This window comes from Aplidium turbinatum, chromosome 2 (genome assembly GCF_918807975.1).
Source record: "Aplidium turbinatum chromosome 2, kaAplTurb1.1, whole genome shotgun sequence".
Lineage (NCBI taxonomy): Eukaryota > Metazoa > Chordata > Ascidiacea > Aplousobranchia > Polyclinidae > Aplidium > Aplidium turbinatum.
The window spans coordinates 44,810,372-44,871,319 of NC_137473.1; the positions used below are offsets into that span (position 1 = coordinate 44,810,372).

At 37.8% G+C, this 60,948-nt stretch overlaps 3 protein-coding genes across 3 annotated transcripts; 2 read left to right on the forward strand and 1 right to left on the reverse strand.

Annotated features, from left to right (window-relative positions):
• The first annotated feature begins 20,479 nt into the window (after nt 1-20,479).
• On the forward strand, nt 20,480-27,106 carry LOC145765339 (small ribosomal subunit protein bS16m-like). The gene is made up of 2 exons (XM_082577142.1): nt 20,480-20,737; nt 26,622-27,106. The coding sequence occupies exons 1-2, from the start codon at nt 20,480-20,482 to the stop codon at nt 26,856-26,858; spliced, it is 495 nt and encodes a 164-aa protein (XP_082433268.1). The 3' UTR covers nt 26,859-27,106.
• A 6,001-nt stretch (nt 27,107-33,107) lies between these two features.
• LOC145765070 (uncharacterized) lies at nt 33,108-35,444 on the reverse strand. Its single transcript, XM_082576809.1, has one exon. The coding sequence runs from the start codon at nt 35,378-35,380 to the stop codon at nt 33,836-33,838; it is 1,545 nt and encodes a 514-aa protein (XP_082432935.1). The 5' UTR covers nt 35,381-35,444; the 3' UTR covers nt 33,108-33,835.
• Nucleotides 35,445-54,409: 18,965 nt separating this feature from the next.
• On the forward strand, nt 54,410-59,769 carry LOC145765162 (GDP-Man:Man(3)GlcNAc(2)-PP-Dol alpha-1,2-mannosyltransferase-like). The gene is made up of 8 exons (XM_082576938.1): nt 54,410-54,625; nt 55,520-55,774; nt 56,116-56,298; nt 56,605-56,848; nt 57,400-57,499; nt 58,009-58,161; nt 58,687-58,763; nt 59,275-59,769. Exons 1-8 carry the CDS (start codon nt 54,411-54,413, stop codon nt 59,488-59,490), a joined length of 1,443 nt encoding a protein of 480 aa, XP_082433064.1. The 5' UTR covers nt 54,410; the 3' UTR covers nt 59,491-59,769.
• Nucleotides 59,770-60,948: the final 1,179 nt, after the last annotated feature.

Consider the following 60,948-nt stretch of genomic DNA (forward strand, 5'->3'; position numbering starts at 1 on the left):
GTTGTTCTGCTACATACCAAACAGCGAAACCCACTTGACATATCCATAAGAGATGATCTTCGAATGTTTCTCACTGGCTTTACACTGGATGTGAAGAAACTGGCACTTTCTCACCAAGCCCAAGGTTCACACTGACTACCAGTAGGCCTATACTGTTTTTATGCTTGCAAATATATATTTGCTTTTCATCAAATATAGTTAATAGTTTCTAAAACCCTTAGGCTACAGCCTGTTCCACCCTAACAGGGTGATCATCAGAAGGTCTTTATTCTAGGCCTACCATATTTTCATCGCCTAAAATGAGGACACGTTTCGCCTGCAAGTAAATTTTACGCTTGAAGAATCTTTTACATGTTTCTAGATCGATCATTTGTATAAATCAATATTGCCCTACGCAGCAAAATTTATCAAAAAAAAACGAGAAAACAGATGGACTGAACGTTTAACTTATTTGTTCTCATTTCTAGTGCTTCTTTAAGACAACAAATGATTTTATATTTTTAAGAGTAGCCTAAGCAAAAAGTTAAAAAAGACCTAATTTTTAGACAGTTTCAGGCAGACAGCGATGATCGCAAAAATGTGACAAATCAGGCACGACCTCCAGGTCAAGCCTTAACTTTTTTAACGAAATTGCTAAATTATTTGCAAGAAATATGACTGAAACAGTAGACTGCACATTACCGTTAAAATGCTAAAAACGGCGTGAACTAAAAAGCTGTTCCTTTCCGGAATGGCCCGTTTCGGCGAGTCCGATTCGACGAGTCCGATTCGACTAGTCCGATTCGGCGAGTTCCCTATTCGGCGAGAGCCTTTTTCGGCGAGTGCCCTATTCGGCGAGTTTTTGAAATTTTTAAAAGGAAATTATCGGGTACCGTAGCCTAATTACAATTGCCGTTTTTACATAGTTTTAACATCGCTAAACGTTAAATCATGCAGAAAGGAATAAAAATAAAATGTTTGAACTATTAAATTAAAATTCGTCGTGTCAGTTCAGTTGTTTTTATTTTTGACCATCATATCAAAAACAATACACGTCGACATAGCAAAGGTGTAGAAAAAGGTAGAAGCGACAAAACGCGAACGTTAAAACGTGCTTGTGACCGAAGTAAGTTATTGAGTTGAAAGAAATTTGGCACGGTCGCAACACCTTCAGAAAAATTTAAGATATGAAGGGAAAATAAAACAAAGAAAATATTACAAAAAAAATCATGCTTATGTGTATAAGTTAGTACTTTTGAATAGTTAAAATGATTAGTTTGGTTCAACAAATGAGAACCCATTGTAGTAACAGAATGAAAAGGCTAACTAAATGTGTGGCCTATCGTTTTAACGTCGCTAAACGTTGAAATCCTGTAGAAAAGAGAACTTTGCTGACTAGGATACGCTGAAACTGAAAAACATTCACAGAAGCCCTACGATACGTTGCATTTTTAAGATAATGTATTCAGACGTTGAATCAATGTACAAATGAAATGTTATGCTAAATGGGTTCTTGGAACAATTCGAAGGGCTTCTGTGAATGTTTCTCAGCTTCAACGTATCCTAGTCAGCAAAGTTCTCTTTTCTACACGATTTCAACATTTAGCGACGTTAAAACGATGTAAAAACGGAAATTTTTGCTGGTTGGGATAACTGGGCTACGGTACCCGATAATTTCTTTTAAATCCAAGCTGTAGGCCACACATTTGTTGATCCAAACTAATCATTTTAACTATTCAAAAGTGCTAACTTACAGACATAAACATGATTTATTTTTATTTTTTTTGTAACATTTTCTTTGTTTTATTTTCCCTTCATATCTTAAATTTTTCTGAAGGTGTTGCGACCGTGCCAAATTTCTTTCCATAGGCGCCGACTTTTCAAAAAACCTTGGGGGGCGAGAAAGGTGATAACGTCATAACCATAGCGCTATTTACTCAATTAAAATAGTCTTTGATTAAGCTTAGTGTCGTGTTTATATTAACACCTAGGTCGCAAACCGAATTTATTAGAAGCGCTGCTTGAAAGGATTAGGTTTACGCTTGCAGTACGCCTACGTCTAGTAAAAATTTTGATATTGTTAGCTCATAATTGGAACTGTTGGAAAACAAGCCGATTCATTTCCTTTTCGTGCGAGTGAACAACAACGATCAAAACAGTGAAGTTATCGAAATAAAACGCAAAAAATCATGATCTCAAGCAGAGTGAAAACCCGGTATCAGTTTTATTAACCTCGTTTCGCTAATTACTTACTTTCAAAGCGTTGACAACGGCGAAGTGTTTTCTTTTCTGTTTTTTATCGAAAGTCTTTATAGTCTTTTATTGAATACAGTAGGCTATACTCGAGTAAAGGTCGAGATGTTCGCAATTGATTTTCACCTCAAAAAGACAAGTTCAACTAACACGGGACAAGCTGTTGTCTCCAGCTCAGCAATTTTCAAAATGAACGCACTAAAAATCATTGTCGACGTAGATTACGGATTGTGAAATCGCGTCGGCTTAAGTGAAAGTTTTGAATACGTTTATTTGCAGTGATTCAAACTTAATTTTCAAATTCAATGATTTCTTGTCAATTCTAAACTTTATGCACTTGTTGAGCAATATGCAAAGCTCACGAGACAAAACAGAAAGAGGAGATCATTATTTTATTTTTGCGTGTAGGATATAATCGTTCTTATTATTACGTAACATTCCATGATCGTTAAAGTCGATGTCAAACCTTAGCGGTCGCATAAAACAATGATGTCAGGTTAGCTAGGTGATAATAGCGGTAAGAGACGTTGTTAATGCAGGCAATATCTGCGACCAAGACCATTAAACACCTTTTCTTTTTTCGGTTTTCAATTTAATTCTCACACATTGCAAAAACAATGCGTTCTGTTGAATCACAATTGATCTCACAGCGGGAAGACCTCGTTGAAAATAGCGCGTCTAATTTAGCTGGTTTACTTAATATTGCAGTGAATAGTTACGTGACTATTCCAGCAGTACTCTACCATCTACTTTGAAATTTCCATACCGTATGAGATAGCCATGCGATCAGCTGCTGTTTTGCGGGCAAGAGCAACGTAGGCTTTTCTTGCTTTCGGCATTCTTTAAGTCCGTTTAAATTATCTAAATCTCCTTCGCGAAGTGTTTTATATTTGAAACACCACTTGTCATCACCATTTTTGTTGCCCCTCAACCATAAATTTACGGGGGGCGCCGGCCCCCCCTGAAGTCGGCGCGTATGTTTCTTTCAACTCAATAACTTACTTCGGTCACAAGCACGTTTTAACGTTCGCGTTTTGTCGCTTCTACCTTTTTTACACCTTTGCTATGTTGACGTGTATTGTTTTTCATATGATGGTCAGAAATAAAAACAACTGAACTGACATGACGAATTTTAATTTAATAGTTCAAACATTTTATTTTTATTCCTTTCTGCACAATTTCAACGTTTAGCGACGTTAAAACGATGTAAAAACGGCAATTATAATTAGGCTACGGTACCCGATAACTTCCTTTCAAAAATTTCAAAAACTCGCCGAATAGGGCACTCGCCGAAAAAGGCTCTCGCCGAATAGGGAACTCGCCGAATCGGACTAGTCGAATCGGACTCGCCGAATCGGACTCGCCGAATAGTAGCAGACCCGTTCCTTTCCTTGCAAAGCTGTAGGCCTATCCATACCACGATTTCTTTTGCCGTAGGCTAGGTCTTATACACATTGCACTTTTAGACATTCGTTTCGATTTGTTCAAGTACCAAACTGGAGTTGGTAATCAACAACGTTACGTCTACCAGCGTTGTACGGTATCAATATAAAACGTGTGTAGGTAAAAGAATAATTCTTTGTGAAAGTGTGAGCATGGTCTTTGAAATGTCATTTAATATCTTACAGTGAACCAGGCAATGAATGTTCAACAACGGCTCCATAAAATGCGCCAATTTCTTGTAGAATTTATAAATCAGCATGTTACATTGGTATACAAAATATTTAGAAAACAAATAGCCTACAAGCCGTCGCTGAAACGTCATCAAGCAATATAATCCCATTGAAAATATAAGCATGAAAACCTAATTTGTCAAAAAAGAGGACGTTTGAGCATTTTTTAGTGTCCTCGGAGGACAATTCATTTTTCTTGAAAAAAGAGGACAAATCCTCTTAAAAGAGGACATATGGTAGCCCTACTTTATTCTAATAGAAATAGAATTCTATTTGAATAAGGACCTTTTGATGATCCACGTTTTAGGATAAAACAGGCTGTAAGGGTTTTAGAAACTGGTAACTAGCCTATATTTGATGTACTGTAATTCGCTCTGCTTGGCATTAAGCACTTTTTGTAGTATTAATAGTATTTATTGTTTTATATTCGCTTTTCGTAATTAATCGTTTTTGTTGGGGGGCGGTAAAATTTTGCCAGTTCATGAAGGGGGCGTTGGGCCAAAAAAGGTTGAGAAACACTGGTATAGAATATAGAGTGCAGTGCTTCCACTTTTACAAAGCTAGATTACCACTTGTATTACCACATTTGTCCTCAGATTACCACATTTTTTACTGTGATTTTTTACCCGATCTTAACCGTATTTCGACTTACTTTTACATTAACACAGTGGCTCTTTTTACCCACTTGTTGCCATAGTTAATATCAGGTGTTGTTAGAGTTAGGATTAAAATTCGTAAGGGTTAAGGTAAGACTTAGGAATAAGGTTAGGGTTTTGATCTTTACCCAGAACTAAAAATTTTTCTAAAATGCAAGTTTTTGTTTTCAACAGCTTTAAACTTTTCTCAAATTACGACAGAATTCCTTATCCGGCAACGCTATTATTTGGTTATATTTACACTATATAGTGTTAAATAAGGCCTAAAACAACTACTCAGTTTATTAACAGAACGTCCGAAATAAGAAAGCAAAGTACCGGTACCAGTAGCTTAGCCAGGAATTTTGAAAGGGAGGGTTTTGACGGCCGGCGGGCTTCGCCCGCCGGCCTCTTCGCCAAAGGCGACACCCAGCGGCGGGGGTCTGGGGGGCCTCCCCAGAAAATTTTGAAAAATTACTTTAAATTTGGTGCATTCTGAGAGCATTTTCAACAAAAATGTGGGTATTAATATTCCTGTAAAATGGTGCTGTCTGGTGGCATAGCAAAAGAATAAGATCATGTTTTCTTGGGCATTTTTCGGTAATAAAGCTAAGTCTCTATGTTTTCTTGTTGCTAATTCCTGGCTGAGATATTTGAATGTTTAGTATTCGCAAAACTCGCTCTTTTAATACAGTTTCGTTTAAAATTAGGCAAACTTTGTTTTAGAGACATAGAGACTGAAAGCATCATTCTCAATATTGTGACGTCACACGCGTGCCAAAGGGGGGGTTGTAACCTCCAACCCCCCCCCTGGCTACGCCACTGCAAAGTACTGTATTTGACACCGCAGCTAGAATCTGAAAGACATCTTGACTATGAATATGATCACATGGTCAGTAAGTCAGGACGCATTCCAAAATCAAACCGAAAACGGCGGAACATGCTAGTCACATATGCTGTTATAAGTAGTTTTTAGCATATCTGTTCGATTTTGGAGGACAAAAGTTTAAATGCTCTTATTTATTGATAATATTTTATGTCAAATTTTCAAATTTATAATTTCCACATTTTGAAAACATTTCTACACAAAATTTCCATATTACCACATTTTTACCACAAATTTTTCATTACCACATTTTTACCACAAGCATGATGAAAATTCCACAATTGTGGTAATTACCACAAAAGTGGAAGCGCTGATAGAGTGTTATAAGGGGTCCCACGAATTACCCATAAGCCCCATAAGTACCCATAAGTACCCATAAGCACCATAAGTCGCGTCGAATTACCCATAAGTCGCGTCGAATTACCCATAAGCCCCATAAGTCGCGTCGAATTACCCATAAGCCCCATAAGTCGCGTCGAATTACCCATAAGCCCCATAAGTCGCGTCGAATTACCCATAAGCCCCATAAGTCGCGTCGAATTACCCATAGGCACCATAAGTAACATTGAATTACATAGAAGTAACGTCGAATTACCCATAAGCCTGTATAGTGTAGAGTGTAGTCTATAGCCGTCTAGAAGCCTATAGTAGTCGGCTGCATAGCCGAGTGGTGAGGAGCACGGGCTGGGCGTTCCAAAATATAGTTCGACACCGCTCAAGAGCAGGACACTTGAAGGCATGCCTAAAGGTGGACACGAAGATTGGCTTCGTTGCCTTCCCGTCCGCTTATGTGTAATCTGCAGTTTGCTGCAGCAGATGGAGTGTTTTGTCCGATAAAACACCTTAACATTGGACAATTTTCCCTATGAACCAGGTGACTGCAGCATAGCAATCGTTCTCGCACTCAGCTAGAGGCTTAATTCTTGCTTTGAACTTGATAATTAAAGAAAAAAAAATAATAATGGCAAGGGTGGGAATCAAACCCGTGTCATCAAATTCAATAGCCTTTGCCTTAACCACTCAGCCACGCAAGCGCTCGGGAAATTTTCGCTTAATTTGTTTATATGGGTAATGTTTCGAGAACGCTCACAATATTATCAGTTTAGTTTGTTTTTATTTCTGACCATCACAACGAAAAAACAATACACGACAAACTTAACACAGATCTATAAAAGGTAGAAGCGACAAAACGCGGACGTTATAACGTGCACAATACCAAAGCCTGCAGATTACATATACGCTGACATGAGGCGTAAGTAATTCCACGTTGCTTATGGGTAACTCGACGCGACTTATGGGGCATTTGGGTAATTCGACGTGACTTATGGAGCTTATGGGTAATTCGACGCGACTTATGGGGCTTATGGGTAATTCGACTCGCGTCGAATTACCCATAAGTCGCGTCGAATTACCCATAAGCAACGTGGAATTACTTACGCTTTCATGTCAGCGTATATGTAATCTGCAAGTCGCTGTTGCGACTTGCGATCGTGTCACTTAAACTGATTGTCCTGCTTTGGTATCATGCACGTTATAACGTCCGCGTTTTGTCGCTTCTACCTTTTATAGACCTATGAACCAGGTGACTGCAGCATAGCAATCGTTCTCGCACTCAGCTAAAGACTTAATTCTTGCTTTGAACTTGATAATTAAAGAAAAAAAGAATAATGGCAAGGGTGGGAATCAAACCCGTGTCATCAAACTCAATAGCCTTTGCCTTAACCACTCAGCCACGCAAGAGCTCGTGAAATTTTCGCTTAATTTGGTTTATATGGGTAATGTTTCGAGAACGTTCACAATATTATCAGTTTAGTTTGTTTTTATTTCTGACCATCACAGCGAAAAAACAATATACGACAAACTTAGCAGAGGTCTATAAAAGGTAGAAGAGACAAAACGCGGACGTTATAACGTGCATGATACCAAAGCAGGACAATCAGTTTAAGTGACACGATCGCAAGTCGCAACAGCGACTTGCAGATTACATATACGCTGACATGAAGGCGTAAGTAATTCCACGTTGCTTATGGGTAATTCGACGCGACTTATGGGTAATTCGACGCGAGTCGAATTACCCATAAGCCCCATAAGTCGCGTCGAATTACCCATAAGCCCAATAAGTCGCGTCGAATTACCCAAATGCCCCATAAGTTGCGTCGAGTTACCCATAAGCAACGTGGAATTACTTACGCCTCATGTCAGCGTATATGTAATCTGCAAGCTTTGGTATCGTGCACGTTATAACGTCCGCGTTTTGTCGCTTCTACCTTTTATAGATCTGTGCTAAGTTTGTCGTGTATTGTTTTTTCGTTGTGATGGTCAGAAATAAAAACAAACTAAACTGATAATATTGTGAACGTTCTCGAAACATTACCCATATAAACAATATAAGCTAAGATTTCACAAGCGCTTACGTGGCTGAGTGGTTAAGGCAAAGGCTATTGAATTTGGTGACACGGGTTTGATTCCCACCCTTGCCATTATTATTTTTTTTCTTTAATTATCAAGTTTAAAGCAAGAATTAAGTCTCTGGCTGAGTGCGAGAACGATTGCTATGCTGCAGTCACCTGGTTCATAGGGAAAATTGTCCAATGTTAAGGTGTTTTATCGGACAAAACACTCCATCTGCTGCAGCAAACTGCAGATTACACATAAGCGGACGGGAAGGCAACGAAGCCAATCTTCGTGTCCACCTTTAGGCATGCCTTCAAGTGTCCTGCTCTTGAGCGGTGTCGAACTATATTTTGGAACGCCCAGCCCGTGCTCCTCACCACTCGGCTATGCAGCCGACTACTATAGGCTTCTAGACGGCTATAGACTACACTCTACACTATACAGGCTTATGGGTAATTCGACGTTACTTCTATGTAATTCAATGTTACTTATGGTGCCTATGGGTAATTCGACGCGACTTATGGGTAATTCGACGCGACTTATGGGGCTTATGGGTAATTCGACGCGACTTATGGGGCTTATGGGTAATTCGACGCGACTTATGGGTACTTATGGGTAATTCGACGCGACTTATGGGGCTTATGGGTACTTATGGTGCTTATGGGTACTTATGGGTAATTCGTGGGACCGTGTTATAAGTAACTTTAGATTCGGTAACTTCGGTTATCTGCAAAAAAAAAAAAAAAAACACCAGCGGATGCCGCATAAGCTGGAAAACGGAAAAATCCACTTCAAAGATAAACGGAAAATTCACAAATAAATTATTGCGAAAATAATTTTTTGACAAGCACAGCGAAATGTTTTTGCGCTGAAAGTATTATCTGGCAAACATCTGACCCCAGCTCCTATTTTTTCTAAAAATGTCAGATTCCCGCTTTATTTCGGCAAAAATCGGAGATTCTTAAATATTCCACAACTCCTGCTCATATATACTTTTGCTGAGGGCCTCTCTGGGTAGGCCTACTGTTGTTGCACGGTAGCCCCTAAGTTGATTTTTGCGCTTTTCCACGTTGATCTTTATGTTTAGGCTACTGTTGTTTTGGAGCTAGAAATGCAAGCGAGAATTCAGTTACAATTTGCTTTCGGAGCATCGAAATCTACATTTAGTCTTACGTCCCGTTCACGTTGCCACTCTGTTATGTAGGCTACCTCATCCAGGACCGTGTGACAACTATATTGCCCACTCCTGAAATCCACTAGTGGGCCTTTATGTTTAGTGATGGCGCTTAAAAATAAAACAATAAGCGTTTAGAGGCATAAAATCTTTTAGTGTGAAAAAAATTACATTTGTTATTTTAGCAAGAGTAGGTAAAACAACTCTTAAGCTTTTCTAGAAAAAAAAGTTTCAAAATGAAGTATGCAGATAATGCAGTAGAGGATGTTGAAAAACGTTGGGGATTTTGAAAAAAATTAAAGGGGTGTGGGGCGCTTGCTCCCCGAGACAATTTTGATAAACATCAGGTTTATGTAGCCTACCGTACGCAATGTTTACTTCGGAATATTAAATTTTCGTAGAGCACAAAATCTTTTGATTTCCTTAATCCACTCTTGAAAGTAGTCTATGCCTAATTTTGAAGGCTAGATAAATAAAATGTGGTTGAGCGAAAAGTAGCGAATTTTTGTTTTTACAAAAATAGAAGAAATTCGTATTAAATGTTACCGGTAGGCTAGGCCTATATGTAAAATTAAAACCCCCCCAAAAAACGCTGCACGAACTAAATATGAGTGGGCCCTTACGTAGATGCGGGCCCCCAACCCAGGATTTATAGGAAGCAGTAAATAGGCTACAGATTTGCATGATTTAAGCTATTGAATATCTAGCTCCTAGCAGCTTTTCTATTTTTTTAACAGTCAAAAAACATCAATCAGACTAAAATGAGTGGACTCCTAATCAGCCTTGGGCCTCCCGGCCAGGAGGTAGACCTACGGGGTGCGGTTAACACGACCCTGACTGCATTGCACCATTCAGCCGATTTTGGGCCGGTTTCTAGGCTACTCTAGTTTTTACATAAGTAGGTTATTGGTCGGTCAACCTTTGCTTTTGATTTGGTAATGTTTTGATAGTGACAATATTTTAGTGGATTCATTTATTTTTGTTGAAGCTGTGCTGCTGCATCAACCCGTGTAACTTTTACAAGTTCAACTTTAATCGATCATGTGTACAGCAACGACCAAACAAATAAAATTCAATGCCATGTTCTTATTCACGATGTTTCTGATCACTTTCCAGCTGTAGTTGTGATAAACTCTATAAAACCTAAACAAGAAAAATATAGCCTACACAAAAAGTAAGGAATACGAAAAACTTTGTTGCTGATGAATTCGTTTGTGATCTTCAAAATAGCTTGACCAACAATCACACAAAAAAGAAAGATTCAGTTCATGGTAAATTTCGTCATTTCATCAATACATTTAATGAAATTTTAAATAAGCATGCACCTTTACAATTGTTGTCTCGAAGAGATAGAAAACTCAAGACCAAACCATCGCTAACAAAAGGAATTTTGAACTCCATCAAAACTAAAAACAGACTATATCACTTAAAAATAAAAGACCCAACAAACACTTCTGCACAAGCAACATACAAAAAGTACAGAAATGTACTTACTCATACCAAAGAGCAAGCAAAAAAAATGCATTGCAGTTTTCTTATTACGCAAAGCAAGCACAACACTGGAAAAATATGGAAGACCATAAATGACATTGCAGGGGTTCTAGGTTTTTTTTATATTAAATGTTTATAACCCCTGATAACAGCAGAACCGCTGCTGGCGTAACAAAGCTTCGATGGCGTAGAGATAACGCAATGAGTCTCAAGTTCTTTTATTCGTGAGTTCGAGTTCTCTGTTAATTTTCAGTAATATTATGAGTCTCTGTAATATTATGAGTCTCTGTTAAGATTGTGAGTCTCTGTCTGAGTCTTATACTATGAGTCTCAGTTAATTTCCAGTAATATTAAGAGTCTCTGTTAAAATTGAATTTTATGAGTAAATCTTATATTATGAGTCAAAATTGTTTTGTGCAGAGGTATATAAAGCACTTTCAGAAAAAGGAAAAAGAAACAGTTTCGTAATTTAAAATTGGCAAATTCCAACAATGTTTACGAACTAGGTTGAACTCCTGCTAGTGAGATTCCATTGCAGAGGTGAATCGCGGATATACTGAATAAGCAATAAATGGCCATTTTAACAGACTCACTTGAGAAAGCTGCGAGTGGTAGGTTATTTGAGTAAAAAATGATCCATCAAAATTATCCCAGTGCACAACAAGTGAGTTTTCTTAAGAAACGCAACTAGCCTATTTATTCTCACTGTTGGGTTCAGTGAGTTTTTAAGAAACGTAAATGTTATGTGAGAATTACGTTTTGTAGAGAGCTAAAAACAATGGAAATTCATTCGGGTCCCTACAACATCATCAAGTACAAACCTAAGCACACAGCTTAGGCCTAGCCTACATACCAGAAGAAATAATTAGCATTGACAATGAAAAAATATCTGACCCTGCACAAATAAGTAATTGTTTTAATGAATATTTCACAGAAATTGATCCTTCCATGGCATCTAAAATCCCTCTACCGTCTCCTGGCTCATTACTTAAATTACAAAGTGTTCCATTCTCCTTTTTCCTAAAACCTGTCAATCACGAAAAAGTATTAAAACATCTTAATAATCTTTCTGTCTCCAAAAGTAGGCTACTGGACATGATGGAATTCCTATAAAATTTGTCAAACTGTCCTCATCAATAATCACCCCTTTCCTCACCAACTTATTCAATGAGTGCATCGATAAAGGTGTATGTCCTGACGTAGGCTACTAAAGGTCGCTCAAGTTACCCCAATCTTCAAAAGTGGCTCCAGAAAAAATTGTTCCAACTACAGACCCATATCACTATTGTCCCCTTTCACCAAAATATTCGAAAAATGCCTGTACCAACAAATGTACAATTATCTAACAAGAAAAGACCTGATCACACCACATCAGTATGGAGTTAGACCACAATATTCCACTTCGTTAGCTGTGTCAAACGTTTGTGATAACATTTTAACTAACCTAGATAATAAAAATACAACTTGCTCTTTATTTCTTGATTTAGCTAAAGCCTTCGACACAGTTGATTACACTATTCTCATACAGAAACTGCAAACATATGGTTTTCGGGGCCTTCCATTACAATTGTTAAAAAGCTATATCAGCAATCGTCTACAGCACACGGTCGTCAATGGAATCTCTTCAAACTCAAGACAGGTTACCTGTGGTGTGCCCCAAGGATCGACATTAGGACTCCTTCTTTTCTTACATTATATAAATGACTTACCAAATTCAACAAACATGAATGTTAAACTATTTGCAGACGACACCAATCTTACGATGAGCGACAAATGTGAAATAAATTTGCAGAACAATGTGAATGCCGAAATGCAAAAAGTTTACACCTGGTTGAAGCTTAATAGATTATTGTTAAATTTCTCAAAAACTGAATACATGCTAATAACAAATAAAAAACAAAGAAAAATTTTTAACAGTAACATTGGTAACACAAGCATTCAACAAAAAGATCAAATAAAATATCTTGGCGTTTACATAGATAACAAATTAACATGGAAATAACACATAGACAAAATTTGCGGAAAAGTAGCAAAAAGTTCATGGGCGTTGCTAAAACTCAGAAATTATGTCAACACAGACACTTTAAAAGATGTGTATCACGCTTTGATTTACTGTCATTTGCAATATTGTATATCAAGTTGGGGAAAGGCCTGTGACAATGTACTGGATCCTTTAATAAAATTACAAAAAAAGGTTATAAGAATAATTACGAAACAAAATTACTATGCTCACACTAATTCTTTATTTTTCAAAATGAACATCTTGAAACTAAAAGATATAGGCTACATAACATTGAAGTAAAAAAACATACCGTATGTACAAAGTTCATATGAATCAGTATCCGTCTACGTATTGTAATTTATTTACAAATGCTTCATCCATTCATCAGCATAACACAAGATATCAAACAAGCAACAACTATTTTATAAATAGATCAAACACAGAATTTGGCAAAAAGTCCATGCAGGTATTAATGGGACCAATGGTCTGGTCAGAGGTTCCAAGTAGGCTACTTATCATTTCATTGTTTCAAAAAAGAGATCAAAACGTTAATTTTACAAAGCTACAGTGCATCGTAAGTGATATATGTTATGGAATCCAACTTGCCAGTTTCATTATTATGCAATACAATGTTCAGTCGGAAACTTGATTAATCTCTGCTTGCTTCTTGGAATTTGTGTTTAGGCTTACGTTATTTTAAATTTTTTTTTTTTTTTTTTTTTGGTGCGTATGTTGAAGCGCGGAACGTTTTAACGTTTTATTTTTCTCTTGTAAGCTTAGTTTAAATGGCAAAATCGTCATTTCCGTAGGGTGGCAATTGACTTGTAGACCGTGTGGTCGTTTCGTTGTCTCCCTGTCGGTATGGGAACTTGTGTAACTTTGCATTGTGTACAATGTGTATATTAATTGCATATTTCAAACATGTACCTATGTTCCTGTTACTGACAAATAAAACATTGATTGATTGATTGCATCTCACTATTCCGTTTGGAGTTGAAATAAACTCGAGTATGAGAAATTGCAGACCTTGTGCTCGCATCATCTCACCACCACAGCAGTGGCGTAGTCAGAAAAAAAAATTGGGGAGAGGGGGGGGCAAATATTTGATGAATTGAAGAGAACGACAAAGTGTTTGATTTAAGACATCGCTACCTGATGTGCAGTGGCGTATCCTAGTGGGTTGAACAAGGGAAGCAATAAACCTGGTGGGGGTTAAAGCGTGCCGAAGACACGCGTATTCTAGGGGGGTCCGTGGGTATGTTCCCCGGGAAAATTTTTGCAAAATTACACTTAACCCTGTCTGGTATTCGTGTCAAAGACACGCGAAAAGCACGAGACGGGACCATTTGGCCACGCCCTGATTAATGGGTTATAACTCAGCCGCTAAATATCGCACATTTGAGAAAATTGGCATGCACATAGTCAAATGCTTTTATTTTATATTGTAATTATTTGTTTTCGAAATAAATGCTTAGTTTGTGTATTCTGAAGACATATGTTGCAAAAAAGCTCTAAAAACGCGAATTTTGCTGGCATTTAGTCATTTTATGTCCGATTTTCTTCGTTCGAATTTTAATTTTGATGATTTTGTGACCATTCAAAAAAATACTTTGAAACAAATTATTTTTTCCTACAATAAATACAGTATTTTTCATATTCATACTACATCAAGCGATTTTGAGTTTATTGTGATGAATTGCACTGATAGGTTCTCCACATGTGGTCATGGCTGCTTAGCATCGCAGTATCTCTCATGACAAATCAAGATGAATGAAAGCATAAAATAGTTGTCGCGTCCCAGCCAGCAAATCATTTTTTTACATTGATTCAACCTTCGCAGATTGATTTTCTGGTTGAAAGAACTCTAGGTTATCACATTCTTTCCCAGCCAGCAAAATTGGTCCTTTTTACATTTATTTAACGTCTGCAGACGTCGAATCATTGTTGAAAGTGGTTGATTTACTGGCTGGGTTAGAAGTATAGGTAACACGATTTCCAGTCTGCTGTTTTTTCAGGCGTTTCATTTCATAACATAGAGTGTAGCTTTCATTTCAACCTGCCAAAATGTTTTAGAATCAGAAAAAAAGCTTCTTTTTGATACTTTTCAATGTAGCTAAACGTTGAAACGATATAAAAGCCAACTTTTCTGCCTGGGCTGCTGCTTTTAGCTAAATTTCCCAGACAGCAAAACCCGTCATTTTTCAGACTTTGAATCAATGTAAAAATGACTGGTTTTTCTGTCTGGGTTGTTTAACTTGAGTCTGGCAATGTCGAGACAATGTAAGAATAGTTAATTTTACTTTTGCATAATTAAAAATGAAATGTACCACAATTCTGGTTCAACACACAAATGATCGTGGAGTTATGAAAAATTCAGTTTACAAGCATTTAGAGAAACACAATGCTCGCTGTTCTGTTGTGAGTAGTCAGGTAGTGCTTACGCCGGGAAGATCGCTCCTTCTCAACTGTAGCCTACATGTCATGAATGGCATGACATACATAGTTTCAATATGTGCTTTGTGCAAAAAGGCATATTGCATTTGGAGCGACGATCAGAAACTTTGCCGAGATTATTTCTTTTTTTGGAATAACCCGTTCCTCTGATGTCGTCTACACATAATGGTACAACGCTTTGTGGATAACTGTGGTTGATCATTCGGTTGTGATTAGCCCTGTTTTTCTTTTCAGAAGTAGCAAAGTGTAAATACTAAACTAAAGTAACGGATTATTCCTAGTAGCCAAAGTTTGCTTTTCATGTTTTGAACACGTCGAATCTTCGTAAAAACTGGTCAACTTCACTTGCCGAGATTGTGCAATGACGCAACAAAAACTGCCTGGGATTTAGATAAAACGATAAATTACACTATGAGTTCGTATGAGTTCCATTGCGTTTAGTTCTAAGTTTAAATGTGTGATTGATGACTTGACTCGCGGTTGACTGCGGCCACTGTGTACACAAAAGCAGAAGCGATGAGTCATTTCGAGGCCGATTGCCAAAATATAGGAATTTAGACAAAATTTCTGAACAACCTGTGACAAAATGCTTATTGTGAACCACATAATGTTCCAAAAATAACCAAATTAGGTTTAAACGATGCTCAAATGATAAAAAGTAAAAGTCAAGAAATATCAGCGCTTTAGGAGAATTCCTTCTATATAAAATTTCAAAACTAGTGAAGGGCGGGACCATCAGGTCCCGGCTGATAACAGGTCGAGTTAAATAATAGATTATAGCGCTTTCTGGAAACACTTTTAGGGTAATATTTGTATGAAATTTATTAGCAGATAAACAGCTATTAACTTATTAAAGGTAGCTCTTACACACAAACGAGCAAAAACTGCGGTTAAAATTAGAGAACACCAAAAACTCAGCTACACAAAAACCCAACAGAGTAAGCCACTCTAAAATTGCTTCCACAGATTAGTTAAACGAAACGTAAATCGCGTAAAATTTGCGCGATTTACTATTTGCAAAATGTATTGGTGTCCTTTTGTGTGTCTAAAACAAGTCCTGGGGGATGTTAATAGCCAGATGTTTTGGAATACGATATATATTTCTACAAATTTTATTAAATTTTCAACAAAAAACTCAAATTCGAAATCTAAACTTTGAAAAAATTTTTTTGGGGGGGATGCATGGCCCCTTTCGCCCTCCTGGCTACGCCTATTCACCACAGTGCCTGAGATAACGCCGTTAGGTTATAATACTGACATTGGTTAAATCTTTATCCTATGACTGGGAAAGCTTCGTTGAGAGCATAATCCTGGCAGTTTTACATAGGCTACTTGTAGAGGCTTTAAACAGAGAGTCAGTGACGCGCCCGGCTCAAGATCACGCGCGCTGGTTTGACTGTTGGGGTGCGCGCTTGAGCAAGTCACTTTCAGGACTGCTCTCCATTCAGCAGCACCTAGTAAATGAAATAATTTATCAGCAACAAAACTTCAACAATCGGAAAAGTTCACTCTGCCAAACTCGGTAGGCTAACCGGCCCTGCGTCAAGAGCCTCTGCATGTATGCGAAACTACTAGGAATAACCTATCAAGGCTTTGCCAGTCCGAGGATAAAGATTCCAAACCAAACCAAGGTTTTGTCAGTCCGACCCGGTCCGACGATAAAGATTCAAAACCAAAACTCATACCTCATGAATCCCGGTTTTTTAAACCACTGACGCAGGCCCGGTCAACGAGATTGACAGAGTGAAGTTTCCGATTGTTGAAGTGTTTTGAATGCCGGAGAACTATTCCTTCTATTAGATGCCACTGAATGGAAAGCAGTCCTTAACAACATGCATTTCTCAAGCGCACACCCCGAGAGTCGAACCAGCGCCCGTTGACCTTGAAGTTTCTTTGTACACAAAGTCACTTGCAAGCCGACTGAGCTATCTGGGCGGACATATATGAGTGAAAAAGACTTGGGCGTCATGATAACGACTGATCTTAAAACATCCACCCATGTCTCGTATGCAGTTAAAAAGGCGGAGATGGTCCTGGGTGTTTTAAAACGGACACTGGTCAGCAGGGAGAAGCATGTATTTTTAAGATTATATAAACAGTTGATCAGGCCCCACTTGGAATTTGCAGTGGCGGCTTGGAATCCCCATTCTGTTCGGGACATTGATTTGCTGGAGAGGGTACAACAACGAGCAACAAAATGCATTTATGGACTGAAAAACCTAACTTATGAACAAAGACTGTTTGAACTAGACCTTCTCTCGTTGGAAAAACGGAGATTAATTTTTGATTTGACAGAAGTTTTTAAATTAGTACACAATGTTTCGGTATCACCATCTTCCAAATATTTCCTTTTTAACTCTAATTCGACCAGAGGTCATAATTTTAAATTGCATGAACAGTTTACTCAACTAAACTGCCGTAAATTTTCCTTTGCCAATAGAGTAGTTGACACTTGGAATGATTTACCATATGATGTAGTCAATAGTAGCTATGTCTATTGCGATATTTAAGCGACGTGTCGAAAACTATTTATGATTGTGTCTTATCTTTTCTGTTCTTTGTTTTTCTCTTCAAAAATTTCTTATTTTTATTTATTTATGTTTTCTTATCAATTGTTATTTGCGAGTATGTTAATGTTTTTCTCTGTAGTACCATGTGTACTGGACCAGAATACAATATAATAATAATAATAAAAAAAAAAAAAAAACTGCTGCAACACTCTACGTCCGCTACATTGCCAACTGCACAGTGTATACGGCAGACGGCTGCATATGTGGGCAGCGCTTGGAATTTTCATCATGCTTGTGGTAAAAATGTGGTGATGAAAAATTTGTGGTAATATGGAAATTTTGTGTGGAAATGTTGCCAAAATGTGGAAATTGTAAATTTTGAAAATTTGACATAAAATACTATCAATAAATAAGAGCATTTAAACTGTTGTCTTCCGAAATCGATCAGATATGCAAAAAACTACTTATAATAGCATGCGACTAGCATGTTCCGCTGTTTTCGGTTTGATTTTGGAATGCATCCTGAATTTTGACTTTGAACGTAGGGTGACCATATTCATAGTCAAGATGTCTTTCAGATTCTAGCTGCGGTGTCAAGTACCGGTACAGTACTTTGCTTACTTATTTCGGACGTTTTAATAGCTGTTAATAACCGGTAGGCTACTGTTAATAAACTGAGTAGGCCTAGTTGTTTTAGACCTTATTTCACACTATATAGTGTAAATATAGCCAAATAATAGCGTTGCCAGATAAGGAATTTTGTCGTAATTTGAGAAAAGTTTAAAGCTGTTGAAAACAAAAACTTGCATTTTGGAATTTTTTTTTAGTTCTGAGTAAAGATCAAAACCCTAACCTTATTCCTAAGTCTAATCATTACCTTAACCCTTCCTAACTTTAATCCTAACTCTGGCAATACCTGATTGTGACCATGGCAACAAGTGGGTAAAAATAGCCACTATGTTAATGTAAAAGTAAGTCGAAATACGGTTAAAATCGGAAAGAAAATCACAGCAAAAATGTGGTAATCTGAGGACAAATGTGGTAATACAAGTGGTAATCTAGCTTTGTAAAAGTGGAAGCAGTGTATGTGGGCACCGCGCACTCTAAATCCGAGAATAATCTAGCAAAACCATCTTTTCAATTTTTATCTGGCAACGCTTTTAATTCTGTCAGAACTCAGCTCGCAAGCAGCGGTGCCGATCCGAACGATCTTTTGCTAAATCTTGCGTTTTTTTATCGAAGTCAAATTAAGTTGCTACCATGGTTTGAGTTTGGTAGAGAATTAAGGACTGGAACTAAAAGGTTTTGTTAACTAGGTTTCTGGTTCTTAGGCATATTGATCAGTTTTAAACCTTGAGTCCAATCAAGCCTGACAAGGTTAGCTAAAAACTTGATCTGAAGAAAGTACGGTATGTGCTCGTCGTCAGACTCAGAGGTTGTGCTGCTAGATAACAAGAGCAGTGAAAAGAGTAGGCTACATCAGCATCAAATAATCGCAATCATTCACCAAGTCCCAAAACGAAAAAGTGGTATAAACAGCCTTTTAATCGTCAATTGTTGAATGATTCTGATTTTAAAAGTTGATTGATTGAATCTTTATCCTCGGACTGGGAAAGCTTCTTGCAGAGCTTAATCCTGGCAGTTTTGCATCTTGTAGAGGCTTTGAATCACTGATGCAGGCTCGGTCACCGAGATTGACAGAGTGAAGTTTCCGATTGTTGCTGGGGAATTATTCCATCCATTAGATGCAACTGAATGGAGAGCAATCTTTAACGTGCGTTGCTCAAGCGCACATCCCGAGAGTCGAACCAATGCCGCTTGATCTTAAAGATTCTTCATTCCAGAAGTCACGTGCCAACCAACTGAGCTATTGGGGCGGACTGATACAAGAAGACAAAACTGATCGATATGAAACCTTTTGAAAGATTTGTGATATTAAATTAAAGAATCTGAATCGAAAGAGAACAGTGATTAGTAAGCATGTATCTTCTTTAAACTGTTGATTTCAGAGTCATGTTTTCTTCAGATTGGCACAAAATGGGTCGCAAAGGTTCAATTTTGCAATCTTGTGCTTTTGTATCCAAATCTTGTCCTTTTTTTTCTTAAATCTTGTGCTTTTTCCGAATTTGCTGTGACAGCATTGGTCAGAAGACTCATAATCATGCAAAGTTTGCAAGTGGTTTTCTCAATGAATGGTGTACTGTATTTATCCATGTATAAGTCGCATTCGTGTATGTCGCACCCCAAAATTTGGCTCAAATATTGGTACAAAATTTTTTTTAGCAATTTTTATTGAAAAACAACAATCAAAATTTTAAAAGCCTTCAAACTCGTTTTCATCTTCACTGATGCCAAATAGTTTGTGCCTAGCCGAGACGTGCCTTTTTCTCATTGCAATCAAGCGTGCCGCACACGCACGATGTTCACGTTAAAATTCACATGCATGATGTGCAGTGAGCATGTTAATGCGATGCTCACAATCCTCGCACGCAAAATACAAACGCTTAATAGCAGAGCTAACGGGCGATCTGTAGCATTTGTTTGTCAGAAGTTCAGAACCTTGTGTGGGTATAAGTCACACCCCAACCCAACCCTTTTGGGCAAGATTTGGTGCAAAATTTTGCGACTTATGCACGGATAAATACGGTAGTTTTAATGTATATAATTGCAGCTAAAACTGTGCAACTGATCTACGGTTCGGATACTGAATACTGATCCAACTCTGATATACACACTTTGGTCCGAGTAGCGGGCTACTTTTGTAAATTAGAAGTGGGGAGCACATGCTATTTTGGTCGAAGTAGCGGGTTCCCACCTCTGCACACACATGAAGTAACAAATACAAAAGAATGAACTAAACATGGTAAAGAAAAAGCAAATCACATGATATACTTCGTATCTGCCAAATGTTGTTAACAACTTGTTCAACAAAGCTAGGTACCAGTTTACCAAAAATTTTATCAGTTGGGCTAGCATGTACATTGTACGGTACAACTTAACACATTTCTTGTTTTAAATGTATCTAGGCATGGTTCGTTTAAGTAAATTATGTTTGCTGCGGAAAACTGGATATCAAGTTACAACAAGAGTATCAAGGTATCGTTACATAGCTAAAGGAGCAGAGCATCTTTTTGAAAACAGAGAAAATTCAAATGTTACTGAAAATTTTGATGGAACTCTTTGCCTCAGAACTAAAAATGTGATTCGAATGACTTTGGATGGTTGTACTAACAGACCATTTTATAGAATTGTGGTCGCTAAGAAATCTTCGGATCGAAATGCTGAGGTAAGCAACATGACTGTATGTATGATAATCAAGATTTCACCATAGATAAACCTTGTATGACTTTCTACTATGCAGTCTGTAGTCACAGATTTTAGCTTTAGGTCTTGATGTATATTACACTCAGAACAATATTTATGAAGTGTGCTTCAAACTTACTACAAAACTTTTTCAAATTTCAGTGCAGGTGATAAAAAGCCAATTCAGTGTAGCTTCATCCAGTGCTGCTACACTTCGTTTGGTTCTTTGCAAATGTGAATTTAAGAGTAACATGGCAGGCCTCGAAATTCGTTTTTGTTGACGGCGGACAAACGTGTCCGGTCGGAGCAGCTATCTCGGCGAACAAATTAAGTCTCACGGCGGACAAATTAAATCTCACGGCGGACACACCAGTTTTAGTCGTCGATCGTCATGCTTAATCACTTTATCTTGATAATAATTCTTCGCCATTTCGGAACTATAACTACAGTTTTGGAAGGCTTTTTAAAAATTCAGTAAAGTCACTCTGAAAGGCTTTCATCAGACCAACGACTTGCGCTTGAAGAGTCAAAGCGCGGTGTAGCTGGTCAATACGTCACATAACTGATCAACTTCCACCGAACGAGGTCGTGTGATTTATTGCGTCACAATGCTCTGGACAGGAGTCGGAAAACTTTTACACCAACGCTACTATTTTCTGCTGCGCAAAGTTTCACAGGCTTTTTTCTTTAAGTTTATTTTTGCGTGTCATGTGAGCGAAAGGGAATTTTCCTTGGGTCTTTTTTTTCTTACTGTAATACCAAAACTCAACAAATTTTGTTGCATCTTGCTGTAATAGCCTACTCGTATAATCTAATTTAGTAACCAACCTTGCTGTATAATTATTACTCAGAGATCAGAGTTGAGACATTGTGATGTAAAACTTAAACTAAATTTTGCGTGATTAGTATAGAAGTACCTGTACTCCTATCGATTCTTAGCTAAGAATTCACCTTTGTATGCTGATTCAATGTCATCAATCGTTGAAGCAATGTAAAAATCGAAAGTTTTCCACCTTGAATAGAAGCTAAGGGATACAGTATTCACATTTTCTAGATGCGCGCTGGAATGCGCTGGAAAATATATTATTGCAACAATTGTTCGTGCTATGCAATGACAATTTGTATCGCTAGTTCCTGTGTTATTTCTCGGCGGACAAATATGACCGATCTAGATGGTACTTCCCGCGGACATCACATGCTGTGACGGCGAACATGTCCGATGTCCGCGGTGAATTTCGAGACCTGCATGGTCAGCACTCAGCAGTTTGTTTTTCTCTGGTGCATTTGCAGGCCAATAAATGAGCCTTAACCACCGACACTGGAATTGAAGTGGCCAACTCTTGTTTGAATTTTGTTGAGCTTGACTTTAACTAATGTTCAACTCAAGTTCAGTGAGATTTCAACCAGGGATATATAGAACAACGGGATTGCTGACTTTGCAAATTTCGATAAAGTGATGGACACTAGAAGGGTCAGCGCTGTTAACGTCCGAAAATGAAAAAAAGCGAAAGCGCGTGTCAATTACGCTGTTGAGAAGTCGCCTTTTCTAGATATCCCTGCTGTGAAGCTAAAATAAGGTCTTGAAAGTGGGCACTTCTAGGCATCTTCCCTAGCAACGCCCATAGCAACAACTAATGGCTGGCCTTGTCTATAACTTAAGATCATCATTTTAAAGCAAACTTTTGCTGTTAGTCATCCAAGACTATTGAGTAGGCTATTGAACACAGCTTTAGTTTTCATATTTCATTGATTATTGCATCACTTTTGGGCAAGTTTTAGTCATCAAAAATAGGAAATAAAAAAAACATGAAAAGAAGTAAGAAAATTCAATTTCGTGGTATTGCTAAACAAAGAAAGTTGGATAAGGTTGGTTGTAAGTCTAACAATGGTGGTAGACTTGATGAACTGTTACTGTAACACATATGTAACCTTTCCTGTAACACCAGAAAGCCATCCAACAACAGAAGATCAAAGCCCTTTTTGCCAACCTTCTACTTCAGCAAAAAAAATTAGGAAAACAAGACAGTACCGGTAGCGAAATCTCTGCATATTCAGAAATCTGCCAAATACTCGACAAGTTTTGATTTGACAAATCAAGAAAAAGAAGCTTTGACACATCCAAGGCCAGGAAAAAAATATTAAAAGCACTTAAGAAAAAATTATAAACCCAAGCAGAGGCAAAAAAGGGTCTACTTATGATAAAGGAGGCTTTAAGGTGTTGAAAATGTTTATTGTTGTTTTTCATAAAATGTGATTTTTGACCAAGTACCAAATTTTAATCCCAAATATCTCTTTCATGTATTTGCCAATCGCTTTCAAATTTTTAACACTATCAGACAGAGTAAACATACAAAGCCTCTGGTCAAAGAATTTTGGAAATTTTGTCCATGATGCTGTCGGTACCCATTTGTTTCATGTCCGAGGATCAAATATTTTTGAAAAAATGCAACAATTTGAATAACTTTTTATTTTCTCAAAATATCTTCATTTTCTTCCATAGAGCTTCAGTCTTGATAATTATAAACATTTTGTTAAAATTTGATTCAAATCCAGTAAGTGGTATTAAAAATATTTGTGTGGTATTAAAAATATTTGTGTTTAAAATTTGTATTTTTTACCACTTGGTGGCGGTTTGGAGAAAAACGGCCAGATTTTCAATTTTTTTTTGCTTTTTTAAAATTATTTCATCTTCAAGCATCATTTTAAGAACAAGAAATGGGTTGTATGTTGAGAAATCCACATTTTAGTTTGTGCAGTAATGATGCAGTAACCCTCCTATTGTCCACTTCAAAACAGAGTCAGCAATCCCGTTGTTCTAGATATCCCTGATTTCAACTATCGGGAATGCCACTCGATCTATCTCGTTGACTAAGTGGAGCCTCCTGCGTCAGTGGTTCAAAGCCTCTACACAAGTAGGCTATGTAAAATTGCCAGGATTAAGCTCTCAAAGAAGCTTTCCCAGTTCGACAATAAATACGGTTGGTTGGTTGGTTTTGAATCTCTATCCTCGTACTGACAAAGCCTTGATTAGTTATTTCTGGTAATTTCGCATAGTTGTAAACGCTTTTGACTGGGGCCAGTTACCGAGATTGACAGAGTGAAGTTTCCGATTGTTGAAAGGTTGTTGCCAGAGAATTATTCCATCCACTAGGTGCCGCTGAATAGAGTGCAGTCCATAAAATGCGTTGCTCAAGTGCACACTACAATAGTCGAACCAGCGCTGCTTGATCTTTGTTCTTCTTCGTTCACAAAATCACGCGCCAACCAACAGCTATCAGATCAAATCAATGTGCTGCTTTGGTGATACAATCGCGGGATGATTATGTCAGTTTAAGAGCTGCTAACACAAAGTGTCTGGGGAAACTGTGGCGTCTGGATATTTAGGTGCGGAGCACTGTGGCGCCCGTTCATTTGAGGTGCGAGACAGCGCTCTACTACTCTTGATATTAGCACATCTCCACAGGACATTTGCTATGCATCCTGAACACAGGTTGCAGCCAGATGGAACCTTACTTAATCTGTTATCTTTCGCAATTACTTCTACTCAGGATTGATTGGTCGTGTGGCGAGTACGTATGAGACAACGCTCTACTACATGAATACATTTCTATGAGGCATATGCACCCTAGCTACAAGTTGCAAGCATAATGGTGCGACTTTGCTCATTATTTAACCTAGTCGGGGTTTTGACGGAAAACTAAGTTACTCTTCACTCAAGCCTACCACCCGCTTGAATATAGGCTACGGTATATTTTTGACTGATGTTTAGTGTAGTTATTATTTGACTCACTAAAAGTGAACTTAGTCATGTTCGGAAACTTGAATAATTTATTGATAATGCTTTCGCTGATGCAAACCTGGACTAACAACAAATAAATGCCGAACACGCGCATTCAAATACAGTATATTTTTCTGTTCAATGTAACATTTTGTGTGAAAAGCATTGCCGGTTTAAGCAGCTTCACTCACGGAAGTCATGACATAGTTTTTTGTTCAATATAACATTTTGTGTGAAAAGCATTGCCGGTTTAAGCAGCTTCACTCACGAAAGCCATGACATATTAGAACGGGCGCCACAGTGCTCCGCACCTAAATATCCAGACGCCACAGTGTGCGCGCCTATTTGACCGGCGCCTAACTGTCTGCGCCTAAAAGACTTGCTCCCTCAATACCTGCCCTGACATTTAGGTAAATGTCAGAGCCCTTCCGTAATTATATATAGCAGGGTTCCCAACCTTTTCTACACCGTGTCCCCTTTAAAAATTTTGAAATACCAATGCCCCCCCTAGTTTTTTTTCCAACCTTTTGAAAAATTAAGAAACGTCATTTTAATTAAAAAACTTGTTTATACAGTAACCGGTAGTTAGAATGATAAAATGATATAAATACAACACACAATAAACATGATAGTACGTTAATTAGTTATTACATATGCAGTTAATGGGATGGTTGAGTTTGTTTTTGCTCTGACAATGTTTTAATTGCTTGTTTGTTGGTGGAAAGAGCAAGTCACATGTCATATTGAATATCCAAGACACTGCACTGCTTTGTCTTCAGAAGTAACATTGTTGACAGGGTTGATCTCTAAGTGGTCAAAACTGGTTTAAACCTGGTTTTAACCGGTGAAAACTAGGTTTAAACCGGTCAAAACCCCAAAAAAATATTTTGATGTAGTGAATGGTCGGCTACCTGGGTTATGGGCTATTTAGAAAATATAGAAGTTGTGGCTATTTTGATATGCAGGCCTCGCAATAGCTGGCGGCCATGGCCGCCTGAACTTTCATTAATGGCCGCCAATACCGACCTGTCAGGCAGCCACAGATGGCTGCCTGTAAAATTTGTACAAAAGATTATATTTATCTTAGATTTTTCTCTTGCTTCAGCACTGCCAAAAACAAGACATCAAACAGCATTAAGACTACTACCTTAATTACATGTCGTGCTACGTCTTATGTGCTACGCAACGGGAGGGCAAATGTTGCATTTTATGGCAAAATTGATGGCAAAAGTTTTTCATAAAAAAAATTCGTTGGAATAAATTCTTGTATTTCAGTTGGCTGTGCAAATGGTTCATCGTTCTACCAAGCATTTTTTGGTTCATCAGAAACTTATTTTTAGAATTTGAATTTTCTCAATAATTAAAATAACCAACTGATTGAAATATCAAAAATAAACAGAGAAATTGAATATTTTTTGTTCCAAATCCAGCATTTAGGTTATTGTTGGTCAAAACAAAATATAGTTGAACATCATTACTAAACATGGAGGGTAACATTTTTAATTCAATTGAAAAGCAACTTGATTTATACACTAAAGGGGTTTTGACCAGTAATAGGTGATCAAAACTGCCCGGTTTAAACCGATCAACCCTGATTGTTGCAAACCCAAAAACATATATTATTTTTTGAAAGAACCGGGAATTGAAGACTATTTCATGAAGATTTGGGCAAAATGTACTAGTCTTTTTAATAAATTTTAATTTTTTTGTTATACAGTGTTGGAGTGGACTTAGAGATGAGAAATTAAAAAAAAATATAATTTTTCAAATTTTTTCATGGCCCCCTTGGTTGGGAACCCCTGATGTATAGCAATAAATTTTGTTAATGATTTTGAAACCTACCAAAGCTTGAAACGTTATTTATGTAACTTGTTTTGTTGTTAAAATTTAAACATGACCTAAAATTTAACGTTTGATTTTCATTGATGAGTATTAGTCTGTGAAGGTTTCTAGAGCTTTTACACATTAACTCCATCAAAAACCATATTTCCAAAACAATGTTGACTGGAGGCGTTTCACTTCGTAGTTCGGTAAATGAGGTTTGACTGTTGTCAGTGATTTAATTCTTGAAAACTGTGGTTTGTTGCAGGATGAACAATTGGGGACGTTTGATGCGATGCCAAACATGTTCAATGAAAAACTGTGCGCGCTTAATTTTGAACGTATAAAGTACCATTTGGCCATGGGAGCATATCCTGCCAAACCAGTACGAAGACTGCTTGGACTTTGTGGGTTCATGCCTTTGGATCCTACACTGATCATATTTGCCAAGGGCTTAAGACGACGAAGTGAAATAGAAAAACGTATTGCGGAAAAAGAAAGTTGACAGCAACCTTGGAGAGACAATACCATATGATAATTTGTTTGATTCAAATGTTATGCATGCTGGTCGGTGGTCGCAATGAGGACTGAGGAGTGTCACTTTTTTGCAGCAGTTTCTGGCTGAATACCGACTTTGACATGCCTGAAAGATTCACGTTTTACACAAACACCAATGCGGCTCTTGGTGACCTTTTTGTTAGATTGCTCATCGTAATGATCTCATTGAATTTCGCTAATAAACGCAACAGTATACGTTGGTAGTACTTGCCTGATACGTGCAAATTTTGTTTTTCAAAACATTATTCCTCTGGATTGGAATCTGGGCAAGGTTGCAGGTAATAAAAGGTAACTGATGGTAGGGCGCTACTCGGCAAAGTAAAGATTGAACACCTGAATATATTTTCATCAAAACTGTAGCCGGATACTTTGGGCCCGGTAGGCTACCAATGAGATCTTTGGGCCCAAAATTAAAGAAAAACGCATTATATTTAAAGAATAAACGGCAATTTCAAACTCCTGAAATAATCCGGGTCCAAAATTTCCCCCTGTTAACGCTGCTGAAGTTTCACCAGAGAATAATACAGTAGAATTCGCCTATAACGGCTTCGTTTATAACGTCAATTCGCCTATTACGTCACATTTCGCTCGGTCCCGGCAGAATTCCTATCTTTTACGTACATTGTAGTTCGGCTACAACAGCATCGCCTATAACGTCAATTCGCATGTAACAGCACCCTTTATTGGTCCCCAGAGGTCTTTTGTTCGTTTATAACGTCACTTTAAGCCTTCACCACGAACGGTCAGTCTTTCAATCCAGTTAGCGCTGCTGCTTGCAAAATGTCTTCCCTTTATTTTGCTACGTCGTTCGCAGCAGGGACTTTAATTAACTTTTTTCCCACGTGAAAAACTATCACGTGTAAAAAGCAGCTCTACAGCTGACCTTTAAACAACTCAAAGCAACAGTTGATGACCTTTAAACAACTCAAAGCATGCAGTAACCAGAGATGGGCAAGATCACCAGTATTGGTGATCTTGAAGATCAAGATCACCAAGAATAGGTGATCTTGAAGATCAAGATCACCAAACTATGTGATCTTGAAGATCAAGATCGTGATCTTGAAGATCAAGATCACTTTCAAGATCACTTTTTGTGTACTTGAAAAGAAAATGAAGTTTTTGATCAATGATGTTGCAAAAAATAATAACTATAAGCAATCTGGGTAAAGGTAGCCTATATAGTTGGTATTGCTAACTTTTAACTACTCGATCGCTGGCCTAAGAATTGTAATAAGTTGCAATTATAGGCCTATCAATTGTTGACGTAGTTTGCTTAGAATCGCAACGTCACCCCCAAGGCAGAGGTTAATTACAGTAGTTCTGAAAAGTCGCAAAATTTGCAATTAGTTTTATACTTTTTATTTATAATAAATAAATAAAAATAAAGTTTAAACCGCATCATTTTTTACCAAATTTTTGTCTGGTTCATGTGGGAGTTTTTATTCGTGTTACTAAGTAGTTCTAACTTTCACTGCATTATGTAAATGTTTATTGCACCATTTACCCACCTGGCAACTTTGATACTGTTGTCTGCTATCAAAAAAGTTCAGAGGTTTGCGGTCCGACAAACCGCTCCATACTCAGACCCTAAACAAGTCTTGGTCTGGTTGATTTGCTGCAATAAACCACTTTACATGACCAAAGTCGGCTAGAATCCAGATTTTTTAACACCGCCATTCTAGACTTTTGAAACATCTAAAATTGGGTCAATAAAAGCAAACATTTCTTTAAAATTCACATTAAATCATTTTTTATTATACGTCAACATAAAGTACACGGAAGTTGACTTCTTCATTATGACCAACACAGAAAACTTTTTCAATTTTGAAATGGCAACACTGACCAGATTTGATGGAGACTTTAAATCGTCTTTTGTTGGGCACATATCATATTAACAGTGGCTTAATGTTAGTAGTTGCCACTAACTACTTTGTACAGTACGAGTTCTAAAAAAATGCCTCTATGTAGGAAGTAAAATTCAATTTTAAAGTGATCTTGATCTTATTGTTCTTCAAGATCAAGATCACACAAAAAAAAGTGATCTTAGATCAAAATCAAGATCACCAAAAAAAAAAGTGATCTTCAAGATCAAGATCACGCCCATCTCTGGCAGTAACTTACTGTATAAACTAATTAAATGAATTAACTTTTTTAGCGAGCAAATCCTACATTATTTAGCAAAAGCTGAACGCTATGTGGTAGAGAAATCCGTGTCAAAACCGAAACAGCTGAAGATCAATGCCTTTTTTGCTATAAATAAACAATGAACTTCTCTACTACTGTATGTAACTAGCTGTATTGCGCAAATTTCCTGTAACTTACCTTGCGCTGTACCTGTATGGTTGTTTTTTTTTTAAACAATTTCTTTGTATAGGCTACTGTATTTTCTGTGTGACTTTGGTGGTACACAGTAAAACCTGACTGGATTATATACACCTCCTTCTTTAATCAAAAGATAGTTTTGGAATAGTTTGCGGTAGTTCGTCTATAACGTCAGTTTTTGCAAATCCCCTAGAGGTGCCGTTATAGGCAAATTCTACTGTAATAACAATATTTATATAGCGCCACATCCACAGTCCGACTATGCTCCTGGGCGCTGTACATGACAATGGTAATGATTAATATGATACTTTCAGTCATAATGTTCCTTGAAATAGAACGTTTTCAAGCGAGCTTTGGGTTCATTTAAATTTTCAGTTTCTTTTACACAAATAGGCAAACAATTTCAGCAACAACTGGGGTGCGATTTCCATATTGTGTCTTACATGAAGGGTTGCACAAGAGCAATTGATGTTGAGAACGCAAAGTTCTGGCAGGTTTATAATGAACAAGCAAAGTGTCCAGATAGTTCGGAGCAAAACCATGGAAAACTTTATAAATTAATAGACATATTTTGAAGCGAATACGATATAATACTGGAAGCCAATGCAGGGAGTTTAGTATAGGAATGATATGCTCACGTTTACGTGTTGAAGTAAGTAGCCGATCAGCAGCATTCTGAACTCTTTGAAGACGCAAAATAGTACAATGTGGAATGGTCTGTGTCAGGATGAGAAGGTTTGTGCTTCAAGCTTTTATTAACAAATTGGTAGCTTCATACTGTGGACACCATTTCTAACCCATGGTAGAGATAAAAAGCAGACCACTAAGCCTCCGGAGGACATTGCCGCTGAGAAGTCGTGAAATGGCCTCCGAAACTATCGTGCCGGTAGGCCATCACAGTTTTCGCTAGTACGGTACGTTATTTGAATTTTTTTACCACCACTCTCTTTTGTAGCCCACACGAAACTTTCTTACTCGCAATATTTGTCCACAAACAAGGCCAAGTTTCCACACACTGACGAAAAACATCGCTGATAAAAGTTTACCAAAAAGTCTGTGCGTCGACCTGTAAAAACTCGAAGACTAACTGCCTACACTTACTTGGGAAGCAGTACATTCCAGTAGGCTATAACTGCAAATATGTTTCAGTGCCTTATTTATGTTATTCTCTACGGAGTGAATGCAGAAACACAATATTAATTAACTGATATTTGAACAAAAAATTTTTAACCGACTTTTTGTATAGGCTGCCCGGCACGAGAATTCGGCCGCCGGGAAGCGAGATTTTTGTTACTTCGCATAGAGCTTGTATTAATAGGGGAGAACCTCCATCAATGGGACAAATTTTGCGTTTTGCTAATTTTTTTTAAATTTTGTAACGAAATGCAGTGCTTTTTTTTACAACACTAATGCCAATGCATTTTTTTTCAAATAACACTTGGTTTGATTTCATTGTCTCCAGTGGTTTAGAAATAACGCGCAGTTTTGGAAGGTTACTCAAAACGTCCCATTGTTGAATCTGGCTCCACCATTGGGACAGGCAATTTCTAACAATGGGACACAATTTATTATCTGTGTAAATGCACATTATAAACTTGATATTCACTTTGTTATTGATTATATTTACTGTAGTGCATTATTAAAGTTTTCTAAAATTTTCTCAACTTCATCATTCAAAATCTTTTTGACACCATAATGAGGTTGAAAACTTAGATTGCTTTTAAGATCATTATTTGCTTGGGCTCTTTTGTATGTGTCAACCCAGCTTTTCAATGTTTGGCTTGGTATGTCAAATTCTCTTGCTACAGGTCTATTTTTTCCGGTTTGTAGGCTTATTGCTTTTTCAACAGCAGTTTTCATAGTTAAAGGATCTGTGTTTCCCTTTTTACGAATAAGTCGAGTTGATTTACAGTGTCCCATTGATGGGCAAGACCTGCTGTCCCATTGTAAGATGCCATCCGCAAATGCAAAAAAAATTAGCTAATTTCTTAAAGACTACTTCACTGACAACAACGTTTTGTCCTAAGAACTGCCAGACATATAGACTATGCTACCATGCTTTTTTAACCTGCTTCGCCAAGTATGTACAAAAATATCTTCAAGGCAAGTGACCTATCTTTTTTTACTTTGGGTATCAAAAAACACACTTTCTTTAACAAACCAGCCATGCATGCAAATTGAAGGATCCCACTGTTGGTACAAGCGAAAGACTACATGGCGAATTGAAATTCGTCATATACGTTGTGCTCGCTTGATCAACTAAGCGTGGGAGACCAAGTGTCCCATTGTAGAATCGTCCCAATGATGGAGGTTCTCCCCTACAGTGTGAATGCAAACATCTTTCGTTGGCGTCTGGCGTGTTTGGTTCAGTGGTTTCATCTTCTGCCTTTTGTTCGTGAGGACAACGATTCGACACCCATCGAATTCAATTTTTTTTTCTTTAAATTAATTTTTGCGGTGCACAAAAGCTTTTCAAAAAAAAGTAGGGTTAATTCTTATTTAATTCGGAAAATCTTACTTTTAGAGTAGAGGAGATACTATACGCGGATGATTTGGTTAATAAGTGGAACGGAAGGGAAAATCACAATGAGCAAAATTGACCCATGTGGGAGATGTGCAAAGATGAAGAGAGTGACATGCAGATCCGGAGATGGTTTTGAATGTGAAAGATGCAGGAAGATTGAAGAAGGAATGGTTGGTCCTGTTGAAAAGCTGAATAACGAAGTTGAATCCGTGAATGCCTTTTGCTATCTAGGAGATAGATTGAATGCAAGTGGTGGTTGTGAAGCGGCAGTGACTGCAAGAGTAAGGTTTGGTCGGGTGAAATTCAGAGAGTGTCGAGAGTTGTTATGTGGTAGAAGATTTCCGTTGAAAATGAGAGGAAGAATTTATACTAGTTCTGTGAGAGATCTGCAATGCTGTACGGAAGTGAGACATGGTGATGGTGCTTACGGGAAAACGAATTGGCGATTTTAAGAAGAACTGAGAGAGCGATGGTGAGAGCACTGTGTGGTGTGAAGCTGATGGACAAAAGGAATACTGAAGAACTTGCTTGGGTTGAATGAAAATGTTGATAAGTTGGCGAAAGCGAATGGGTGAGGTGGTATGGGCATGTTTTGAGAAGGGATGAAGATAATGTTTTGAGAAGAGCGCTGGAGTTGCGAGTGGAGGGTCGTAGAAAACAAGGAAGACCCAAGAAAACGTGGAAAAGGCAGTTGAGGAAGAAAGCAGCAAGGTGGGCTTAACAAGAGAGGACGCGTTAGACAGATCGACGTGGAGGCAGGGTGTGAAGGCGATTGCGGCATTTGGAGATGAATCCGGCCACCCTCGGTAACGGGGACATCACCGGATTAAAACTGGACTACTACTACTACTACTAGAGTGACCAGAATCAATTTCTTTTCTCAATTTTTTTAAACTTGTCTAGACTAGGTGTGTCTCTAGGCAGGCTGCGTTGTTTTCATGTTCAATGTTTAGATTTGGACTTGGAGGGCGAAAATCGGCTGCTGACTTTGAAAACCGCGCGAAAAAAAAATGAATCGGTAAAACAGTTACGCGCGCGGCGGGTAACCAGTAGCGGGCTACACTTACAGAAATATGCAAATGAGACACAATGTTCGTGGGAAAAAGATTTCGCCGCCGGGAAGAAGTTCTGGTAGGCCATGCTTGGTCGCCGAAAAAATAGAGGAGCTCAGAGACCTGAAAAGGTACAATAATGTTTTTGCTATGATGGTCAGAAATAAAAACAACTCAACCCATCACATTGAAGTTTTCCCACATAACAAATGAATCCTGCATTTCAGCCCACGTTAGTACAAAGATTTCTCACTTCCGCTTATTGACCTATTCTGAAGCTCATTACTGTTACCACGAACGTACGCTTTTAAAACGTAACTAATGCAAATCTTGATTAACTAAAGATAGTAAATTGCAGTTTTTTTTAGGAATCATGATATTCAGCATACCGTACAGTAGCAGCTTATCGCAACAAAGTCATAGCATTGAATAAACTCACGTAACTGAGCTGATGCACAGCACTTGAGTACAATACAAAAACGCAAATACATTTACAGTCATACAATTTTCAAAATAAAAGTGGCTATTAGCAAGAGTAATCAATTGATACCGTAGTAAAGACATTATCAACTGCAGTTCTAGTTCGCTTCACAGTTGAATTCTACGTTATTTCAAAAGCATAGTTCTTTTCACGTCCAAAGAAGGAATATTCTATATCACTAGTATGCTACTAACACAAATCCATCATAACCATTAACCAGTGATGACACCTGAAAAATTCCTATCTTTTGAATAAAAATAAGGGCCAAACAGTGTTTATACAATTACAAAAAATACAAGAAAACTCATCAAAAACAAATTAAAAAACATAATAAAGTTTGAAATAATGTAGAAAGGACTTCTACCCCACGAAACAAGTTGACAGAAAAATTTATGTCTTTAGATTTAGAAAATGTTTCAACAAAACACTTGTGAAATAATTTACAAGCAAACTTTCTGTTCAAATAAAGTACGGTAGCCTACTTTGAATTATTATAAAATGTAGCTATACAACAGCAAAAAATAAACATATACAGAAGATGGATTTTACAAAGTCGTTGCAGCGGTATCTTCTATAGGAGACAATGGTGGAGATATGTGCTCGAATTCCGCAGTGAATACAGAATCACCTTCAGTCAGTTCAGATGCAAGGTGAGGATCTGATTCATTCTTCAAGTCGGATGAAGATTGTGCTGCATTTAACAATGTGTTAAGTTTCAAGTTTTTGAATGTGGATGCCTTATGCAACATCCTTCTATTTCTAAAGGTTTCAGCTGAAGTAATTTCATTAGTGGAACAAATTAACCTTTTGCAACCATCAATGGGGGAATATAAAGCACCGGGTGAATCCTTTTCTTGTAAATGAGATCTGTATGGGGTACCAAGATCAAACATTCGACCTCCAACAACAGGGCTTGATGAAAATGGTGATTGGTTGCTGCTTGGTGTTTTAGGAATATGACATTTTGATTTTAATAATGGAGTACGCATATTTTCTTTGGCAAAACCTTGTCTTTTTTCATAGTCTGAGTCAGATGACATAGGAAAGGCATCAAAATCATCACTGGCATTTTCAACACTTTTTAGTGGTTTTCTGTCAATATTGGATGCAGGGTCAGAATGAAAATCATCACAATCATCGACATTATCTTGAAAAAACAGCTTTCTTCGCAAAGAAGAGTTACTCAGAACTTCATTTGTTTGGGAATCTTCCTGGTCCTTAATATCACTACAATCATTTTGGGTAAAGTATTGTTCCAATATTTTAGTGAGGTCAACATCACAAGGAATTGATAGTGCTGTTTGAGTAGAAACAGTAGCGGTCTTCTGAGGTATGGATTGGTATTCTTTCACCAGCAACGGAGAGCTGTTCTTAAGTTGACTCGAAGTAGTATTCACTTCACAGTTCCTGTGTATCCTCTTTCCTCGAGCACTTGATGGAACAGCTGGTGAAATGATGGCTAAGTAGTGAGGTGGTTCAGATGATGACCAGGGGCTGGTGATATTTATGCCATTGGCAAAAAAATTGTCTATAGCCTTTTGTGCTTGGACTTCCACGGCAGGGTCAAAATTAACTACATTTTGTTGCTCATGAAATTTTGAAATATCAATGTCGACAGGCTTCATGAGTGCAATTTGATCAATATTCCAAAAACTTCCAGGTGACTGATTCACAGACTCATTGTAAGTTTGGTTACTTGTTGATGCAAACATAGACGGGCTTAGAGATGGCTGAATAAGACTGTCAATTGTCACTTGACTTTCAAAAGGATTAGTGATGCTAAATTCACTTTCATTATTTGTGTTGTTGATTTTACTACTATTAACCAATGGTTTGCTATTCTTTGGAGTGCTAAATTGTGTTTTTATAAAAGATGGCGAAGTCATTGAAAGCTGCAAGTTTGTTATTTTTGAAGAGCTATGTTCACTCCCAGAAAAATTAGATTCATTGGAAATGCCAGCGCTCATTTGAGATAAAGCCAACTTCGATTTTGGAGTTTTTTCGTTAGAAAACTTTACATCCATGGGATTAAGTGACAAAAATGTCTGTTTATCAGTGCTGAAAGTTTTTCCAGAAACATGTTCTTCCATGCTATTTACTGAGAACAAATGTGTTATAAAAGTCTGCAGGAAACTAAATGGTAAAAAATGAACATGTAATCTGTAAAACCAAAAGCAAGGCTAAGGATATTAAAACAAATGTCAAGATATTTCTTAAACCAGTGGTTCCCAACCTTTTTTATCCGGTGGACCCTTTTAGTTGATATTCAAATCCAAATTTCCCCCTATAAATTTAGTTTGTTAAAAACTCGTTTACATTAATGTTTTAATCTAAGTCTTGGAAGATAAACTAAACTTTAACTACAAATAAGCTTTTCAGCCTGTAATATTCCTTTTCATACTAAAATAATTTAATTAATGAAGAACGTTGCTGAAAAGTATTTTATTCAAAGAATACATTCAAAATATAAGAGTCAATGCATTTAACAGCCTGTGTGAAGTTTTTGATTTTTTTGTTTCGACAACTCATGAAAGTGGTGAAAGAGTATTGGAAAGAGCACAACAAATGTCATTCTCCACGTCTAATCTGTTTCTCTGTTTTGTTTTCATTGGCAAAACTTGAAAAACCTAATTCACATAGATAAGTGGAAGCAAACGGAAGGATACTTCGAATAGCTTTCTCTGCCACTTTGGGATAGGAATTACACAATAATAGCCAAAATCCAGTGATTGATTTTTATCTGAATAAGTCTCTTGCGCAAAAATCCGTTTTGAATTTTAAAAATTCATCCTGCAATATATTGGAAACTTTTTCCATCAACAATGTGAATGAATTTCGTATTAAATCAAGCTCATCGTCATAAATTTCAGGAAAATATCGAATGAATTCCAGTTCTAATGCTGTGAGATATTGCAAAATCATTTCTTTTTCCAACTTTGGAAGAACGTGTTCTTTGTCGTCAACAACTAGCACCGATGATAATTCTTTAAACATGTTCAATTGTTTCTTCCAACTTTTCTCTTTCAAATATCAAGCTTGCTGGTGAAAGCTTCCAAAGCATCTTTAAATGCTGAGCGGTACTGGCATCTGCTTTTGGAAGGGCCACCCAAGCCAGGCTGGTCGAAGGGTAGAGGCCAGACAAAATGTAGTCTCCCCGCGACCAGGACAGCAGAGCCTTCTAGTACCAGACAATCTCCTAATGACAGTGACGTAAACCCATCACTCTCTTCCAACCTGCCTTGCGCAGCATGGAAGCAGTAGCCTACAGCTTGTAAATTCATATGGTATTAATATGTCAATGGCTCATGGATACAAATAACCCATGTTGATGCGAAATCTGCTTTAAACGGAGATAGCGATTGAATATATACCGTATATTGGTGTTTTTCCCTTGCGTTTTCAGATTAGTTTATTCAATGGACCAAACCTATCAACCAAATAAGCAAGGAATCTAATCCATTTGTCATCATTCAGCAATGGAACAAATTCCAATCTTATTTAAAGGTCAAAAAATAATTTAAGCTCGTCTCTGAGCTCAAACACTCGCTTGGTTACGTTTCCTCTTGACAGCCATCGAGTATTTGCATGAAAAAGAAGTTGGCCTACGTGATGGTCTGCATCCATGTCAGTGCACAGTTGCTTAAATAATCGGGAGTTAATTTAATAATAATCTCCTCTTTAACGCCCTAGTCTAGGCCAACTTACTACGCTTAAAAAGGCTTACAATCCTAAAACCAAATTCCCCCCAAAAATTGCAAAATTCCCCCCTAGTGGGGAATTCCCCCCGTTTGGGAACCACTGTCTTAAACCATAAAATTGAGCTTAGAAATATAATTTACAATGATTGCTAACTACAGTGGAACCCTAGTTGGCGACCATCACAATAATGAGACCACCTCATGTTATGAGGGTTACTTTAGCACAGACCCATTTTTTCGATGATAATACATTGTATTTTGTTTTCAACTACCCGTAGTGCAATAAATTCTTTGTAATCAATATTTACAGGAAAACATTTGCTTAGTTAACTGAAGACTTGTATAACTGGATTATTTTCATTTCTAGGTATGGTGTTGAGCTCTTTCTATGGTCAATAAAAGTAAAGTAATAAAGTAAAATCAAAGATTAATATTTATATATATACGGTATATCTATGTAAGTGGCAATAATATGATGTTTTGCTAAAGAGTAGGCTACTGTTGTATACTTAAGACAAATCACCTGCATCAGCAAGAGCTTGTTCAGATATCGTATCATACTTTATGAACAAGACTACTATTATTATTATTTATTTGCGTCAGACAAGTTGTCCATATCCAAAACAAAATAACGAAATAATACACAAACTGCAAATGCACAAAGGTCACGGAGAGCCACTTTGGATGCCGTCGGTTTAAAAGCTCACTAAATGGGCTATCTACTGTTACAAATTTATATACAATGAGCGTTGGAAGAATTGAAAGTATTCAGAACGATAAAAACAATCAGATGACATCAGGTCTGACAAAAAGCGATTTGAGGAGTGAATGTAACGGTTGATAAATGAAAACATGTTTTTCCTCAATAAAGCATCAAACGTTGTTATATTATTCATTACTTGATATTCACGGGCACTGACATAACGAGGCAAGTTGTGCAATATTCTAAAAGAATCATTGTAAGCAACACGTAATCGTTTTATACTGGAAGATCTAAACTTGTTCCACAACTGGGTTGCGTAAAAGGACATACAATAAGAGCGAAATACAATGTTTTTTATAGAGGGTGGGCATTTAGCGAAATTAGATCTTGCATTGTTTGCAGCATAGTACTGAGAGTAGAGCTCGACCGATATATCGGTCAGCCGATATGTATCGGCCGATATCAGGTGTAGCCGATATATCGTATCGGCTATTTTTCGCCGATAAACATCGGCCAGCAAAAGCACACTCAAAACCAGCCATGCATGCCTTTAGAAGAAACACAAGTTTCTCAAACGTGCTTGCATAGCACAAACAATTGCTGTGAGAATATAATTTCCCGCCCATTCTAGTGCGAGCATCTAGAAAATGTTAATACTGTATCCCTTAGCTTCAATTCAAGCAGGAAAAATTTCGAGTTTTACGTTGCTTCAACGATTGATGACATTGAATCAGTGTAACAAAGGTGAATTTTTCGCTAAGAATCGATGGGAGTGCGGGTGTACTTCTACACTAACCACGCACAGCTTATTTCAAGTCTTACGTCACTCACAATGCCTGGCTTTGATCTCCGAGTGATATTGATAAGGCAAGATTCGTTACAAAATGAGATCATGCGAGTAGGCTATCGCAGCAAGATGCAGCAAAGTTTGTCAAGTTTTGGTATTACAGTAAGAAAGAAAAGGTCCAGGGAAAATTAACTTTTGTTCACATGACACGCAAAAATAAACCCAAAGAAAAAATCCTAGTGAAACTTTGCACGGAAGAAAATAGTAGCGTCATTGTAGAAGTTGCAAAAATAAAGAAAAAATCCTGGTGAAACTTTGCACAGAAGAAAATAGTAGCGTCATTGTAGAAGTTGCAAAAATAAACCCAAAGAAAAAAGCCTAGTGAAACTTTGCACAGAAGAAAATAGTAGCGTCATTATAGAAGTTTTCCGATTCGTGCCGAGAGCATTGTGACGCAAGAAGCCACACGACCTCTTTCGGTGGAAGTTATGCGGCGTAATTAAGCAAGCAACCACCTGCGCCGAGTCCCGGGCGGGTGGGCCGCGCCCGCCGGACATTTCAGGAATTAAAAAAAAAATTAATTAAATTTTAAGTCCAAAAATTTCTGTAACCATCTGCCACCTTCTAATACTAGCCTACTTACCTTATTCGCAAGGTTGTTTTGTCGCCATATGATAGGCCCTACTAGACCTACTAATTAAGCGATTAGTTTTCGTCAATTATTGCCATGTTACATTCATGCAACGTTAAACAACGTTGATTCGCCGTTAAACGAGCAAAAGTGTCCAGCCGCGCCGTTTGTCTCCACTCTGCCACTCGTAAGCCCAGTGCTATAAATCAAGTAAATTGTGCAAACCTGTGAGGAACTTCATTTGCAGCAAAAGTCTGACCGCAATTTCCACTGCTGTTACATCGTTTTAACATCGCCAGATGTTAAATCGGTGTAAAAACTGTAGCATTGTTCTTCAAAGGAGTAATTTTCTCTCAAACGACGTCATCAATTAACTCTGCTGCTAAAATGCTCTATGTTGTCGTCTCAACCATCACAGTTGCGTCTGTTACGTCCCTGATATTAAACTGTGCACTACTGAACAGTGCACACGTGTTGGTTTGGCCGGATGAAACCGTTGGTTGTCACTCATTAGTTGCAATTCAGCTCCTTCGTTAACTGTTCTATTGTAGATTCAATGTAAGCTCGGTTCAATAGCGCAGTTTATCGCTAGATATTTGCAATTTATAGTAGTAGGAACTAGGAAGCCTAGATCTTGGACCTTGGTGGCAAGAAAACAACAGTGGAATTCTACATTATTATTGGTGATCACGACGTGACGTGACAGTATGTGTTCGCCCGCCCAGCTATTTTGAAAACTCGGCGCCTATGACAGCAACCAATGCATAAACTTTCTTGGACTGGTTTGTTGCTTAATAACCTTGTTGGTAACAAATTTTTCGTAATTGATATATATCGGCCGATATATATCGGTATTGGCCTAAAAATTTCATAAATATCGGTATCGGCCTGAAAAAGTGATATCGGTCGAGCTCTAACTGAGAGCGTACCTGCTTTGAAATATCATTTTCATCGGAGAGAGAACTCTCAATAAATACACCCAGGTATTTTACAGAGTCTGTGAACACAATTTCAGATTTACCTAGATGTAGCAGAGGAGCACTATTCAGCAGGGTCGATCTTTAAGTGGTCAAAACTGGTTTTGACCACCAAGCGGTTTAAACCTGGTGTTAACCGGTGAAAACTAGGTTTAAACCGGTTAAAACCCAGAAAAATATTTTTATGTAGTGAATGGTTGGCTACCTGGGCTATGGGCTACTTAGGAAATATAAAAGAAGTTGTGACCATTTTGATATGCAGGCCTCGAAATAGCTGGCGGCCATGGCCGCCTGAACTTTCATTAATGGCCGCCAATACCGACCTGTCAGGCAGCCACAGATGGCTGCCTGTAAAATTCGTACAAAAGATTATATTTATCTTGGATTTTTTTCTTGTTTCAGCGCCGCCGAAAACAAGACATCAAACAGCATTAAGAGTCTTAAGACTACTACCTTAATTACATGTCGTGCTACGTCTTATGTGCTACGCAACGGCAAATGTTGCGCAAATTTTATGGCAAAATTGATGGCAAATGTCTTTCATAAAAAAAAAATTGTTGAAATAAATTCTTGTCCTTCAGTTGGCTGTGAAAATGGTTCATTGTTCTACCAAGCATTGTTCGGTTCATTAGAAACTTATTTTTAGAATTTGCGGTAACCTGGGCAACCTTGCGGTAACCTGCTTGCGGTAACCTGGGCAAGAAACTTTACGATAATTGCCTCTACCCAGTGATTGATTTCGAGTAATGGGTAGTACCAAATATAAGTCATAAGTAGAGTAGACAACCGGAAACAGACATTGCCGTCGGCTGCAGCGTGGGTCAGGTGTACATCGGAAGGCGTACACCGATGCATAGCGCTCAAGTCCGCTTTCCCGCAATGCAGGATAAAGATAATAAAACAATTTAAAACAAAACAAACCAACTGATTAAAATATCAAAAATAAACAGAGAAATTGAATATTTTTTGTTCCAAATCCAGCATTTAGGTTATTGTTGATCAAAACAAAATATAGTTGAACATCATTACTAAACATGGAGGGTAATATTTTTAATTCAATTGAAAAGCAACTTGATTCATACACTAAAGGGGTTTTGACCAGTAATAGGTGGTCAAAACGGCCGGTTTAAACCGGGCCGGTTTAAACCGATCAACTCTGCGTATTCAGGCACGTTTTAACTTTTAAACTATTAAAGGTTTTGTGATCTCTTGCCATTCATTGGACATGTTGATCACGTGATTGCTGGTTCGGCTCTTGGGGTGTGCGTTTAAGCAACGCATTTCAGGACTGCTCTCCACTCAGCAGCACCTAATGAATGGAATAATTCCCTGGCAACAAAACTTCAACAATTGGACACTTTACTCTGCCAATCTCGCTAACCGGCCCTGCGTCAAGAGCCTCTACAAGTATGCAAAACCATCAAGAATAACCTATCAAGGCTTTGTCAGTTCAAGGATAAAGATTCAAAAACCAATCAACCATGTTTGTTTGTTTTATTATCTTTATCCTGCATTGCGGGAAAGCGGACTTGAGTGCTATGCATCGGTGTACGCCTTCCGATGTACACCTGACCCACGCTGCAGCGGACTGCAATGTCTGTTTCCGGTTGTCTACTCTATTTATGACTTAAATTTGGTACTACCCATTACTCAAAATGTGTAAAATGTCGAGAAATATAATTATAATGTGAACATTCAGACTTAAAATGAACCTTGGAAAAGATATTGAAAATTTGTCTATCAACAAACCTATCAAATCTATCTCAATAATGCAAATTAGACAGCTGTCCCTGTCAGCTTATTTATATAACCTACTTTCCATTCATTCATTATCCTGGTCAGTGGTCCCATCCACAAATTTGAAAAAAACCTAGATTTTATCTTAAAAAAACCCAGATTGTCTAAAAAAAACCCAGATGTTCATAATAGCTAATAGAAAAGCTTTGAGATGTCTACTACACTTTCTGCTATCTTTAAATTTTGTACCACCCATCGACTATTCAAATACATTTCATTCTAAACTTACAAGAGTTATTTTCTGCAAGTCTTTTTGTCCTTGGAGTCGTTTTTCATAACATTGATGGCAAACACCCTCCATTACTTCGCTCACCAATTTTCTTTTAGGTTCCCAGGTATGACAATTTTGCCCCGCTCTTTTTATGACCTGTTTTGCTATCAACAAATCTTTCACAAAACTAGCAATTGAACCAAAACTAGTGATACTCACTCAGCAGAGCAGCCTGGTAAAACTGCAATTGAACTTGACTGAAAGTCATTACCGGTACTCAAACTGGAAACTGAATGCATTACTTGTGATCAAGAGGGGGAACTAGCTTATAGCTTTCAAATCAGACAGAATTTATTTTAGATAGGCTATATTTTGTAGCGAAATAATTACTTAGAATGGTTAATTCAGCTCGCGATTCCTATAATTTTATGCAAAATCAATAGATATTTAAGAAAAGTTAAAAATGCAGAAAAAAACCCAGATATCACGTTTTATATAAAAAAAACTTAAAAACCCAGACGGGTAGCAAAAAACCCAGATCTGGGTTTAAAAACCCAGGAATGGGAGCCCTGATCCTGGTCGTAATTCGCGGTTGTGCTTTTTCAATCATAACTTGAAATAAAATCAATCAAGCATAACTATTGACTTTTTGAACTTTTTTTGCAAACTTTCAATAAAACTTATTTTTCTTTGTTAAGTTTGTTTTATGTTTGACCATCACAATGGAAAACAATATATCCCAAACAAATTAGAGGTCTAGAAAAAAAGTAAAAGCGACAAAACACAAACGCTATAACGTGCTAAATAAAAACAACTGAGTTTGACTGATTGGCAGCAGTGACCGAGTGGTTAGCGCGTTGGGCTCGCAGTCGAGAGCCTGCATGTTCGACTCCAGCCACCCGCACTTGCTGTTGTTTCTCTGGGCAAGAAACTTTACGATAATTGCCTCTACCCAGTGATCGATTTCGAGTAATGGGTAGTACCAAATTTAAGTCATAAGTAGAGTAGACAACCGAAAACAGACATTGCCTTCGGCTGCAGCGTGGGTCAGGTGTACGTCGGAAGGCGTACACCGATGCATAGCGCTCAAGTCCGCTTTCTCGCAATGCAGGATAAAGATAATATAACAAAAACTAACAAACTAAACTGTGCTTGAGATCGAAACAGGATAATTAGTTTAAAATTTAGCATGATTGTGAAAATCTTTATTCTCGGAATAAGAAAGTTTCTTTGAAGGCTTATATCTGGAAGTTTCGTATACTTGTAAAAACTTTGAATAACTGACGCAGAGCCTGTCACTGAGTTTGACAGAGTGATGTTGTTAGGTCCACTCGTGTTGTCGTCCAGTCAAGAATTTGCGTTTCAGGTGTTTCAGAAACGAGTAGACGACTGATTCTTAACTAATTCATCAGTTCAGTTTATTTTTTGTTGGCGAAAAAGAAAGACACAAAAAGCAAAAACACAATAAACACAAATAATTCGCACAACAAGGATGGCAGCGAAAGACCAAAAGGTCACCAAAGTCAGCTGCCACCCAAACATTTAAACAAAAGACCCAAAATTAAGAACATGTCGGCAGCAGTGGCCGAGTGGTTAGCGCGTTGGGCTCGCAGTCGAGAGCCTGCATGTTCGACTCCAGCCACCCGCACTTGCTGTTGTTTCTCTAGGCAAGAAACTTTACGATAATTGCCTCTACCCAGTGATCGATTTCGAGTAATGGGTAGTACCAAATTTAAGCCATAAGTAGAGTAGACAACCGGAAACAGACATTGCAGTCCGCTGCAGCGTGGGTCAGGTGTATGTCGGAAGGCGTACACCGATGCATAGCGCTCAAGTCCGCTTTCCCGCAATGCAGGATAAAGATAATAAAACAAACAAACAAACATTAACACATATAACACAATACCAGCACTTTACATAATACATTAACAATGGAATAACACAGGGCAACATAAAAAAAAAACTGTGTAGAGAAATAAGCCGATGATACGTTTCAGGAGTGATTATTGTACAAATTCTTTAATAAACATTTATATTTAAATTTAAAAACATTATACGACTTTTCTTTTATTTCTTTTGGTACTTGATTCCATAGTTTCACTCCATTAAAACATAGCGTCTTCTTACCAGAGTTTGACGTTGTAGAAAGCAAATATAAATCATTCTTTTGATTCTGACAGGTTTCATGATGGTGAATTTCATTTACAAAAATAAAGCAGCCAGCAAAGGCCCGGGGCAGCATTTTGTGCACATATTTGTACATAAATTTTGCAGTTTCTAATTCAATAATATCGTCAATTCTGAGCACATTAAATTGGTGATAAAGAACAGTTGTATTTGTTGACCTCGGCAAAAATAAGCAGGATCGAATGAACTTGTTTTGTAACACTTGTAGTGGAGCAAGCAATGTAGAGTTTGCTCTTCCCCAATTTATAATCGAGTATTGGATCTTGGATTGAAACAAAGCATAATATAAAGTTTGTAATATTGTTAAAGGGGCAATGTATCTCAGCTTAAATGCTATGCCGCAGACCTTTGCAAGCTGCTTTCTAAGATTAATAATATGACTATCCCATGTCAATCGCTCATCCAAAGTTACACCTAGATAGTTTATACATTTCTTCCTTTCGATGGATCGGCCACTGATGGACAGACTAAAATTTTCTGCTGCACTTTTTTAGTTGCAGAGGATCATATAAGTAGTTTTACTATAATTTAATGAAAGTTTATTGGATTTCATCCACACATCAATTTTTCCTATTTCTCTATTGACATTTTTTTGGAGAGATGACAGACATTTATCTGACATATGAAAGTTTGAGTCATCAGCAAAGAGTGTAGTTGAAAAAGAAGATGCATTTGGAAGATCATTCACATAAAGAAGAAAAAGCAAGGGACTAAGGATTGACCTCTGTGGGACACCACATTTAACAACATTGAAATTAGAATTCTTACCGTTAATTTTTGTACTTTGCATTCTATTTGTTAGATAAGATGTTAAAACGTTTAAAAACTTGCCACGAAAGCCATAATGGTGAAGTTTTTTTAAAAGTATGCCATGATCAACTGTATCGAAAGCTTTACTTAAATCAACAAAAACCGAGCATATGTATTTGTGATCATTCAAGTTAGAAAGTAATTCATCATAAATTTTTGTCAATGCTAAGCTTGTTGAATCATTTTCACGAAAACCATGTTGAGCTGGGGTTAAAATATTATATTTGTCAATAAAATTCATCATCCGTTTATATAAAATTTTTTCGAAGATTTTGGCAAAGGTTGGCAATAAAGAAATTGGTCGCAAATCTGTAAAGTGTAAAGGTGAACTAACTTTTGGTACAGGTAGGGGAAATGTTGGACCTATGAGCCACTTTTTGATTTTTTTGCTGTATTTTCTTTATCTTTGAAGCGTCAACGCTCTAAACTTGCAAGAACATTCCTTGATCATTGGGGTTGGTCACAGCGGTAAACCATAATCTCTTCGTGGGAAAATTGTAACATAAAGTTCCCGGATCCGTTCGTCTGTATGTAGTGACCGAAAAAGAAACACTCCTCGAAACGTCTATTCAAAAAGTGTATTCCTGTAAAATTAGCCCGCGGCTATCGAAAATTAGATGCAACGCCGTACACCACTAAAACTTGTCACTACAGAACAGATTACTTGGATAAAAGACGGAGAATTTGTCCAGCTAGCAAGCACCAAGCAAACAGTTAAACTTGCGACTGACTTCCAACAAACAATTTTACGAATGAATCAGAAAAATTTGTGATAACTCAAAGGCACGTGAGCAGTTCGTGTGACGCAATATTTCATGTTTAAACAGGTATCAAACTGAAACAGGTTTAAACAGGTTTAAACAGGTTTGACACAAGTCTTACGAACGATGGTGCAATTTTGGCTCATGTTTTAGGAATTTCCATGACGTAAGATTCAGTAGACTTGAACGGTTTTTTTATGACGTTTGATTAGGTGAACAATTGTCTGGAACAGGGGTCTACAATGATTAAGTTTGAAGTGTAGCTGAATTCTGATTAGGAAACTGTTGCGTTGTAAATGAACCTTTCCGAAGTGGTTCATAGGTCAAACATTGTGTGGTCCTATGAACCAGCATGACAAGACCTGCGAGCCACCCTGCTGACCTATGAACCACAATACAAGAAACAAGCAGAAACCACATATAAGAAAACATTTAAACACAGCACGAAATGAAGGTGTTTGAAAAAAAAAATACAGAATACAGCAAAACGTTTTACCGTAAAACCAGATGAATAAGTTCATTAATCTTGTTTTTTTCGTTCGGTTTAAAATGTCACTCAAATTTTTAACTGCTCAAATCAGCAGCAAATTGTTTAATTCCTTGTGTTCTCTTAGTGGAGCCACAAGTGTTGAGAGGAGGAAGCACAATCACGATCGACGATGCTGGCACAGAATGAATGTCCTCGACGATGGGTTGCACAAATCCATTTCCCTTATGGTGCTTTTTAAGAAAGGAAATTTCCACATCACCTTCTTCATCTTTTTCCTTTGTAATCTCTCCTACAAAATGCACATGCTTTTTTTTCTTGAAATTTCACAACAATAAAGTCTCCAACTGTGTAGTCATTTTGCTCGTCATTGTTTTCTGAATCTTCACTGCCATCAGAATTGTCATCTAAACACAACTGTTCCAATTCGCTGTCCGTATCACTAGGCCTACTGATGTTTGCTGTAAAAAGCTTTTTCTTCTTTATCCTTTGTGGCTCCTGAATTGTTGTGTTTAAATCATGAGACTTTTTCATGATATTAGGAGAGTCTGTAATGATTGCCCATTTTGTTTTCTTGCGCTGGGACACCTTTTTTTTGGTTTGTGCTTTTGGGTATGGCCAAATTTGTTCCGATGTTAATGTTTGTGGGAATCTTGTCGTTACTTGAACAGAACTTCCTGTGGTTGATGTTGGTGTGCCGTGGGCAGCGTGAGACAATTCAACTTCTGCTGGTTGCAGAAGATCAGCCTGTGCAGATCCTGTATGTTGTCCAGAGTGAAAAACTTCCTCTGTAAAATCCATTGTAGAAGAGTCCGCATCATTGCCATGACATACATCTTCAATTACTTGATTGACGTTTGGGTCTGGTCTATCAGTGACATAGCTGGATAAAAATGCAATCAGCAGGAAAAATATGTCTGTCAAGAAGATATATTCCCGTAGCTTTGAAGCCAGGCACAATATTTGAAGGCGAGAAAGCCTTATAAAAGGCATTTCCACCCAAAGATCTAAGCTGATAAATAGTTAATGCACAGCCTGGATTAGACAACATCCAGCTATCACATGCAGAGTTGTAGAAAGACTTCAACGGTCCATAAACAGAAACGTCAAGGGGCTGCATGCGATGACTACAATGCGGTGGAAAAGTAACGATTGTCAAGCCATAATTTCGTGCAAGATTGACAACATCTATGGACAAATGGCTTTTATAGTTATCCATAACCAAAATGGCAGGGTTCTCTTTTGACTCATTCATGCGACTCACAAAATGCTCCAGAGTTTTGACAAATAACTCCGTGTTCATCCATCCTGATGGCGCAGCTAGTCCAAGGCTACCATTGGGAGCCCCATTCAACATGTAGTCTTTGAAGTTTTCACGCGGAAATATGAAGACCGGTGGTGAACCATGGCTCACAGGGCATTGTTCAGAGTGGCTCATAGGAGAATTACCCTAATGCAAGCACATTTTTGGATCTGAAAAAAAAAGTTGAGACAGTGACCTGCTCTATGGTAGCTAAAATATAGCACGAATCTAACTTGCTTTAAATGGTACCTCCTGCAAATTTAATTGAATTATTATACTTAATCCATCAAAATAAAACATTTACCTGCCACAAAATCTACTTATAGTCGTATAAAATACTATGTGATGCCTAAAACTGAGTGGTCTTTCACCACGTTTATGAAACTTTCTGAGAAACGTTCTTTGTCTCGAATTCACGTGACAGTGAGGAATGTGGGCGCTAAAGACTTCTAGAAAAAAAAGTAGCGGGGGTGGCTCATAGGATAACTATGGTCATAGGTCCAACATTTCCCCTATTATCAGACTCTTTTTGAGTACATCAGGAAAGATTTCTTGCAAAACACATTTATTCAGTACTTTTGTTAAAAAAGGCATATGATTACATTAGCCATTTTGATAAATTTAGAAGATATTTCAAAAATGCCTGAAGCTTTATTTGCTTTGAGGCTCCTTATAGCATCAGATACTTCTATCTCATTTATATCAGGAAAGCCAAAAGAAGAACATTTTCTGTTTAACATGAATGATTCAAAATTTACATTTAAATTTGGAATTTTAGCTGCCATTGAAGTTCCAATATTTGTGAAGTAATTATTTAATAAATTAATGAATTCAATAGAATCTGTTTTATAGCTTTTATCATTTATAGTCATAGTTAAAGGAAGCTTTTTATTATTCGAATTTCTTTTCCCCTCTATCATCTCATGAATTTCTTTTCCCCTTTATCAATCTCCTCTATCATTCCATGTTTATGAATGATCTTCCATTTTATGAATGATCTTCCTATTCTTCCATCATCCACTTGTTAAAGTATCAGGCTTGGGGGCTGTGCTTAACTATATTTATCAATGCATATAAATATAAACTACATCAAATATAGTTATTACTATCTGAAGCCTTTACAAATTGTTTCACCTAACGGATCATCAGAAGGTCTGAAAAAACATGCAAACAATAAAGATCGATAATTCTGAAAAGATATTAAAGATATTAAATACTACAACTTATTAAATATTAAATATTAAATAGTTGGCTCAAAATCGCCACTCTTGGAAGCAAATAAGCCATGTTGATGCGCAATCTGCCGCAGGCGGAGATAACGACTGATGATGAAGCTATAAACTACTGTAGAATTAGATTTTTTCATTCACGTTTTAAACCATTAAGGCATTGCCACTTTTTCCTTTTAATAATAATAATAATAATAATGTATTCTGGTCCAGTACACATGGTACTACAGAGAAAAACATTAACATACTCGCAAATAACAATTGATAAGAAAACATAAATAAATTTGATGGTTTTGTTACTGTACCGGTAGCTTATTTTTTTTCACAATATTATTTCTTCTGCATTATGGCAAAGAAAAATAAATTGAACTGAAAGTTTCCGATTGTTGAAGTGTTGTTCCATCTGACGTCCGCCCCGTTAGCTCAGTGGTTACGCGCCCGGTTCAAGATCACGCGGCGCTGGTTCGACTCTCGGGGTGTGCGCTTGAGCAACGCACTTTCAGGACTGCTCTCCATTCTGCGGCACCTAGTGAATGGAATAATTCCCCAGCAACAACACTTCAACAATCGGAAAACTTCACTCTATCAATCTCGGTAACCGGCCCTGCGTCAAGAGCCTCTACAAGTATGCGAAACTACCAGGAATAACCAATCAAGGCTTTGTCAGTCCGAGGATAAAGATTCAAAACCAACCAACCATCCACCAGGTTCCGCTGAATAAAAAGCAGTCATTGAAATGAGTTGCTCAAGCGCACACTCCGACAGTCGAAACATATATGAAACCTAAGGGTTTACGTGGAAAGGCTTATTTTTGTTTCTTAGATTGTGCGTTGAGCTAAGTTTGTGGGACGCGAAATATAGCCCCTTTTCTGTTATCATTGTTTTCAAGTTTTGTGATTTTCTGTGTGACCAGGTGGCACTCATGTATGACGTCACAACAACAAACGTTGCGACTTCAGCGTTGCCAGATTGGGCGATTTATCGCAAATTGGGCTACTTTCCATATGTGATTTGCGACAAAAAATTGAGCTTGGCGACTTGCGACTTTTTGGGCTACTTTTAAATTTAGATTGGCGACAATGTAACAAGTTTGCGACTTTTTTTACATCGGAAATTTCTTACTAAAGTAAGTTTCGCTTGAAGTCTACTGACAGTTTATTTGTCATTTACAAATTTTACAGCGCATTCTCATGTTTCCAAGACGTAGCAAGGGACATGGTTGAGTGAGTTTCTAGTCTATTCTAATGTTACGTTATCTCCGTTCTATGTCTTTACAGGTTTACTGTTGCTGACGCTGTAGAAGTCAGAGCTCAGAAGTGCTTGAAAAGCAGTGTGCTGAAAAAGTAGTGAGAATCTAATCCGTAGGCTACCCGATAGAGCCTGCTGTGAATGTGCCTTACTGTACCGGCAGCAGTGGCCGAGTGGTTAGCGCGTTGGGCTCGCTGTCGAGAGCCTGCATGTTCGACTCCAGCCACCCGCACTGCTGTTGTTTCTCTGGGCAAGAAACTTTACAATAATTGCCTCTACCCAGTGATCGATTTCGAGTAATGGGTAGTACCAAATTTAAGTCATAAGTAGAGTAGACAACCGGAAACAGACATTGCCGTCGGCTGCAGCGTGGGTCAGGTGTATGTCGGAAGGCGTACACCGATGCATAGCGCTCAAGTCCGCTTTCCCGCAATGCAGGATAAAGATAAACAAACAAACAAACTCTGTTGCTAACACTACATTGTAGATTGTACTGCTGATATTAATGGTAAAGTGGGCTAAATACAGCAAAAATTTCCACGAAACATGTGCTGTATGAAAGAAAAACAGTTTAAGAACTGGTTACAATCGAGCGATGGAGGCAAAAAGGTATGACAAAACTGAGGCTAAGCAGTTCTGTTATGAAGTATGCCTAACAGAGACATCCAAAAGATTGTAGCTGTGTCAGTGTTAGAACGTCTCACGAGGGGTCTGGGGGGGCGAAGCGAAGCCCCCCAGAAGTTGGAAAACATAGTTCCCGCGCCCCCCTGCTATAAATTGGGCTACTTTGGGAGCAAATTTGCTACTTTTTTGGCTACTTTTTTTTTCAAAATCTGACAACCCTGTGCGACTTCGGAATTGAATTGACCTGAATTAGTGAAGTCCTGAACCTGAACCACATTTATGTTTCATGGTCTTCTTCTTTCGTTTGAGACTAGATCAAATTTCAGGGCAGGTGGTGGAGAGCCAGGTGAGTGTAGCTTCGTCCAGCGTTGCTATACCATGCGTTCCATTTGGTGCCTTGTAGATGGGACATTCGAGAACGACATGGTCAGCAGTTTGTTCCTCCGCGCCGCATTCGCAGGCCGATGAGGGAGCCAGACCCCACTTGTGCATGTTGGAATGGAAGCGACCGACTCCGGTTCGGATTCTGTTGAGCTTGACCCAAGTCGGCCGAGGAAGGTCCATACCAGGGGGGCGCGCCACCGGGTGGGGCATAAAACCATGTAGTTTGGTGTCGGTGGCGCACCATGCTGCATTCCAAGTGTCTTCCATGAAGTGTGCTGCGCTGATGGCACGATCGCTGAATGGTTGTAGTAATTCAACAGCAGCTGGCACAAAGGGGTGTCTTGACTTTAGTTGCCGGGGAGATTCCTGAGGTGGGATGTTGAGTTTTGCATGGAGCAAGTGGTCAGGATCCCCCGCCCGGCGAGCCAGGTGTATAATGGCTCCCTTTCGGCGAAGCTCAGCAGGTTGGATGCCTGCAAGGATTATGTTTCATGGTGATGTGGTGATTACGACTGTCACCACGGCAATGTTAACAGTTATGGCTTGAACTTTCTGGTTTTATTGGGACTTACCGAAGCTCAGCTAGGATCTATAGGTTTAAAGTTTGATTACCTTGTCCTGTTGGATTCACAACATTCTATGGACGCTACAGTACACTTTCTAAGTACCGGTACCTTGATTTTATGGTACCCGGTCAGTTGGTCGACAGGACAATTGGTCGACAGACATTTGGTCGACAAGACAGTTGGTCGACAGGACGTTAGGTCGACAGAACGATTCATTTTAGGGTTAGTCAACTAACCTTAACCCTAATCCTAACTCTAACCCTAAAATGAATCGTTCTGTCGACCTAACGTCCTGTCGACCAACTGTCTTGTCGACCAATTGTCCTGTCGACCAAATGTCTGTCGACCAATCGACCGTGCACCAATTTTATGTGGTCGTAATACCATCATATATTGGATATAGAAAGGAGCAATCTACCTGGGCATTGTTAATGTCGCAAACCTAATTGTTTAATCACAGTTTCAGGCGAAAAACAAATACTGTAGGTGAGGTTTGCAAACATAAACTACCTTTACAGTACAATGACATATTGCATTGCAATGTATAGAGATAGAGAGGATGGTTCAGTGGACACAGAACAGTTAAACGAAGTTAGTTTACCACTCCCATCAGCAACCAGTCATCTGTTTGAGTCCCCAAAGGCAGATAACAGCAAACAAACAGGTATCTTCCATTTCTCAAAATAAAACTGAACTTCCAAAAGCAAGCATGTTCAGCTCAGTTTGTTTTTATTACTGACCATCACAACAACAAAAAAACAATACATGACAAACATAGCAGAGGTCCAGAAAAAGGTAGAAGCGACAAAACGCGGACGTTATAACGTGCATGATACCAAAGCAGGACCATCAGTTTAAAATATAGCACGGTCGCAACACCGGGTGCAACCTAGTTCATACCCTGAACAGTTCGTACCCTCAGTTCGTACCCTGAAAAGATCGAGAGAAAAATTGAAAAAAGCCGAAGTCACTGATCGCAGTTTAATAGCACAAAGCCAAACTCGCTGCAATCGGAGTTCCCGCAAACAAACTCGAGGGTTAGCGGAAACTGTGGAAAATCTTTGCGGAAACTGCGATCAGTGCAGGTTAGGGTTAGAGCATGGATTACTCTATGGTTAGGGTAAAGGTTACAGGTAACTGCAGTTAGCGGAAACTGCGATCAGCGAGGGTTAGGGTTAGAGCATAGATTACTCTATGGTTAGGGTAAAGATTAGTGGAAACTTCGGGAAAATGTTTGCGGAAACTGCGATCAGTGAGGGTTAGGGTTAGAGAGCATAGATTACTCGATTGTTAGAGTTAGGGCCGAGTTAGGGTAAGCGGAAACTGCGGTTAGCGGAAATTGCGGAAAAATGTTTGTGGAAACTGCGATCAGCGAGGGTTAGGGTTAGAGCATAGATTACTCTATGGTTAGAGACTTAGGGTTAGCGGAAACTGCGGTTAGCGGAAACTGCGGAAAAATGTTTGCGGAAACTGTAATCAGCGAAGGTTAGGGTTAGCGGAAACTGCGATGAGCGAGGGTTAGCATTAAGGTAAGGGTTACGGATAGGGTTGGCGGAAACTGCGATCAGCGACTTTGGGTTTGTGCTATCTTTCTCTTGATCTTTTCAGGGGGAAAATTTTGAAATGTTTGCGAAAACTGCGATTAGCGACTTCCGCTTTTTTTAATTTTTTCTCTCGATTTTTTTCAGGGTACGAACTGAGGGTATGAACTAGGTTGCATCCCGCAACACCTGTTAAAGCTACTTTCCAATTGAGCAACTTTAACTGTAGAGAAACATCAACAAATTGACAAGCACTCAAACTAAAGTAATCGCTTGCTAGTGAAGTTTCATTTGAATAAAAGGAATATGCGTAGACTACTTCTTTGTAGATGATACTTTAAACGCTAAGAGATGCAAGGATTTCCAGTTTTGTGACCATAGTGATGATTGTGGTGCATGGATTTTAGGTTCAAAAAGTTATTTACATTTTCTTAACATGAAAAGAAAGCTTTAAATTTATTGCCAAGTTTCAGCATAAATTTTGCTACAAACAAAAAGGTGGTAATCATATCAGGACCCCACAAAACGGATGTCGTAATACTGGTGATGCATGTTAATAAATGTAAGCAGAGCAATTTAAGACAGTCAGCACAAGGTTGAATAGTGAATACTCACCAGAACAGTAGAATTCCATTTATTGGTAGAAGCGATTGTACAGAATGTGTGGCATAAATTAATGGTGTGATACTGAGTGATGAGTTCAGCCTCATGGACAAAACACTTGTCCATCGCTGTTAATTCTAGTTATTGTACAAGCAGCTACTGAAAAGACATTTACATTATGCAGTATGTAAGTTCTACTTTCTAGTAGACTGTTGTATTTTAGTTTGCAATCATACAAATTGGCGTATTGTCAATGTAACTTGTCAATTGTTGTAGGTTATTGAAGTAGTTTTTCTGTTTTGTACACTTGTGTGTCATTAGATTCATTGTTATTGAGTGATGGTTGATGCAATGACTACGCTACTTATGGTGCCTTTCTTTTTCATCTTGGTCATGTCATGTTGTTACTTTTTATAATATGACGTATTGCGTTAAAAATTTTAATCACTAAACAAAAAGTATAGGCTGGTGTAAAATATGTTTATGATATGGAAGTCTAGTGAATTCATTTGTTTTGATAGAGGCATTTAATCATTCTAAACCTGGCTAAATAACTTTTTTTTAGTTTTCAATATGATATTTATAATATTGTACATAAGTACACTTGCGTTACTTACTGCTTTTGTAGTATTCCTGGCGCTTAAGATACTTGTTGTAGTCATATACTACAAACAAAAACAAAAGCGCAAAACACAAAATGCTGTCGTTGGGTTTTTCCATCCTTACTGCAATGCTGGTGGGGGAGGTGAAAGAGTGCTTTGGTGTGCCATAAGATCTCTTCAAAATACGTAAGTGTACACTACACTTATGTTTATGTCATCATCATCAGGTTTTGATATTTAACATACAGGTTTTGTGGGGCATTTCTACAGTTCTACACTTGTAGGCCCCACTCTAGAAGACTGGCTAGCTGCACGGCGCACGCATGGCAGATTGCACATCATTTCTACAATTCTCATGGTCACACTTTTGATAATTTAAGTTACTGCTACATGAGAATTATATCATCACTTATATTGAGACCTCAAACTGGAAAAACAATTTTGGTAAAGTTTAATTTTATTGATCATTATTCACCAATTTTGGAAAGATATATAGTCCAAACATTATATTGCTGCAAAAATAGTAGGGTAGGGTATAGTAGGGTACCAGTTATTGTGAAAGTAAGCATTGCCAGCAAAACTTTAATGTTTTAGTAGTTTATTTCATAAGCTTCATAAATTATTAATCAGTAATCACATAAGTGAATCCATTTAAAATCAAGAACTTGAACATGCCTCAAAGCCAATATGTTAAAAACTTGGATATGCAGAATGCAGATACTTTGTTAAATGGAACTTTAACCCTGCTTTTTAAACTCTAAAATAGTTTATTGGGGGTCAGATTAATTGAGAATGTATTTAGATCAGAAGTAGAAAAGTGTTTAAAGTCTTGTTTTTGTAACATTTTTACAAAGGTACAAATACAAAAGCTTTATAATATTGTACTGACTCACATAGGATCCCTATTTATTAAATGAACAATAACGTCACTCCCACAACTTTTAATTTGAAACAACATTAAATAAGATAAAAAATACATGATATATAAAATAGTGAAACTTTACAATAGAAATGGTTTAACACGATCACAGGAATGAACAGATGATTTAAAACAGTGTAACGTCACCAATTGTTGTTTAGATATCCTTTTGTACAGTGTGTTGTGTATACTGGTGATACTGAGTCATCTCCAGATGAAATCCTTCAGAAGGCTAAGGAAACTTTTGGAATCTCTCTGCCTAAGAATGTTGAGTTTGTGTTTCTTCACAAAAGAAATTGGGTTGAAGCGGCTCGTTATCCAATCCTTACACTTCTTGGACAAAGCCTTGGGTCCGTAGTGTTGGGAATGGAAGCACTCGTTTCTTCACCCCCGGACATTTTTATTGACACAATGGGGTAAGAATACAGATCACCAATATGCAGGCTTGTATAATGTATATCTGCATGTGTCGAAGATAAATTTTGTTTAAGAATGAAAATGCTTTCGGTGATTCTTGAATCCTGTGAATAGCGTTGCTATTGTTTCTTGTATTCACTGATATTGTGTATTTTGTGACAACTACACTGTACAAAATTTGGTGAAGTACAGAAGTGAAGAAAATTCAAAGCAAATGAATTTTTCTTAGTATAATAAGCCATTTCTTGATGAAGCAGAATGAGTTTATGTTTTCATGAATTTGTTTTCAAAACTTCATGTTTTCATGGATTGATTAAAGTGAAAATGCATTTTTTTACAGTTACTCTTTCACACTTCCAGTCTTCAAATATCTGGGTGGATGTAGAACTGGATGTTATGTCCACTATCCCACAATCAGCACAGACATGCTAAGCATTGTTGAGAGCAGAAGTGGTGCATTCAACAACCGGCCAGTGATTGCTCAAAGCAAAATACTGACGAATATCAAAATTATTTACTATAGGTGAGGTGCATATTGCCATGTTGTGCATCTTTTTCAAAGGGGATTTGCAATTTACTTTTTTTGTTTTGAGAAACATGTGAGTCCGCTGTGCTGTTCAACACTTGCTTAGAATTGACATTAATCTAATAGCATTTGTAGCTTGCATTTTAAGCACGATATTTGTTTGTATCGGTAACTGTTGGGTTGATAAACTGCTATTCTGACCGAAATTTACTCCAACAAACGAATGTGGTTATTTCCTTTACTTAAATTTAATGATTTTATTCATGTAGTATCTTTGAATATAAATAAATGTTACATCTACAGAATATTTGCATACATCTATGGCGTGGCGGGCTGTCGCGCTGATGTCGTGATAGTTAATTCGTCGTGGACTTACGGACACATTGAAGCACTGTGGGCGAAGAACACCATTCATAAAATATTCCCTCCTTGCGACATCACCGGCTTCTTGCAACTTGCCTTGGAAGGTCGCTACGAAGACTCTTCTTTGCCTAAAATCATAATTTCTATCGGACAGTTCCGTCCAGAAAAGAACCATAAACTGCAGGTATGTTAAAAAACAAGAAAGAACAGCCTCTGGTGCAGACAGCTAGGATATCCCTAAACTAAAGTTAAAGAAACAAAAAAATCTAATTTTGAATTACGTACATTACCTTTACTGTTAAAATTTCTCCTCCGGACGCAGCAAATTTCTCCCTAAAAAGACATTCTTCTCCTATTGGAAACCACTGCAATAATTTCTGACATTAGTTTGCTCTTATTTTGGAATCAACTAGTGTTTATGGTTCGCAAGTGGAAGGACGTCTCGAAAAGCATTCTGTTGGATTAAGATTGGTAGAATTACGATTATAACATCTGGGTTATGATGACTTATGATAAGTTGCTGAGTGTAGTGCTGGCACTTTGCTACCACCCTCGTACATCAATAAATAAATTATAGTACATCCAACTGAAAGGATAAGAAAACGCTATATATATATTTCATTTAAAACTTTTTCATAACTTGTTCAGTGTTCTTCTACAATTCAGCCGTCATAGCCTCATGTGCAGTAGTTGCATTGATTTGATCTGCGTTTTGTGAATTTTCTGTTTCTGCAGATTCAAGCCTTCCATCATTTTTTATCTGATATAGAAGAGTCTGAAAAAGATGATTACCAGCTAGTTCTTGTTGGCGGTTGCAGAAATGAAGGAGATGAAAGTAATTTGATGCATATAAATTTAGTAATAATTATAACAACATTTATATAGCGCCATATCCACAGTGCAAACTATGCTCCTGGGCGCTGTTTTTCACAGCTTAGATTTAACTGCATGGTTTTCATTCGTTCTACTCCGATTGTTTTGTTTAAATTTAATTTTCCAGCCAAAAATCGTTTTTTTTTTTATGACAATGATTCAAAAGTTGCTATCATTGATATCACAAATTTGTTTTCCGACCGAGCCAAAAATTAAATTTTGTTGTATATTATGCCCATTGCAATGTTTCCTCACAGGAGTTAAATGTTAACTGTCGACTCATGTCTAAAAGAGCATTTAGCCAGCTGATAGAATTTGCGTTGTGAAATGCGAACGTTTTTGCTTCGTTGTTTATTGATTGTGTGAATCCATGCTCTTCGTCATGCTGTTTTCTAGAGTAGTACTGTATAGTCCACACACACACACACAACTTTGTACGCTTGTACTTTCATCAACTTGTTTCATTTTTAGTGAGAGTGGCGGAGTTAAAATCATTGGCATCTCAACTTGATGTCATTGGCAAAGTGTTGTTTAAAACCAACATTTCGTACCAAGAGTTGAAAGAATTACTGGCAAGAGCGGAAGTTGGAATTCACACGATGTCCAACGAACATTTTGGAATTGGTAAGCTCACAATGCAGCCTAGCAAGGTCTGAGGATTAACTGTAGCGATAATGTATAAAGGAACTGTTCATATGAGGGATGGATCCAGCCTCTAATTTTTGGGGGGTGCTGCTGAAATCTATTTTCATTCAAGGAGGTCCATCAGTGTGGCACTGTCAAAATGTGTCTCTGCTGTATTTGGCATACTGATAAGCATTCATGTTGTTGTCGGAATTGTTGTCGCATGCTATAAAGGAGCTACAGGGTTTAATTCGTCAAGGCCAATCTGAATTTAGAAGAAATCGGAAATTCACGTTGTGAGAGATTGAAAACAAATGTTTTTCTGCGAAAAATAAGATTTAATTTCAAATTTTTTTATTTTAATTTCATCATAAAAATATTGACTAGCGAAGCTATCATTATCACATTCCAGCGAAAGCCGACACGACGAAGTTACCCTATATACAAAAGCCGTCACAATAATCTTTATAACACTTGTGTACTTACTTTGCACTATTTTGTAATGCCTTTTTTGCTGCCACTTAGGAGTCGTGGAATTTCAAGCTGCGGGCGTGCTTGCATTGGCACACAAGTCCGGTGGACCCAAAATGGACATCGTTCTGGTAACGTTTCGGATTTGCTTTTTGTTAACTTACAAAATTGTTTGGTAACTGATGTAATTGTGATTTCTAGCTTTTAATGAAGTTTGAAATTTCATAGATAGACCATTCAGTCGGAACAGGATTACAGTTATTGAAGCCAAACTTCCGAGCCAACGTTTTTAATGTAGCACATCTTGAAATAGAATTTCATCTATTGTAGCCTGTAATTCGGAAAATCTTACCCTTAAAGTGACTAGAATCAATTTCTTTTCTCAACTTGAATAGGTGTGTCTTCAGGCTACGTTTTTTTAAACTCAATGTGTAGCTTTGGACCTGCAGGGGGAAAATTGGCTGCTGACTTTGAAAACCGCGCGAAAAAAATGAATCGGTAAAAACAGTTACGCGCGCGTAACCATTAATGGTTGCACTTCCAGAAATATGCAAATGTGACAAAAAGTTTCTGGAAAAAAAAGTCGCGTCCGGGTAGTCATAAATTTCATTTTTAAGTTAATCATTAATACAATTTGTTCAGGGGAGCAACGAGGAGAATTGTACAGGGTTTCTTGCAGACAGCATTGAATCCTACTCTCAAGCTTTGACGAAGATATTTGAAATTTCAATCAGTAAAAGAACTGAAATTGCTCAACGCGCAAGGCAATCTTGCGAACGATTTAGTGAAAGAAATTTTGATAAGGATTTTTTAAGCGCTATTTCAGTGATAATCAAAGAAACAAAAAAATTACAATGATGCAATTGAAGAATTTGATTGCACTTATAATCATTGCATAAGGTATTTAAAACGCTTTCCATTTTGAGTTACATCAATGCTCCGAATAGGGTAGGCCAACTGAATTGTGATTTTTTTTACACCGACTTACCGATCAATAAATGTTGTGTTTGAGCAGTCATCTTTATGTTTTGAGTTGCATGGAACCGTAACCCGTAATTACTATTTTCATTACATTTGCGGCTTTCTCGCATTACCTATCGCAAGTAATCAGTGAAATACAAGTTGTTGCTTTTCGAACACGAATTGGAATTCTTTAGTTTGTCGGGTAGAAATTTTTGCTACCGGTATGTTGTGTTTTGAATCTTTATCCTCGGACTGGGAAAGCTTCTTGCAGAGCTTAATCCTGGCAGTTTTGCATGCTTGTAGTGGCTTTGATCCACTGACGCAGGCCCGGTCACCGAGATTGACAGAGTAAAGTTTCCGATTGTTGAAGTTTTGTTGCCAGGGAATTATTCTATCTATTAATTTGGCCTAAGCATCCTCTGTTTCGTGTACGGTAGCCTAAAGTCTTAGCCTACTACTGCACTTGTATAACTGTAGGGTAGGTACTATAAGTCTGTCATTTCCTTGCACTTATCCGCCTGATACTTTTTTTTCTATGTATTGTTTAGTAGGGTGTCCCACTTTTAGGCGACTTTTCAGGAAAATTAGGTTCGGGTCAAATTCTGAATGGATTTTCGTCACTGATTTCAAAAGTGACGTTATTTTTTTCATTATGACGTCATCTTGATGTGCCAGCTAGCGGATTTTTGCTGTTTTGGCCTTATCACGAATATGGTAAGAGCTAGAGACTTGGAACTTGTGCCAAAATGACCGGAAGGGACGATTTCCTATTTGTTGTCAATGCAATATGAAACGCTAACTGCAACAGAAAAGGAGTTATTTTGAAAAAACATGTTTTTGCTCATTTTTGGACAAAAAATGAGAAACACGGCAATTTTGCTACAGTGATGCTTTTATTTCGATTGTTAAGTTGCTCCACCTTGTTTAGCAATTAAGTACAGTGGTAGTAGTAGACTAGTAGTGGTACACACTCTTAAATGTTTCTTCCATGTAAATGAGATTTATTTTACACACGCAAAAAGCTTTTTGGAAGACAAAATGAAAGGCCCTAATGCATACGAAGATGGTGGTTTGATGAACATAATTAAGAAAATATCAAAACTTAAGCCACAACATCTGAAAGTCCGACAATATTGTAACGTTTCATCGCAGCTATAGCCGCAAATCATTTAAAAGCCAAGATCTTATAGTTTTCTGAGCACAAGAAAGAAGCTAAGATTCATCTTTTCGGAGCGACCATATGTGTCTTCTTGCTATGGCAGTTCATTTAGTGATGAATGTTTCAGGAAATTTGAAACTTCTACTTTTTTATCGTCAAGAAAAGTTGTCCCATGCGCGTTGAATAACAACAGC

Excerpts from the sequence above, each read along its gene's own strand:
- LOC145765070 (XM_082576809.1), bottom strand. The coding sequence starts at position 35,380 with ATGGAAGAACATGTTTCTGGAAAAACTTTCAGCACTGATAAACAGACA.
- LOC145765162 (XM_082576938.1), top strand. The coding sequence starts at position 54,411 with ATGATATTTATAATATTGTACATAAGTACACTTGCGTTACTTACTGCT. Across the intron at positions 56,849-57,399 it reads AAAAGAACCATAAACTGCAG|ATTCAAGCCTTCCATCATTT; the intron begins GTATGTTAAAAA and ends CTGTTTCTGCAG. Across the intron at positions 57,500-58,008 it reads CAGAAATGAAGGAGATGAAA|TGAGAGTGGCGGAGTTAAAA; the intron begins GTAATTTGATGC and ends TTTCATTTTTAG.
- LOC145765339 (XM_082577142.1), top strand. The coding sequence starts at position 20,480 with ATGGTTCGTTTAAGTAAATTATGTTTGCTGCGGAAAACTGGATATCAA. Across the intron at positions 20,738-26,621 it reads CTTCGGATCGAAATGCTGAG|GATGAACAATTGGGGACGTT; the intron begins GTAAGCAACATG and ends GGTTTGTTGCAG.